Source organism: Benincasa hispida, chromosome 1 (genome assembly GCF_027475165.1).
Source record: "Benincasa hispida cultivar pf3 chromosome 1, pf3_genome.v1.1, whole genome shotgun sequence".
In the NCBI taxonomy this organism is placed as follows: Eukaryota; Viridiplantae; Streptophyta; class Magnoliopsida; order Cucurbitales; family Cucurbitaceae; genus Benincasa; species Benincasa hispida.
Window position 1 is genome coordinate 84,554,397 of NC_143478.1, and position 72,089 is coordinate 84,626,485.

Here is a 72,089-nt window from a genome sequence, read left to right on the forward strand (position 1 = left end):
ATGTAACTATGGGGCAAAACAGTAATTTTGGCCCAACTGTACTTACAAGCAATTTGTGAAGGGTATTGTACTGTTGATTGGTTGTATCCAATGGACACAAAAATATATTTGTAGTGCAAAGAGTGTAGCTGTCGGTCTTTAGTGAAGTGCATGTTAGTTAACGGATGGTGAATAATTTAATTAAAGAGTTTAATTAATTATTCACGTACCGTTAGAGCTTCAAGCTATAGGTCTATGAGGTCTCTTCAGTAGCTCAATGGGAATAAATGAGAATAAGTTTTTTGATTAATTTAAATTGTTCAAATCAATTGAGGGAATTAATTATATGTGATATAATTAAGTTAATTTACTTATATATAATATAATTACTATAATGCATTTGATACACTATATTAAGTATTTATGAGAGGAAATAAATATTTGAATATGATTCAAATATTAATTATATGAATTGGATTCATATAGTTGAATTTAATGTAAATATGATTTATATTAAAAGTCATTTGTAAGAGAGAATTGAAACTATAGATTATATTGTATTTGATGCAATATAAAAACTATAGGTTATATGTTATAGATGATACAATATATAGGTATAATAAATGAGTTATTATATATATATATATAATATTTTAATTTATTAAAATTAAATTATTTAATTTAATTTAATTTTTAAATTAAATTAAAAGGAAGGAAATAATTTCCCTCCCCTTAATTCTCTCCATCACGTTGGTGGGTGGTTGCCAATGAGAGGGAATTCATCTTCTATATCTGGTGGATTATTCACTGAAGATCTTTAAACAGAAAAGTTATGGGTTTTAGAAATTTCTCTACTCCTCCATATTCTCACTCGATCCCTTCCCTAAAAAGTCCAAAATAGTTAGAGCCCGCTCCTTCTGGGTTCTCACCTAGGAATATCGAGGTTGCGTTCGTGGTAGTGTTTGATTGGAGATCGATTTTTCCAGTTGAAGAAACGTTCTTCAAAAGTAAGAGTTTTCTAACCCAATTTAATTTTCTGCACTTTGTTGTTAGTATGTTGTAATTATTTGTTGTTAAATGCATATTTGTTTTCTATCTTCAAAATTATGACTTATGTAAAAATGAGATTTGAGATGATCCATTTCTGCTAAAGGATCTTCTCATCTAGGATCCTTCACATATAACAAACTTCATCATATTCATCTGATTAATATCAACTAACTTGCTTTTTGAAGCATTAAAATTAAACATAACTAACCAAAGCCAAATTTCATATTCTAATGGTTTGCCATCTTGAAGTATATAATGGTTATGAAGGCCCCTAATGTTTCAAAGCCAATAAGCTTGGTTCAAATACTTTATAAAATAGTTGTTGAAGCTCATTCAATACTTTAATGGCAATGACCAATGAATAGATTATGTGCAAAAGAGAAGATGTCTTGAGCATAAAATTTTCACTAAGAAGAGGGAGGATACCTATAATATACCTAGACAGTCAAATGTGAAAACCTTTCAATGTCGGCACCTATCAAATTCACATGAATTATTGGTCTCCACGATAAAGCTTCATTTTTCCTACATATAACTAGGCAAGTCACTCACTTCCATATTGTGAAACTATAAACATTCATTTTGAAATTCTAATAAATGTTAAGTACAATCATAAGCAAAACAAGCCTATTTCTTCATTCAAAAAAATCCTCCATTTGAGGTCGAATATTCTTCAACTCTGATTCCTGCAATTGGTTGCCTAGTTTCTCAAAATTATAAGTAGTTCATAAAGTAATACATAATCAAAATTGTTCAAACTTTCAAGGATATTTGATTCATAGATCATCCACCACAAGAAGAATCTCCAAGAAGTATATTAAGTTTCACATGCACATTAACATTATAGAAAATTGTATTAATGATTAAAGGTATGCCACAAACATGCATCTTAAACTTGACTTTACAACTCTGTATCGACTAGGCCAACTCGAAGTGATCACTAAACCACAAATTCTATAGAAAAATATGATAATGATAAACATCATATGACAACGGTTAGAGAGATGAAAATACAAACAAATCCATAATGTTTCAAACCCATGTTGATATATTTTTACCTTGTCAAGATTCTCCAACATTATACTCTTAACTTCTAATACTCGAGCCTTCACTTTTATCTACTTTTCAATCTCTTTCGCATGCTCAATGATATACTTCATGTGCTCTTTCATAATTGGCCTACAAAATATGAGCAAGGCTACAGATATGAGCAACATCCATATCTTTTTTTAAAGTCGACTTTCATTTGTTCAAAAAAGGCTATAGATATCTGCTTATTGAGAGATTCTTTCGATACAATACAGTAAGCTGCAAAACTCCATGAAGGTACCATTTATATGGTATTAAAACAAGACGGAATCCTTTAACTTAAATTCGTGTAACAAAAATTATTGCACAAAAAAATTCAAGATATTAACAGGCTAATTCATTAAACCCATTAGTAGTTCGCATAAAAGAAAGGGAGAGAATCTACACTTCTTGGATCAGAAATTTGATGCATTTTTCTTGCTTCATCACTTGAAAATTATAGCAGAGATGAGCATATGAAGAACTAGAAAGGTTTGATAAATTATCTTAAAATTATTTAACTGACTTCCATGAGGAAACTTCTACAAACAATAAGAAAGAGAGAAAGAAGAAGGGGAGAGGAATTTATAAAAGTATCTGCATGCTTGATCATACTTTAGAAGTATGCTTGACCAATTTTCCAAATCCTTTTTGACTAAGCGATCACACCAACTCATTCGGATCCTATTTTGTCAAAGTCCTCTTTACCATAAGTTACAATATTAGTCTAGTCATGTAATTAAATGTAGCTACATGATATTGAATGCAAGCATTTATGCTAAATACATATTCTAGTGATCATATTTATCCTGCAACTCATAAACAACATGAATTACATCAAACTTACGATTTTATAGGCTTTCAATTTGTTGTTTCTAAAAAAAAAAAAGATTGATGCATGTTTAAACTTTAATTTAGAAAAGAAAAAAGAAAAAAATAGTATGGTTTATGAAATTGACTTTAATATGTAGAAAAATAAGGATTTTAGGGTAAACAGTAAATAAACATAGTTTTGTATTTTGTCCAAACTCATTGGATTTGATTTGATGATTATTATTGTATAATTTTTAACATAAACAACTTGAATTTTCTTTTACCTGAATTTTATAATAAAAATCTATACTTTCACCACTGTCTTTTTTGTTCATGGTATTATTAATTGATTTCATTATCAGAAATAGTGCATTTAGGTTACCGATACCTACATTTGAAGCTTGGGATTGTGAGAGTAATCATAATCTGAAGTTTCAAAATGAAAATTTCTTTTCTAGAGTGGAGGACAGAAACATCGAATTAGATGCTAATACAACAAGCAAAATCTAACAAATAAAATTTCATTACAAATTTGCTAGTAATTCAATAGAGCAAATACGAAACAGAATCAAATCTGAATTATTTCAAAGATGTAAGAAAACTACAAGTTCAAGAATCAAGACTTGTCATCTCTATCATACGATTGAGTTAGTTAAAGTAATAGAACAAAATATTAAGAGATTATCAAAAAGAGAAGATTCTAGATCTAGACATCTCAACCACAAGGCCATAACAAGAACAAGAAATCGAAAGAAAAAGACAAAGTCTAAGTGAGTTCAGTGAGAGATATGCATTCACTCTTAATCTGGAGAATGCAAAATGTCGAACCTTGTGAATAGAGCTAAATCATCATGCTCACGACTGGATTGAAAGATCCACGGGTAGATAAGGTAAATAGACGATCAGATCGGAAAAACCCATGACTAGATCTATAGATCCAACATCGGCGACCCACTTCCATGACCAGAGAGAGCTGGATGACGAGCTGAATGCCACGATGAAACTGGCCGACTAGATCTGATGACTAGAACCAACACGTGAGATTTGCACGATCGAGCTTGTATGAACAAACCAACACGTGAACTTGATGCCCACAACCAAGCTCTACAACAGACGTGAATGGTGACCTGAACGGAATGTGATTTGCTTGACCGGAACAACACACAAGCAATGATGAAGATGACGCTGAGCGACAACAGCGAACGACAATTTCAATGGTGATGATTGGTAAGGTCAAGTGGAAGAGGGTTTGGAAGAGAGAAGTGAGTAAGGAGAGAGAAAAAAGATAATAAAATGGAAGAGATATATTTTTTTTACTAAAGCAAATAAATAAATAAATAAATGGGCATCTTTAATGTCGATTTTAAATCGACATTGTAGCCAATCTTTGATGTTGATTTAAAACCGACATTAATGATCCATTTAAAAAAAGCATTATACCTCCATTTTTACTTTTTTCCACCGACATTAAAGCCCAAATTTCTTGTGGTGAATAGATGCATCGAGCAGATGGTCACATGTGTGCTTATTATCAAGTCAAAATCTTGCATTTGCAAGATTACTTGCTCAAATAATTAAGTTAAAAGCACAATTTCCTAATTATACAATTAAGACCATTTGTCTTGATAATTTTGGTTAACTTATATCCCAAGCTTTTGATAATTATTGTATGTCAATTGGGATAAGTGCTGAACATCCTATAGCTCATGTTCATACACAAAATGGTTTAGCAGAATCATCCATAAAACATTTGCAGTTAATTGCTAGATCATTGCTTATGAGAGCTAAGTTTCTTACATTTGTATAGGGACATTCTATTTTGTATGCAGCGTCACTTGTACGCATTAGGCCAATATCTTATCATAAGTACTCGCCATTACAATTAGCTTACGGCCATGAGCAAAATATTTCCCATTTGAGAATTTTTAAATGTGCAGTATGTGTTCCAATTGCTCCACCATTGTACTAAGATGGGTCTTCAAAGGAGGTTAGGAATATATATTGGATATGATTCCCCATCAATTATTAAATATCTTGAACTCCTTATTGGTGATGCATTTCCTACACGATCTGCTGATTATCATTTTAATAAGACAAATTTTGCCAACATTGGGGGGAGAAATTAAGAAGTTGGAAAAAGAAATTATTTGGAATGCATCGTCATTGTCTCATTTAGATCCCCATACATATTAATGTGAACTTAATGTTCGGAAGATAATTCATTTGCAAAATATAGCAAATCATTTACCATATGCATTTATAGATACAAAGAAAATAACCAAGTCATGTATACCAACTGCAGATGTTCCATTGAAAATTGATATCCCAATACAACAAGTTGTCACTAATGAGTCTGAAACATGCCAAAGGCGTGGTAAACCGGTGGGTTCCAAAGAAAAAAATCCTTGAAAAAGAAAAATAAATGATGCAAAAAGATTTGGTTGATAATGTAAATACCCATGAAGAAATTTTTTACATGACTAGTAAGGAAGATGAAATACCTAAAAATAATAATGAGATTTTAATAAACTGTCATGATAGGAAAAAGATGAAACTGAACTCATGTAATTATTGATAATATTTTTGTGTATAATGTTTGATATTATATCTGAAAATGGAGACTCTGAACCAAAATCTATTGAAGAATATCGACATAGAAAAGATTAGCTTCGGTGGAAAGAAGCAATTGAGGCAGAATTAAACTCACTTTCAAAACGTTAGATTTTTGGACCAGTAGCCCGAACACCAAAAGGTGTCAAACCTGTTGGATAAAAATCGGTATTTGTGAGAAGAAATGAAAATAATGTGATCATAAGATATAAGGCAAGACTAGTTGCACAATGTTTCTCACAACAACTTGGTATTAATTATAAGGAGATGTATTCTTCGGTGGTGGATGCAATTATATTAAGATATTTAATTGGTCTGACTGTGTATGAAAATCTAGATATGCAACTTATGGATGTAGTCACAACATATTTATATGGATATCTTGATAATTATATTTATATAAGAATCCTAGAAGGATTTAAGGTACTTGAAATATATAAATCAAAATTTTGAAAATTATATTCAATAAAGTTATAAGATCACCATATGGATTGAAACAATCAGAATGTAGTACAATTACCTGAGTGAATATTTGTTGAAAGAAGGATATCAAAGCAATCCAATATGTCCACATGTTTTTATAAAGAAATTATAGTTAGAATTTGCTTTTATAAATGTATATGTTGATGATTTAAATATAATTAGAACTCTTAAAGAGCTTTCAAAGATAATAGAATATCTTAAGAAAAAAATTTGAGATGAAAGATCTCGGGCCTTGGCTTACAAATTGAGCATTTAGCAGATGAGATATTTGTTCATTAGTCAACTTGTATAGATTTTTTTTTAAAGGTTCTATATGGACAAAGCACATTCATTGAACATTTCAATGGAAGTTCGTTCACTAGATGTGAAAAAAGATACATTTTGACCTTGAGACGATAATGAAGAACTTCTTGGTCCTGAAATACCATATCTTAGTGCAATTGGTGCATTTATGTATCTTGCTAATAATAGAATACCAGATATTGCATTTTCAGTAAATTTATTAGCAAGATATAGTTATTCTCCAACAAAAAGATATTAGAACGTAATTAAGCATATACTCCACTATCTCCGAGGAATGATTGATATAAGTTTGTTTTATTCAAGTAAATCAAATTTTGATATAATTGGTTATGCAAATTCTAGATATTTATCTGATTCAAACAAAACTATATCTCAAGTAGGTTATCTATTAATATGTGGAGGAATTGTTGTATTGTAGTTGTCAGTAAGACAGATCATAATGACTAATTCTTCAAATCATGCTGAAATTCTTGCAATTCACGAGGCTAGTCAAGAATGTGTATGGCTAAGATAAATGACTCAACACATTTGTGAAACATATGGTTTGTCTTCTAATAAAAATCTTTCAACAATATTATACGAAGATAACACAACATGCATATCCAAAATCAAAGGAGGATATATCAAAGGAGAGAGAATAAAACATATTTCACCAAAGCTTTTCTATACTCATGATCTTGAAGAAAATAACGATATCACTATACAACAAATTTATTCAAAAATTAACCTGACAAACTTATTTACAAAGACATTACCTACAACGATCTTTGAAAAACTGGTTCACAACATTGGAATGTTGTGACTCGGAGATCTCAAGTGCCGTTTCCATGAGGGGGAGTAAATATACTTTTTAGGAATATAGATTATATGAAATATGTACTATTTTTCCTTTAAAACTATTTATACAAAATAGAAAAATTTTAATCTTTTTTGATAGAGGCTAATAGAAGTCTATCAGTGGCAGAAACTGATAGAAGTCTTTAATTGATAGACGCTGATAGGACTATCAACGTCTATTTGTATTTTTTTTGATATTTCTATAAATAGTTTGACATTTTTTCTATATACGAAAATTATTTATTTATTTATTTTATTATTATATTATAATTTATCGATATCCATGTTTCTAACGCATCCCTCGAATTTTTCACATCCATCATGGTCGCACCAAAGAAAATGGAAGGAAAAAAAAAAAAGAAATTAACTTTGGAAACCAAATTCATAATTTCTTCTTTTCTTTTTGAAAACTTTCCTTCTCCCTCTTCCTTCTGTTCTCTTGCCTTCCCGCCGTCCACCACTCTCCATTCTCTCCGGCGGTCCGGTTCGTTCCGACCATCAAGATTAAATTCCACAAGCTTCATCTCAGCTCTTAAGGTAATAGCTTGCACTTCATACTCTCTTAAGGTAATAACCTGCATTTGAGTTTTGAACTCTGTCGCTATCATTTTCTGTGAATTTTACCGTGAAGATTTTGGTGCTGGTTGTAGATGGTGCACCTGGACTAACAATTCTTTGAATTGCCTCAAGAGAATCGCATCTTCTACAAGGCAGAGAGAGCCGGAGAATTTTGCTCTAAAATGGCTGGGATTTTCAAATCGCAATGGGGATTCGCGGTTACGCCGCACAAAGTTTCTCTCTGCATACTGCTTCAAATTTATGCTCCGCCGGCTCAAATCTCAGTACCATTTCCTTTTTCTTCAGTGGCTCAGCACAACCGTCTTGGTCTATTCTTGATGGCTCTCACTAAGGTACTTTACTCGTGTCAACATTAACCTCTGCAAATCCTAGTCCATAATAAACATGCTCATTTTTCCAGTGAATGCTTGTTGTTAGTGTTATAAATGCTTGTTTTTAGATGTTATGTAGTGGCATATTTTATTTTCCAGTCTTGTGACGACATTTTGGAACCCAAACTTGAAGAGCTCATAAATCAATTGAGGGAAGTTGGTGGGTTACTGGATCATTGGCTGATTGATCACCTAACAAGTAGGCTGTCATCTCTAGCCTCCCCTGATGATTTGTTTAACTTCTTTAGTGAGATGCGAGGTTAGTTCTGCAAATCCCTATTGTTGTTTACCCTCAACCCTTATTCATTTCTTATCAAACTTTCTATTTGTCTTCCTTAAGTTCTAATGTATGGGCAATGACTCTCTTACACTGTGTGATGTAGTTAGTCTCCTGTTTTCTCAATTTCACCAACCTTGCATCTCACTAACGTAGTTAAACGTCGATTTAATCAGGAATCCTTGGAGGTCCAGATTCAGGTGTCGTGGAAGATGACCAGATTATTTTGGACCCCAACAGCAACTTAGGAATGTTCCTTCGTCGCTGTGTTCTTGCTTTCAATGTATTATCATTTGAGGTACTCTAGTTTACTTACTGTCTTAATAGTTAGGACACCCCTTCCGTCGTTAATGTTTTGAAAACTGGTTTAATGTATCAGTAGTTATTGTTTCCAGCATGAAATAGGACCAATGGAGCAAATGAATAAAAGATCCCTCTTTTAACATCTTTGTTACACAGAATCTTTTGATTCAAATATCAATTTCTTTGGATATAAAAAGATATTGAACTTGGGTTTTAATGTTGCTTTACAAGTTGGATGGTCATTGCTGAAAATTCAATGCAGGGTGTTTGCCATCTTTTGACAAATATAGGAATGTATTGCAAAGAAACTCTTTCAACTTGTCCTTATGGAGCATCTGAATTAAATGATACTAGGAACGATTTGGAGACATTGCCAGAATATCAAAGTATGGACCTGGAGAATCTTGTTTTTGAGAAGGTTAGTGAAGAATTTGAAGCAAGAAAAAGGACCACTCAGAGCATCTCTTTTCATTTTCATGTGCCCGAAGCACTTTCTGGATTGGTTGAAGGTAGAGGCACATGTTAACTCGTTGGCTCTTTAGATGAAAAACAACTTAGAAAATTAAATAAACCATATGCATAATAAATGATCACAAGTTTATTTATTTATTTCTTTTTTTGGTAAAGAAACATTTCATTGATGTCAAGTTTATTTTTTTATACCATTTGATTAATTTTCTCGAGAGATCAAAATCTATACATAATTTTTTTTTGTTTCCGTTCATTAATTCCTTCGTATTATAGTGGGAAATGAGGTACATCAGTGCTATAACAAAATTGGTTTGGAAGGAAATAGTTAACTTTTAGATGGAAAAAGCAAAAAATTTCATCGGGGACCAACTTGGGCTTTCTTTATGTTAAGTCATGAGATTTTTCTTTCTTACATTTAATTTTTCAGTTTAATGTTTTAATTCTTTTTTCCTTTAAAGTTAGATCTAACATTTTCAGTTTTTTGTTCTTTAAGTTTTATTTTCCAGTTATGTAAGTTTATGTTTTTAATGTTGCTTTTAATTTGTAAGTTAGTACTACTAATTTAGGTTCACCTTTGTACTTTATATAAGGGTGATCATCCATGTGAAGTTTTGTATGAGCAGCATTTCTACTCCAATAAGAAGTTTATTCATTCATTGGATTTTCTTATCTCATTTTCCATTATTTTTTCTTTGTTTAACAAATATCGAGATATTGATTTGCTTCCGCAACCTTTATTTTTTCTTTCGCTTTCATTTTTTCAGTACTTTAAACTTCTGTATGGTATGCCCTCTTAATTTCTTTTTGTAATTATAACCTCTACCTGAGCTCTATGCCTTGACCGGTTAAAAATTAGTGAATGATTGGGTTAGGATATATGTAATAATTTAGTCTAATTTGGAACACTTTATTTAGAAGATCAAAATGTGAAATAACAAATCAGAATGAGGAAGGTGGTTATTGTGTTGCAGGAATTCAACTTAGTATTGCTTGTTTGATTAACATATTACATATTGAAATCCACAAGACCTAATCCTAAGTTGTCAGCTCGTGATAAATTTAATTCTTTTTGATATGTTTTCAACATTTGCTCTCAAAGAAGAGGGATGTTAACTCTTGCCAATGCAGTTCTCTCAAGTATCCCCCTCGATTATTTATTTATTTGTTAAATGCCCAGCCAAGGTTGTGAAAAATCTTGAGAGGTTCATTAGAGAATTCTTGTGGAAGGAGCTAACCTTGAAGCGGGATCCCACTTTGGGAAATGGGATGTTTCTTCTATGCCTATTTCAGAAGGGGGTTTAGGAGCTGGTAATCTTAAAGCTAGAGACACCTCCTTGCAGAATGTGGCTAGTGGTTCATGAATGAAAAAATTTCGCTTTCTAGGAACCTTACATAGCTCCCATTACCTAAAGATGGCTCTGTTGATTCAAAGGTTTTTAAGTCTTCCTTGTCAAGAGTTGCCTTGTTGCTGAGGTGGCATAAGATTGAAAATTGGTGAAGGTGATAAATTCCTTTTCTGGAAGAGAGTTGGCTTTCAGATGTTCCAGCTAGGTTTGACTTTCCAAGACTATTTTGAGTTGCCAAGTCTAGCAGCAATATAAGTCAATGCTGGTCAGCCTCTTTGAATGATTGGAATCTCCAGTTTAGAAGGAACTTGATGGATGCTGAAATTGAGGAGTGCACTTTGCCTAACCTCCTCTGTTCCCTTATTCTCAACAGAGAAGACAAGACGATTTGGCTGCTTGAAGGACGTGGAATTTTCCATGTAAGATCTTTGGTGCCTAAGCTCTAGGCCAAACAAGCTGGTGTGTCGTGTAAACTAAGTGAGGTTTTCCTATGGATTTATTTTCTCTCCAAAGATTGAATTCTGCTGTGAGTTGAAGAAAAGAAGACTTTATATGGCTCCCTCTTCTAGCTGGTGTGTCATGTGTAAACATGGGGAGGAAGATCAAATTCAAGGCCATCTATTATTTGGTCGGATGCAGAGGAAGGTCAAGGCCATCTCTTATTTGGTCGTTTCTTTTCTTTTAGCTGTTGAGCCAAACTCCTCTAGTCCATCAATATATGTCGGGCCTTTCCAGGAACATTTCTGATGTCTTCTTCTAGGTTCCAGATTATTGCTGGTGGTCCCTTCAAAGATAAAACCGGTGTATTATGGTCTATTGTTAGCCGTTGGGAAGGTTGTTCTTTGGAGGCTTTGGTTTGAAAGGAATGCTAAAATCTTTGATGAAAATAGAAGAGGAAGGAGAATAGAAACACACGAATAATTTATGTGGAAACCCCTAGGCCAAGGAGAAAAAAACCACGATCTAGACTAGTTTTTTATTATTCAAGTGATGCAGAAATATAAGAAGACTTGCTCAAATAAATAGACAGACAGGAAACCTTAGGCCCATAAGAGAATTACAAATAAGCCCCTAGGGCAAACCAACCCTTTTTGACACTCCTCCTCAAGTTGGGGCGTAAATATCAATCAGATCCAACTTGCTAATACAATAATCAAAACTCTGTCTTAACAATCCCTTTGTAAGGACATCTGCAATCTGTTGATTAGAAGGGATGTAGGGAATGCATATGCTCCTATTATCCAGTCTTTCTTTGATGAAATGTCTGTCAATTTCGCTGCTTGGTCCTATCGTGCTAGACCGGATTGTTGGTAATACTTATTGCTGTTTTATTGTCACAGAACAATTTCATTGGAAGCTCACTGTCTTGTCGAAGATCTGTCAATACTTTCTTCAACCAGATTTCTTCACATATCCCCAAACTCATGGCCCTGTACTCGGCTTCTAAACTACTTATGGCAACCACTCCCTGTTTTTTACTTCTCCAAGTGACCAGGTTGCTCCAGACAAAAGTGCAATACCCAGACATAGACTTCCTATCAACAGTAGACCTAGCCCAGTCCGAATCAGTATATGCTTCTATGCCACGTTTACTTGACTTCCTGAACAGTAGGCCCTTATCAGGAGTGCCCTCCAGATATCGTAGAATGCGTTCGACGGTTGTCACATGTTCCTCGTAGGGAGCTTGCATGAACTGACTGAAAACACTCACGATATAAGATATACCAGGTCTCGTGTGAGATAAATATATCAACTTCCCAACTAATCGCTGATATCTCTCTTTACTGACAGGAGCTCCATTGTTAACATTGCTCAGTTTGGCATTATACTCTGCAGGGGTGTCTACAGGTTTACACCTAGTCATTCCTGTTTCTTTGAGGAGATCTAGAGTATACTTTCGTTGTGAGACAGAGATACCCTCCTTCGATCGAGCACCTCCATCCCAAGGAAGTACTGCAATTTTCCCGGATCTTTAATTTCAAATTCTTTAGCCATCTTTGTTTTAAGTCTCATAATTTCATCAGTATCATCACCAGCCAATACAATGTCATCTACATATACAATAAGTACTGAGATCTTTCCTGAACCAGACTTCTTTGTAAACGTGTTATCTGAGTGCCCCTGATCATACCCCTGTGCTTTAACAAATGTGGTGAATTTGTCAAACCAGGCTCTTGGAGACTATTTCAACCCATACAGTGACTTCTTCAATCTACAAACTCGATACCTAAACTGGTTCTCGAAGCCGGGTAGAGGGCTCATATGGACTTCTTCTTCGAGTTTTCCATTAAGAAATGCATTCTTCATATCTAATTGGTGCAAAGGCCAATCTTTATTAACAACAATAGATAAAGCACCCGGATCGTATTGAGTTTGGCCACAGGGGAGAATGCCTCAGAGTAATCAATACCAAAGGTTTGAGTAAAGCCTTTGGATACCAGTCTCGCCTTGTATCTGTTAATCGAGCCATCGGATTTGTACTTAACAGTAAAAACCCATTTACATCCAACCGTCTTGTGCCTCTCAGGAAGAGAAACCTGTTCCCATGTCTCATTTTTTTTTAGAGCTCTCATTTCTTCCATAACTGTAGCCTTCCATTCAGGAGCTTCCATGGCAACATGTATATTACTTGGAACCATTACCGTATCTAGACTGGTAGTGAGAGCCTTGAACTCAGGAGATAAGTTACTATATGTCATGTAACTATGCATAGGGAACTTCGTACATGATCTAGTCCCTTTTCTCAAGGCAATGGGAAGATCGAGAGACGCATCATGACTTTCCTCTTCTCCAAGTTTCTTACTGCAGCTAGCCGTCTGATCTATGGATCTTTCTTTAGAAGGACTTCCCACACAATCACCTTCCCTTCCACTGTTCTCGTTTGCTGGAGTTATTTCCTCAGTGTTGTTCTTTCCATCAGTTTCTTCATCCTCCTCAATTCCTTCTATTTTCTCACCACTGTCACCAATTTCTATATCTCTGTCTACTCTGCAATTATTAGTCTCAACACAATCATAAGTATCACAAACAGGGATGTTCATACCTGGGGCTGAGACCGAGTTAGACTCATGAACTGGGGCAAGAGAAGCGACAGGCGGCACTGTTTCCTTCTTGAGATTCTTCCTGTAGTATGTTATCCAAAGGACTTGATTAGTGGGAAGAGCAGGACCAAGATGTTTAGGTTCAGCTGAGACCTCTAGGGGAATGGAATACGTGGACCAGTTAGTCTCTTTACTAGGACTCTCCCCCTGAAGAGGACTAATGGGAAAGAAAGGCTGATCCTCGAGAAAGGTGACATCCATAGGCACAAAGTATTTCCGAGATGAGGGATGATAACACTTGTACCCACATCGATGGAGAGGGTACCCAACAAAGACACATTTCTGAGCACGAGGAGTAAATTTTGTACGGTTGGGACCGTGGGTATGGACAAAGACAACACATCCAAACACCCGTAGAGGTACGTCAGGGATTAACCGAGTGTTGGGATACGACTCTTTGAAACAGTCAAGGGGAGTATGAAAGGCTAAGACACGGGAAGGCATGCGGTTGATATGGTGGGCTGCAGTGAGGATAGCATCACCCCACAGATAGGAAGGAAGAGAGGTAACCAGATGCCTATTTTTCCTCTTGGCTACTCCGTTTTGCTGGGGAGTATAGGCACACGAGCTTTGATGGACAATTCCTGGCTAGGAAGTCCCGAAACGAGTTATTAATGAACTCACGCCCGTTGTCACTTCGTAAAATGGCAATTTTTGTGTTGAACTGGGTTTCTACGGTCGCATAGAATTGTTGGAAAACAGAGGACACCTCAGACTTATCGGTCAAAAGAAAAACCCAGGTCAGTCTGGTGTGATCGTCAATAAAGATGACAAACCACCGTTTGCCTATAGAGGTGGTGGTTAGTGAGGGACCTTAGACATCACTGTGGATAAGACTGAAAAGTTTGGACGGTTTATAAGGCTGAGAGTGGAAAGAAACACGACTTTGTTTAGCCTGGATACACACATCTCAATGTAAGGATGATAGATTAATATTATGAAATAAATGCGGAAAAAGATACTTCATATATTGAAAACTGGGATGTCTCAGACGATAATGCCATAACATAAAATCGATTTCTGCAGTAGAGAAATTCAAAGAAATAAAACTAGTCCTATAACCATCCCTAAAGGAAGTTTCATCAGTCAAGAAATAGAGCCCCTATTGTGCTGGGCAGTGCCAATCATCGTCCCCGAGCTCAGATCTTGAAACAAAACAAGGTGGGATAGAAAACAGCCTGACAGTTCAGGTCCCTTGTAATTTTACTGACAGATAATAAGTTGTATGAAATTCTAGGAACATGCAACACATCACGCAATATATTAGACCCTCAAAAGGAGAAAGATGTCCTTTTCCTGCGACAAGGGCAAAGGACCCATCTGCGATTCTAATCTTTTCATTTCCGGCGCTCGGGTGATATGATATAAAATGATCAGAAGAACTGGTCAGGTGATCTGTTGCTCCGGAATCCACAATCCAGGGCCTTTTTCCATTAATGCTAATAAAACCAAAGGACTGAGTCGTACCTGAATGTGCAATCGCACTGACCCCGACAACACTTAAGTTACTCTAACCATCAGCTTGAAGTTGAGTCGAGGCCTTGTCATTCACCGAGTCGCTTACCAGAGCCCGTCCAGGACCAGTCTTGTCCTGTGACTGACGTCGTTTGTAATTTGGAGGTTTTCCATGCAGCTTCTAGCATTGGTCTTTTGTGTGCCATGGTTTTTTGCAATGCTTTGAAATATTCATTGCACTAGACTGGTCTTCTTTCGGGCATATTTTAGAGCACACCTCCATCAGTGACGGTGTAGAATGTTGGCCCAATATCCTGCTGCGAACACCGTCAAACTTCGGATTTAGCCTAGCCAGAAAATCATACACTCGATCAGCTTCCTCAATTTTGGAATACTGAGTCCCATCATGTGTACATTTCCAGATAATCTTACGGCATAAGTCCATTTCTTGCCATAACAGAGATAATTTGTTGAAGTACGACGTTACATCCATAGTCCCTTGCTTACATTCATGGACTTGCTTGTGTAAGGTATGAAGGTGGGATGCATTCTGCTTCTTTGAATACAACTGCTGTACTACATCCCAAATGTCTTTGGCAGTTGCCATATAAAGTAACGGTCTGCCAATTTGAGGTACCATGCTTTCCAGATGCGTTCTTGGGAGTTACTGGGTTTAGGTTTGGGTATCTCCCCAGTTAGATAGCCAAATTTTTGTCTTCCTTCCAGAGCCATTCTGATGGATTGCGACCAGGAGAAATAATTTTGGCCATTTAGCTTTTCTCCAATAATAATTCCTACATAATGTCCTATTGATCCAGATAACAAATTTGCAGTAGGTAAAGAATGGAAAGAGTTTACTGGGTTCTCGGAGCACAACTGTAGATTGGATGGCTCTGATTGAGCACTTTGCGAGTTCGTGCCAAGAACCGACCCAAGATCCGTGAGTTGTTGCGGAAGAAAAACAAATCTTTTTTTAATCTCATCTGAACACACCCCATTCACCGCTGCCGAAGAGTTTGTCGGAAAAATGATAGGACACGCGCCACTGCAGTCAGAATGGACTGGTTGATCCACCGGCTGCTGCTGGTCAGAGACAACGCCGACGAAGCCACGGTTGGTCGAGCCAAGGAAATCGCCGTAGCTTCCTATCTGTACCCGAGGGATAACCGTGAAGAATGTCTACTGTGGTCGAGTCTGGACGCCGTCGACAGATCTGGTGTGCGTGGAAGGCTGGGCTTCGATCAGATTTGGTCGCCGAACCTCGTTTATACCCGGGAGGTCTACGGATCTGCTGTTGAAGTAGGGCTAGGCTTCGATCAGATCTAGATGTCGAAACCTGTTTGCACCTGGGAGATCGACGACTCCGATGGGATTTTTTCCGCATGCAATCGGAGCGCCATTGACGTGACGGGGCTGGGTGATTTCCTCCATGACCGGCAGTGACCCAGTCTGTCCACGATCCTCCATGGCTGGGTGTGACCCAATTTGTCCATCGATGGATTGGGTTGTCTGTTCGACGACACTCATTTGTTGAAGAAGACGCGGTAAGGTAGTCTCTAGGTACTGTTGGACAGCTTCCTTAATCGTGTCAGCTATCTCGGAGTTGGTGGTCAAAGGAGACTCATCAATGGCGGCTAGGGTTGTCGCCTTGCTCTGTACCATGATGAAAATAGAAGAGGAAGGAGAATAGAAACACACGAATAATTTACGTGGAAACTCCTAGGCCAGGAAGAAAAAATCACGATCTAGACTACTTTTTTATTATTTAAGTGATACAGAAATACAGGAAGACTTGCTCCAATAAATAGACAGACAGGCAGCCTTAGGCCCATAAGAGAATTATAAATAAGCCCTAGGACAAACCAACCCTTTTCGACAATCATCAATGGAGAAGAGACAAGCTGGAATTCTTTTCTGATCCCATTCAGCGTCTTCTTGCCAAGTCCTTTTATAATCATCTTTTAGCTAAAATTTACACCAACTGTACACCAGTTGGGAAGGCTTCTAGTAAACCCTTGATGTGGTAGGAATATCTCATCTCCCCTCTCCTTTTGTATTTTTGTTTTCTTCGGTATATCTCAGTTTCTCAGTAAGGGAAAAAAAACATTTGTTCTCAAAGAGTATTTCCAAAATCACCTTAAAAAGTATAGATTTGGTTAATAATCTAAGGAGATAATTGGTAAACAGAAAGCTCAGTACTATTAAGCTGTAAGGAAGAGCTCCCCATACCATTTAAGAGGTCTGAGACTCGGTGCTTATATCATCATCTAAATAGCCAATAACTCTGGGTTATAGACCCCCTTGAGCTTCCTTGCATACTTAAAACTTAATCTGAGATGCACTAACTCTATCACAATTTTAAGTAAGTTGCTACTAATTTTTGCTACTCCTCAATTTTCCATAGAATTAAATAATTTAAGCCTCTTATCATAGTTATTGATTCGCATATGTCAAAAGTACAGATGTTGATGTTCCGTCTTACCCAAAGTGCAAAAGTATTGGCAAAGCTAAAGAAGCTTATTCCTACTCTCACTCTTTTTCCAATACCTCGAGAGATATTGATCCCAGTGGTAGTGCATTCCTGAGGACAAATTGGCAGATGCAAGGCTACTTAGATGCACAAGCTGAAAAAATTGAGAAGTAAGAGTATATATGCTTAATCAGCCCAGAAAATGTTGTTCCTTGCTACCACAATTAACAATTTTTTAAAATTGGTGCAGGCTTGGAAGCTTATTTTCTCTAAATGCTTTTGAAGTGGTTCTTAAACAGCTCCAGAAAATGGCACCTGAGCTTCATCGAGTAATTGGATCTTTTTTTCCTATTATGTTAATGATTATTTATTCTATTAGATTTTGTTTAACATTTAAACTGCCATATTTATCTCTCTGTTGCGCTGATGCAGGTTCACTTTCTGCGTTATTTGAACACCCTTTATCATGATGATTATTTTTCTGCTTTGGAAAATGTCCACCGCTATTTTGACTATAGGTAAGTGACTAACTGTGCCTTTTCCTCTCATATGTGGGTTGGTGATTTCCCAAGCCAATATGACCACCTTCTGAATGAAGAGATATGATGCATTTTAGGATCTTGTAATATGGAGAACTATTATCGATAAAATGAACATTTTCTTTCACATTTCTCATCTGTTACCTTTTCTCAACCTCTAGCCTTTAGAGGGCTTGGAGAAATGTGTGTCCACCAGTCTTTGAGGTATGGGAATTACTCCATCCATTCAATCTTCTTTGAATGTTCTCAACAATGGGGTCCCAAAAGGAAGCAAGCTCTCCTTGTAATTGACCAAGATCTATATATTAAGTTTAGTCCATCTAAGGGGGTTCCTTTTTGGCTATTACTTGTGTCATCGATGGATGTTAGAATTTCTTAGATTGTCATTATAGAGCTTTCACCTCAACAAGAAGAGCAATAGAAAGGTAAGTATGCTCTCCTCTCTCTCCTCTCTCCTCCACCTTCTTCTCGGTTCATCTGAATCTAAGGTGGCTTGATTCAACACTTCCGGCCACTTTTTTCTTCATCCACAATCAATTCATCTGAGTTTGCCTTTTTCATCATGGAAATCAAGAGTTGCAGCATTAATAATCAGTATTTCTGTGTATAGCAAGAAGATTTTGGTTTCTCGGTGGAGGCTTTGAGGAACAACCAGAAAATTACTCTCAGTTTTCAATCGATGCTTTGGATTGAAGGCAAATTACAGGAGCTTCTAAAGGATCATATTCATGCCTATTTTTGTAAGAAGAAGAAAATGGAGCAGGGTTTCGTTCGTTTGGCAGAATTTAGAACAAAGGAAGGATGGTTTGCAGACATAGCATGGTGGCCTGCTACTGGTGGACGAAGGAATATTCATGTTCCTGCAGGTTTCAATAAAAAAGAATGGCCTTCTTTTGTTGAAATGATTGGTGATAGTCTGAAAATTACAAACGAGCAGCTTCTCCCAGAGGTTATAATTGAAGATCAAAACAATAGGGGGGTGTCTGTGTTACTCCATCAAGATCATTTGTAGATGCTGTTAAGGCAGAGAAGGGCACAGGTAATTCATATTGGGTTAAAAAGGAAAATTAGTTGCTGGATTTAAATCTTAGCTCCTTGTTTGTGGTTAAAGATCTTAGAAGAATTCTTTCAAGAATCAATTTCTATCAACCCATTTTTTGAAGATAAAGCGATTACCAAGGACATCAATGAGGAATTTCTGGGCAAATGGTACAAGTATGGAAGGATGCATTTAAAAGTTGAGCGATGGTCAAAGAAAGTTCATTCTCTTCCAGGTTCTATTATTTGTTATGGAGGATGGATTTCGATAAAAAATCTCCCTCTACCTTTTTGGAAGAATTCAGTATTTGAAGCCATTGGCCATCACTTAGGTGGTTTAGTGGAAATATCCTCTCAAACTTTAAATGGATTAGTTTGCTCACAAGCTGTTATGAGGATTGAAAAGAATGTTTGTGTTTTTATTCCAGCCTCATTACCTATTGAAGATTCTCTTTTGGGCAAATTTGATATAGGTTTTGACAATCTTGAGCCTTTGATCTTCTTGAATCCAATAGCAAAAGAAGTTTTTTGGATCAAGACTTTTCGAATTCCATTGATATTCTAAGGATTAGATAAGTTATGATTGATGAGGGTTTTCCAATAGTTCCTTGACTGATTCACAGTGATTTACTACTTCAACAATTTCACGGTCAATAGAATTCTTGATTTGTAGAAGCATTCTTGAATCGTCCTGCCACCAAATCTTCTTATTAGCATCAGTCGGTGGCTCTTCTGTGATGTGATCATCCATCTCCATGCTCCTAATAAAGTGGCGAACATTTGATCTCCATGAATAGTAGTTGGATCTATTCAACTTGTGTTCAGTTACTTTTGACACCATAGGAACAATCTCAGACATGACTGCTGGTTTCTTATCAGCCATTACCTAAAAAAGATAGACACCGGACAACAGAGAATCAAACCCTAATTTACCGAAGAGATGTCTTTACAAGCAGTGAGTATATCTATATATCCCAAACAAACACACCACCAAGAAGAGTCAACAAAACTGAGGAAACCCACAGAAGACAAACCAAAATCAATGGCGCACGCGCCGGCGCGTGGACGGACAGCAAAAAGGAACAAGTGGCGCGTGAGTCCCATGCGCTGGTCAGATGGGATCTGGACTTTGGGGTTTTGTAGATCGGCGACTAGGTTCCTCGACGATTTGGGCGGTGTCGAAAAAATAGCCCCTTTTTATTTTCCCTCCAGCGGCGGCGGTTAACGACGGCGAACGAACCAAAGATGGCGATTGTGAGCAAAAGTATAAACTCACCTCTCCATAAAACCCTAAACATATCACAAACGGGTTCTAAATTCTCAAACCCTAAGGTTCATGTTATAATTCTATAGTTAGGGTTTTCCATTCTTGTAAATATTTTGTGATATTTTCCTTTTCTATGCTTTGTACTCTTGTATATATTCATTATCTTTGGTGAATGAATAAAGCATTTTGATTCTTTCTCAAACCTAAGAGTTTTACATGGTATCAGAGCTCTCTAAATAAACTTAGGGTTTTTGTGAACTTTAGGGTTTGAGAATTTAAAACCAATTTGTGATACGTTTAGGGTTTTGTGGAGAGGTGAGTTTATACTTTTTCTCACAGTCGCCGTCTTCGGTTCGTTCGCCGTTGTTAGCAGCCGCCGCTGCTGGAAAAAAAAAAGGTTTTTTCGACACCGCCCATTCCAACGAAAAGCTCAGCCGCGGATCTACAAAACACCAAAGTCCGGTTGCCATCTGACCAACGCGTGAGGCTCACGCGCCGATTGTTCCAGTTCGCTGTCCGTCCACGCGCCAGCGCGTGTAGGCACGTGCGCTGCCCTTTTTCGTCCGTCTTCAGTGGGTTTCCTCAGTGTTGTTGGCTCTTCTTGGTGGTGTGTTTGTTTGGGATATATAGATATACTCACTGCTTGTATAGACATCTCTTCGATAAATTACGGTTTGATTCTTTGTTGTCCGGTGTCTACTTTTTGAGGTAATGGCTGATAAGAAACCAGTAATGTCTGAGATTGTTCCCATGGTGTCAAAAGTAACTGAACACAAGTTGAATGGATCCAACTATTATTCATGGAGATCAAATCCAGGAGGTGTTGTTTGCTATTATTGTCATAAACCTGGCCATACGAAACGTGAATGCAGAAGATTGCTGAATAAGGGTCAGAGGATGCCATCACCCTCTGCACAAGTCGCCCCTACTCCTGATAATCTTGACAAGTCAATTACGATTTCTGCAGGGGAGTTTGCTAAATTTCAGCAGTATCAAGAGTCATTGAGGGCATCATCTTCTACTCCCATTACGACCATCGCAGAGACAAGTAACATTTCTAAATGTCTTCTTTCCTCCACGTCAAAATGGGTCATTGACTTTAGCGCTACAGACCATATGACAGGTAACCCCAGTTTATTCTCTACCCTTTGTACATCTACCTCTTCACCTAATGTCACTATAGCTAATGGAACCTCCACTCCTGTTTTAGGATCAGGAACCATCCATCTCACTGAATCAATTTCTTTGTCATCAGTTTTAAATTTACCAAATTTCTCGTTTAATTTGATTTCGGTCAGTAAACTCACTCGTGATCTTCATTGTTGTGTCTCCTTTTTTTCTGGTTATGGCTTATTTCAAGATCTTACGATGAAACAGACTATTGGTAAAGGGCGGGAATTTGGAGGTCTTTACATCTTTGAACCACAAACACTTACGGCCATCACATGCTCTAGCGTGTCGTCTCCTTTTGAAGAGCATTGTCGTTTGGGTCATCTGTCTATCTCTGTGTTGAAGAGTCTTCGTCCACAATTTCAACATTTGTTTTCTTTCGATTGTGAGTCATGTCAGTTTGCTAAATTTCATCGTTTGAGTTCGTATCCTCGAGTCAATAAACGAGCTAGTGCTCCTTTTGAATTAGTCCATTCTGATGTTTGGGGTCCCTGTCCTGTTGAGTCCAAAAGAGGGTTTAGGTATTTTGTTACATTTGTCGATGACTATTCTTGTGTTACGTGGTTATATTTAATGAAAAGTCGTTCTGAGTTACTTTCTCATTTTCGTAACTTCCATGCTAAAATTCAAACTCAGTTTAGTGGTATTCTTAAAATCATACGGAGTGATAATGCTAAGGAATATTTCTCTCTTACACTCAAGTCTTGTTTAGATGCCATGGCATTCTTCATCAATCTTCTTGTGTTGATACTCCATCTCAAAATGGGGTTGCAGAACGAAAGAATCGTCATTTCCTTGAGACAGCCGGAGCTTTGATGTTTCAGATGCATGTTCCAAAATACTTTTGGGTTGATGCTGTTTCCACAACTTGTTTCTTAATAAATCGCATGCCCTCTTCCATTCTTAAGGGTGAGATACCTTTTTGTACTTTATGCCCCAAGCAACATTTGTTTCTCATTCCACCCAGAATATTTGGTTGTACCTGCTTTGTTCGGGATGTTCGACCTCAGCATATCAAGTTGGATCCAAAGTCCTTAATTCCTTGGTTATTCCCGTGTCCAAAAAGGGTATCGGTGTTATTGTCCTAGTCTAAATAAATATTTAGTCTCTCCTGATATCCCCTTTTTTGAACATACCCCATTTTTTTCATCACCGTCTTTCTCTTCGAATAAGAGTCAGAGGGAGCATAAGGAATTAGAGGATGATTTCCTTGTCTACACAGTTATTTCTCCTTCCGATCCTCTTCCTGATTCATCTCTACCTGTGGCTACCTTTACTCTTCCTCCCATCGTTAAGGTCTATACTCGACGACAACCTCCTCCAGTTCCATGCCCTGTTCCAGAGTCTTCTTCGTCATTGGATCCAGAAATGGGTGATGATCTTCCTATTGCTTTTCGTAAAGGTAAACGTACTTGTGCTCAACCTATTTCCTCTTTTGTTTCATATAACCATTTGTCACATTCCACATGTTCATTCATTGTATCCTTAGAGTCTGTATCCATCCCGAAAACTGTTCATGAGGTTTTGTCTCATCTTGGTTGGTGTGCCACAATGGTGGAGGAGATGACTGCCTTAGATGATAATTGTACTTGGGATTTAGTTTCTCTCCATGCAGGAAAAAAGACTATTGGTTGCAAATGGGTGTTTGCAGTTAAAGTCAATCCTGATGGTTCTGTTGCTCGGTTAAAAGCACGCCTCGTAGCGAAAGGCTACGCACAAACTTATGGCGTTGAATATGTTGATACTTTTTCTCCTGTAGCAAAAATGGCATCTGTGAGGTTGTTTATTTCATTAGCTTCAATCAATCATTGGCCTTTACATCAGCTTGATATTAAAAATGCATTTCTTCATGGTGATCTTCAAGAAAAGGTGTATATGGAGCAATCACCAGTGTTTGTTGCTCAGGGGGAGAATGGAACGGTGTGTCGCCTTTGTAAATCCTTGTATGGATTAAAACAGAGCCCACGAGCTTGGTTTGGTAAATTTAGTCAGGTGATTGAAAGCTTTGGAATGCGGAAGAGCAGGTCAGATCATTCAGTCTTTTTTAAGAGATCTGAGGGTGGTGTCATCTTGTTAGTCGTATATGTGGATGATATTGTGATTACTGGTGATGATGTTTTAGGTATCCAGTCTCTAAAGACCTTTCTTCATGGTCAATTCCATACCAAAGATTTGGGCATGTTGAAATACTTCTTAGGAATTGAGGTAATAAGAAGCAAGAAAGGAATTCTATTATCACAGAGAAAATATGTACTTGACTTGTTGACTAAAACAGGAAAGCTAGGGGCTAAGCCATGTAGTACCCCAATGATGCCCAACCTACAACTCACAAAAGATTGAGAATTGCTAAATGATCCTGAAAGATATAGGAGGTTAGTGAAAAAACTTAATTACCTTACAGTGACTCGACCCGACATAGCGTATTCAGTAAGTATTGTGAGTCAGTACATGTCATGCCCTACAGTTGATCATTGGGCTGCATTGGAACAAATTCTTTGTTATTTGAAGGCTACTCCCGGGCGTGGTATATTATATAAGGATTATGGTCATACTAATATTGAATGTTTCTCAGACGCCGATTGGGCAGGATCTAAAGAAGACAGAAGATCAACCTCAGGGTATTGTGTTTTTGTTGGTGGTAATTTGATTTCTTGGAAGAGTAAGAAGCAAAATGTGGTGTCACGTTCAAGTGCAGAATCAGAATATAGAGCAATGACACAATCTGTATGTGAATTGATTTGGATATATGAACTTCTTGTTGAGTCGGGATTTGAAATCACCACACCGACAAAGTTGTGGTGTGATAATCAAGCAGCACTTCATATTGCTTCTAATCCAGTTTTTCATGAAAGGACTAAACATATTGAAGTTGATTGCCATTTTGTACGTGAGAAAATTCAACAAGAGTTGGTATCTACAGGATATGTGAAAACTGGAGAACAATTAGGAGATATTTTCACGAAAGCATTGGATGGAAGACGTATAGATCATCTATGTAACAAGTTGGGCATGATTAACATATATGCTCCAACTTGAGGGGGAGTGTTATAATTCTATAGTTAGGGTTTTCCATTCTTGTAAATATTTTGTGATATTTTCCTTTTCTATGCTTTGTACTCTTGTATATATTCATATCTTTGGTGAATGAATAAAGCATTTTGATTCTTTCTCAAACCTAAGAGTTTTACAGTTCACAAAACCCTAATTTTGTTTAATTTTGTTTAGAGAGCTCTGATACCATGTAAAACTCTTACGTTTGAGAAAGAATCAGAATACTCTATTTATTCACTAAAGATATGAATATATACAAGTGTACAAAGTATAGAAAAGGAAAATATCACAAAAAATTTGCAAGAATGGAAAACCCCAACTATAAAATTATAACAATAAGAAGCCTGAACCAATGGGTTGGACGACGAATCTGATGTCAGTGTCAGCAGCGAGGAATCCGAACAAATGAGACTGCAATTTCCGAAGAATCCAGCCCTGATCAATTAGGGGAAGCATATAGAACACTCTTCTTACAACAGCAGCAAAATTCTGTAAATGCTTCATACCTGTCTCCATCCCAAATTCCATCTAAATTTTCATCTTTAGTTGCAGCGAGTGGTTTCCAATTGCAGGAAATGGCATCTACTCAGGAGGTGTCTTAAGTATGAAGATTATCTCATGGAACACTAGAGTCCTTTATGACAAACCCAAAAATACAGCCTTGAAGAATTTCTTACAGAATCAACATCCAGGTCCTTTAAAATTTCTTAAAGATCATAGAGAAAAATTTTCTTGGGTCAGAGCTCACTTCCTTTTCTCACTATTGTGTGGAATTTTGGTGCATCGGGAGAGATTTCAAAATAACAAGATGGATTCATGAAAGATTTCCTACTGGGAGAATATCAAGAGAAAGGATTATGTATAAATTTTTCTGGGAAGGACACAAGGTAGCAATTAAACCATCTAGTGAAGTGGGGGGCTTATTTGAAAGCCCTACAAAATGGAGCTCTTGGTGTTGGTAATCTGAAAAATAGAATTTTAGCAATTCTATTTAAATGGAATTGGAGTTTCTTGAAAGATTAAGACTCTCTCTGGTGCAACGTGGTTAAAAGCATACATGGAGTAGATCCTCATCATTGGCATACTTTTGGCAAGTTTGGCATGAGTGTGAGAAGCCCTTAGATTAACATATCAACGATTCGGAGAAAATTCAGTTCTTTGGTTAATTTTAAAATTGGCAATGGTCGTAACATTTTCTGTTGGCTTAATTCATGGGAGTCAGAGTGTTCTTTTAAGATGCGATTCTCAAGATTTCTTCATATTGCTTCCTTCCCAAATGGAAGTGTGAATAATCACTGGGATGCAGCTAATTGTTCTTGGTATTTGATTTTCCAAAGGAATCTAGAAGAATAGAAGATTTTAGAATTTCAAGACCTGTTGTGCATGGTAGAAGGCATAAGGGTTAATCAAATTTCAGATTCAAGACTTTGGTCTTTGGATGTATGAAGGAGATATTTGGTGAAGTCATTGTCTAAGCATTTGAATGCCTATGTCCTATCGAGAAGGACATGCTGTAGCATAAGCTTCGGGATTTTGTGGAATACTCAATTCAGAATATGTCTTAATTGGAATGCTTTTATTTTCTGTGTAATCATGTTCTTAAGTTTCTTTGGAACTCATGTATATTTATAAGGATATGATGAGGGTGCTATGGGTGTGTCAACTTAGTTGAGATATCTGGGTGCACCTACTGACCTATCTTTCTTTTTTATGTTCTTGTGTTTTCCTTGCTATTTTATTTCATTGTATTTTGAGCAATAGCCTTTTTTCATTATATAAATGAAAAGTTTGGTTTCCGTTTTAAAAAAAAAAAACCTCTAGCCTTTAGACATACCATGTCTGTGAGAATGAAATCTGGGGGATGGGGAAGAAAGTTGTAAATGTCAGGGAGTTTCAACTATTAAAAAGGGTGCAATATGTGTGTGTTGGGGGTTTAGGGTTTTTTGGGGGGGGGGGGGGGGGTATTTATCAAACAACACTTGGTTACTTAGAACTCAAGGACACGACTCTACAACCCATAGAACATATCCTGTTCAAGTAAGGTCTTAACATTTGATTACTATGTCTGAACTTTTTCCTTATTGTTTTCCCTGGACTTTTGCCACAAAAGTGCAGGGACTGAAGGATTTGATTTTGTCCCTCCTGGATCTGGCTGCAACAGCTTTGGAAGATATGAAATTGCTTTATTATGTTTAGGGATGATGCATGTTCACTTTGGCCATCCAAAACAAGCTTTAGAGGTCAGTTTCTCTTTTCTACCAACTACCAGTGTTCAGTTCTCTTCTCTAATCACGAGGCTAGAATTTTGGCAAATTAAATTTTTTTGTTGCTATAGTTAACTAATCGTTCTTCATTTTGTTTCTGGATAATTGTCAGGTTTTGACTGAAGCAGTCCATGTATCACAGCAGGTAAGTTTCGTATGCAATTTCATTTATCTAATTACTAATATGAAGGAAAATAGACTTGGAGCTCTAAAAAACAAACTAATGCATTTTCTTCGATGATTTTGGAATCATTGTCTTAATCTTTAACTGCTCTATATGAGAATAAATATTGAAACCATGTTCATAGTTAAACTTTGAATTTGACTTTTTTTTAATCAATATTCTTTGCAGCAAAGCAACGATACTTGCCTTGCGTATACCTTAGCAGCTATAGGGAACTTGTTATCTGAAAGTGGTTTCTCACGCACTAGTGGTATACTCGGGTCATCCTATTCACCTTTAATGAGCATGGGAATTTCACTATCTGTCCAGCAACAATTGTTTGTGCTTTTGACGGAGTCTCTAAGAAGAGCAGAAAGTTTGAAGTTGAAACGTTTAGTAGCCTCCAACCATCTTGCTATGGCTAAATTTCATTTGATGGTAAATATGGGTACAATCTCCATTTCATAGTATGTTTTTGTTAATGTATGTTTATTTTGTACACTTCGTGTGTGTATTGTTTTTCCTCCTGAAGATTGGTGATTGTGAATTACCAGTTCACCTCATGTTTCTGCCTTTATGACATTCAAAACCAAAAGAACCATCCAAAAATCCAGTTAAACCAACTGAAACCAAATATAAAACCACTTTAACCAACTAAGACAACAAAAACTGACCCAAACCAAATAACTGAAATATTAGTTCATTTAAAATTACATAAAACTGAATTGACCGTCCTACTTAGCCTAACTAACTAAATTGTAGTATCTTCTTTACACGTGCGACCACACTGGAGGAATTCTGAAAGGTAAGGAAAATAAAGTAGACTTAGTGTTGTTTCCCAGAAGTTATCTTTCTACGATTATATTCCCGATATTTGTGGGATGGGCTACTAGAATTTGAGATGAGAAGAAATCAAAGAGATTCAGAAATTGATGAATTGGGAGCCGTTATTCAATGCTTGTCCACAGTCAACTTATCCCTAGTCCTGACAAAGGATTATGAAAGCTAGAACCAAATGGTATCTTCTCCAATATTTCTCTCTTGTGTGATATTGCGTACCTGTGTGTAAACAAGGCCAATGATTGATAGGAAAATCATGCAAATTATTGATCTGCTTGTGACCTATTTGCGTGCAATAGTTATTTTTTTGGCAGCTCTACCTGTCAGTGATCAAGAAATTGAGTTTTTTCGCTTCCTTGTGTATGCATTGATAGACGATTTATTACTTTACTCATGATCTTACTGTTTAATGCGTGAAATATTGTAGTACTCTTGTATTTATTAGATTTATGCAGGAAGAAAATCAGGACATCCTATTTAATCGTTTGTTGGCCATCGTTAAGTCCACATGCTTTAGTTTCTTGATTGCTAGTGGGGAGTGTTTTATCTGATTCACAGCAACTGTCTGGATTCTTTATACCTGTCTGGTGTGACTTGAAAAAACCAGTGTTGATTGGAATGGAAATTTTAACTGCATGTTGAACGTACTGAGAGAGTAGGGAAATCTCTTTATTTATTAATTATTGATGGGTTGTAAATAATTTGCAGCACGTGCAAAGACCTCTTCTGTCATTTGGTCCCAGAGCTTCTGCAAAGCTTAAAACTTCTCCAATAAGTGTCTGTAAGGTAACGTCGAACAAGATGACTCTCTTTTTCCATTATTAGATACTTCGTTGAAATTATTTTCATTTTTGATTTATTTTTCAAATGGGAAAATGGATTATCTTCATGGCAGATTCATGTGTGTATGAGTATCTATATAACTATATCTATTGAAATAGGGAAAGAGGATAACACAAGGAGTTTACGTGGAAAACCCTAATTCAGGGAAGAAAAACCACGATAGAAAAGAACTTATTATTTTATGTCCCTTTACAATAGACCCAACCCTAGATATAAATAGAATAATGTGAAACCCTAATTTAGCAAATATAGTAAAAAGACAAAAATGCCTTTAGGGCTAATTTAACATATTTCAACACTCCCCCTCAAGTTGGGGCATAGATATCAGCAAGGCCCAACTTGCTAATACAAACTTCAAACGTCTGCCTTGATAACCCTTTCGTAAAGACATCGGCGATCTGTTGGACTGAAGGTACATAGGGAATACAAATAGATCCGCAGTCTAACTTTTCTTTAATAAAGTGCCTATCAATTTCAACGTGTTTGGTTCTATCATGTTGTACGGGATTGTTTGCAATACTGATGGCAGCCTTATTATCACAATACAGCTTCATAGGCCCAGGACTACTCTCGTGAAGATCAGATAAAACTTTCTGCAACCATATTTCTTCACACACTCCCAGATTCATAGCTCTATACTTTGCCTCAGCACTACTTCTGGCCACTACACCCTGTTTTTTACTCCGCCAAGTTACCAAGTTTCCCCATACAAAGGTACAGTACCCTGAGGTTGACCTTCTATCAGTCACAGATCCGACCCAATCTGAGTCAGTATATGCCTCGATGCTTCGTGTGTCATGTTTCCTGAATACCAAGCCCTTCCCAGGGGTGGACTTTAAATATCTCAAAATTCGAGTCACAGCTTCCATGTGCTCCTCATATGGACTCTGCATGAACTGACTTACTACACTCACAGCATAGGAGATGTCGGGTCTAGTATGAGACAAGTAAATCAGTTTTCCTACTAGACGTTGATACCTCTCCTTATTCACAGGAACTCCTTCCAAAACATTTTTCAGTTTGCTATTGACCTCAATAGGGGTGTCAATAGGTTTGCATCCGGTCATTCCTGTTTCTTTTAACAAGTCCATCGTGTACTTCCACTGAGAAACATATATTCCTGCTTTCGATCTTGCCACTTCGATCCCTAGAAAATACCTTAAACTACCAAGATCCTTAATTTCAAATTCACTCGCCATCCTTTGTTTTAGCTTAGCAATTTCTACTGTATCATCCCCTGATAGGATGATGTCATCAACATACACTACCAACACAGCAATCTTTCCTAAGGGTGATTTTTTGGTAAACAAGGTATGATCAGAATGTCCCTGAACAAACCCTTGGGACTTAACAAACACGGTGAATCTGTCAAACTATGCCCTAGGAGACTGCTTCAACCCATATAAAGACTTCCTGAGTTTGCAAACATGATTCCCAAACTTAGCTTCAAAACCTGGAGGTGGACTCATATAAACTTCCTCTTCCAACTCACCATTTAGGAATGCGTTCTTTACATCTAGTTGATGTAGGGGCCAATCTTTATTCACGGCGACAGACAGAAGAACACGAATCGTGTTTAACTTAGCTACTGGAGAAAAAGTTTATGAATAATCAATTCCATACGTCTGAGTGAATCCTTTAGCAACTAACCTGGCTTTATATCTCTCAAGTGTTCCGTCAGACTTATACTTCACTGTGAACACCCATTTGCAACCAACTGTTTTGTGACCTCTAGGGAGAGCTACTAACTCCCAAGTCTTATTTGCCTTAAGAGCTCTCATTTCCTCCATTACTGCTGCTTTCCATTCGGGAACTTCCATGGCCGCATGTACACTGGTAGGTATTGTTAGAGCATCTAGCTGAGTAGTAAAAGCCTTAAAAACAGGAGATAAGTTATTATAGGTCAGAAAGTTATGCAAAGGGTATTTTGTACATGACCTGGTTCCCTTTCTCAGAGCAATTGGCATATCCAGGGTGTTATCATAGTTGTCAGTTTTCGTCTGTCTCTCTTCAGTATCGGACTTTTGAGACAATTCTGCATCCTCTTGAGGATTTTTAAGCATCTCATCCCTTCCTGACATTTCAACCTTCTCTGAGCTCATTTCGTCACTTTCTATGTTCCCAGACTTTTCTTCAAGACTCTCCTTTGAGACAACGGGATCTTGAACTTGTGCTGGTTCTGACGCTTGGACACTTTCCGATGGAACACCAGAGGTTTCCTGAATTTCCTTTCTGAGATTCCTCCTATAATACGTTATCCAGGGCACTTGTTTAGTAGGAAGAACCGACACGGGAACAACAGGAGCCGAATTAGGTTCAAGACTAGGTAGACTAGGTCCAGGAATATTGGGACTAAGCTCAGATTCAGGAATATCCGGACTAGGCTCAAGGTTGAGGCTAATGGGTATGGAATACGTGGAATTGTTAGTCTCTTCATTCGTGGTCTCCCTCTGAAGATGACTAACGGGAAAGAACGGTTTGTCTTCAAGGAACGTGACATCCATAGTAACAAAATATTTTCTGGAAGATGGATGGAAACATTTATAGCCTCGCTGATGAAGAGGATACCCGACAAACACACATGTTTTAGCTCGTGGAGCAAACTTAGTCCGATGTGGACCATGAGTATGGACAAAGGCTGTACACCCAAACACACGAAGAGGAACCTCAGGAATAAGACGGGTAGACTGATAGGACTCTTTGAAGCACTCAAGAGGGGTTTGAAACTTTAGGACTCGGGAAGGCATTCTATTAATTAGATGAGCTGCGGTAAGAATCGCATCTCCCCACAGGTACGAAGGAAGAGATGCTGGAATTATCAAAGAACGAGCCACTTCAATAAGATGGCGATTTTTTCGTTCAGCTACCCCATTTTGTTGTGGAGTATATGCACACGAGTTTTGATGGATGATCCCTTTTGACACTAGGAATTCCTGGAAGGTGTGGTTGACAAACTCACGACCATTGTCACTTCGAAGAATGACAATCTTTGTGTTAAATTGTGTTAATACAGTGGTATAGAACTGTTTGAAGGTAGATAAAACCTCGGACTTATCAGCAAGAAGATATACCCATGTAAGTCGGGTATGATCATCAATGAAAGTTACAAACCACCGTTTACCAGACAGGGTATTGATGTTCAAGGGACCCCAAACATCACTGTGAACCAGGTGGAAAGGCTGGGTAGGCTTATAGGGCTGAGAAACAAATGACACGCGATGTTGTTTAGCACGTATACAGACATCACAAGATAATGAAGAAACATTCACATTATGGAATAAATGAGGAAACAAATACCGCATATATTGAAAACTAGGATGTCCAAGACGAGAATGCCACAATAAATAATCTGTTTCAGATATAGCAAACGAAGATAAAAGGCTAGTCCTAAACAAGCTTCTGGAGGAAGCATCTGTAGAAAGGAAATATAGGCCTCTGTCATATCGGGCAGTGCCAATCGTCCTCCCCGAGCTCAAGTCCTGAAACAAAGCAGTATCTGGTGAGAAGACAACTCTACAGTTCAAATCTTTTGTTATTTTGCTTATTGATAATAAATTGTAAGAGATTTTGGGCACATGTAAGACATTTTGCAGAGTTAATCCATGAAATGGTGATAGTCTGCCTTTTCCAGCAACAGGAGCGAAGGACCCATCCGCAATTCGAATTCTCTCATTTCCAGCACTTGGATAGTATGAGAGAAATCGGTCGGATGAGCCAGTCAAGTGATCGGTTGCTCCTGAATCTAGAATCCATAACTCATTCCCCTCAGCAAGGAAACTCAAGGATTGAGGATTACCTGATTGAGCAACTGTTCCGATTCCTACGGTACCTGAATCCCCAGGATTAGTCACTGGAAGCTGTGTTTGAGGTTGTGCAGTCCCCTCAACTGATTCACCCACTAGAGCACGCCCAGATCTCGACTTGTCATTCGGAGGGCGACGTTTACCATTTGGAGGGCGACCATGCAATTTCCAGCACTGATCCTTCGTATGCCATTGTTTTTTACAATGGTCACAAACTGGGGGTGTTTTACTATTCTGCTTGTCACCATCAGCTCCAGTGGACTTCACCCTGAAGGCAGCTGACTCTATAGTGATAACACTTGGCCCATTCATTGCACTTGATCTATCTTCTTCCAATCTAACTTCTGAACATACCTCCATGAGAGACGGAATTGGTTTCTGCCCTAGTATTCTACTCCGAACTGTATCAAATTTGGGGTGTAGCCCGGCAAGAAAATCATACACACGCTCAACCTCTTCTATCTTGGAGTATTGAATTCCATCTTGTGGACAGGTCCAGATGATCTCCCGACATAGATCCATTTCTTGCCATAACAACGACATCTTGCTGAAGTATGATGTTACATCCATGCTCCCCTGTTTGCATTCGTGAACCTGTTTACGTAGAGTATACAGGCGGGATGCGTTCTGACGCCTCGAATATAACCTTCGGACTGCATCCCAAATATCCCGGGCAGTGGCTGAATAGAGTAAGGGTTTCCCGATTTGTGGTTCCATACTACTAATTAACATTGAGCGGAGCAAAGAATCCTCAGCCTTCCAGACACGCTCTTGGGGATCACCAGGATTCGGTCGTGGTATCTCTCTAGTTAAATATCCAAACTTATGGCGTCTCTCAAGAACCATTTTAATGGTTTGGGACCAAGAGAAGTAATTTTGCCCATTCAACTTCTCTCCCGTGATCATTCCTATAGAATTTCCAATTGTTCCAGATAAAAGATTAGAAGTTGGAGTAGGAAACATTGATACCGGATTTTCTGAATACATCGGGGAAGAATCATGGCCATTCAATCGGGCTCCCAGGGCGACCATCTGTTGCTGAAGACTAGCTAATTGTTGTTGGAGTTCCCCATGAGATTCAGATCTGGAATTTTTCTGTCTAAATACCATGGGATTTTCTTCAATGGATTCACCCATTCGAAACTGGGGCTGAACCGGATATACTTGAGGAAGAGACTGTCCCCCATGATGCTGTGAAGACGCTACTGCCGGAAGTCCACCAGCGGCAAAGTTCGGCAACCCGTGACCGGCGCTGCTCCCAGACTGCTGTGATGGTGGGTAACGGATGAACGGCTCGGCGATCTGCTGTGCAGCGGAAGAAATCGCGCCGATCTGACCCGACCCGGCAGCTGGAACACGCCCATGGGAAGAAATCGCGCCGATCTGACTCGACTCGGCAGCTGGAACATACCCATGATCGTCTGGTGAAGACGCAATTCTGTGCGACGCCGAGATACCTACCGGCTGTAGACCGATCGCGTGCGCCGGCTGGAGAACGTTTGAGGCTGAGACGGTTGTGAGCGACGCTGAGGATCCGATTGGTTGTGACCCGATTGCGTGCGTCGGCTGTTCGGCTGGAAGATTCCGATCGATGGTGTTTAGCTGGAACGGCTGAGACTGGAGGCTAATCGGCGAGCCAGCTGGAGCAATTCCACCACCTGGGATGATGGTTCGGAGATATCGGTCAACCGCTGCTTGAATCACAGCCTCATTATTCAGCGTACCTTCACCTACTAAGTTTGACGATTGAGTTTCTTCTACCGGGGCTAGGGTTTCATCACCTTGCTCTGATACCATATTGAAATAGGGAAAGAGGATAACACAAGGAGTTTACGTGGAAAACCCTAATTCAGGGAAGAAAAACCACGATAGAAAAGAACTTATTATTTTATGTCCCTTTACAATAGACCCAACCCTAGATATAAATAGAATAATGTGAAACCCTAATTTAGCAAATATAGTAAAAAGACAAAAATGCCCTTAGGGCTAATTTAACATATTTCAACAATATCTATTAAGGAAGATATTATTTTCTGTTTTATTCTGATACTTGCATTTAATTCTGACAGGAGCTAAGGTTGGGTACTCATTTAATTTGTCAATATGGCACTGAAAGTTCTACAAAGACGACAGATGGATGCTTTAGCACTGCATGGCTTAAGAATTTACAAAAGCCTGGGGGTTCACTTGTATTGTCTAGAGACAATGAATCTGGGAATAACTCCAGTGAATTACCATTTTTGGCGCAACCCACCTCAATTCCTGGATCTGTCTTACAGTTATTAGGCTCTTCGTACTTGCTACGAGCAACTGCATTTGAGATATATGGCAGGTGATCTTAGTTTCTCTTTGACTTATAGTACTTTTGTGTCTGTGTACGTGTATAGATATATATTTTTGGACAATTTAATATGAACAACTAAACAAAACAAATATTTTGTACATTAAGTGTTATCGGACACAATTTCATCTAAAAGGGGATACCATAGCCACTTGATTACTTCATGTAAAAGGGGATACCATAAAACTTCATCTAAAAGGAGATACCATAGCCACAACTAAACTAACCAAATATTTTGTAGATTACTTCATGTTTCTTTTCATTAGCCACTCGATTATATTCAATCCCTGACAGCTTCTTATTTTTATATTTCGTGCCCATTTGTTTTGTGCTCCAAAATGCATGTTTGATATGGAAAAGAACATTTTTCTTTAAAATACTGCATGTCACTGTTGAAATCGGTATAAATCTTTTATGTTGGGTGGTTTCCTTTGTTGACCCTACCTCCTACTCCTATCTGGAATGAAGGAAAGTCGTGATCAATGTCTTTTTAGGCAAGGACAGTCCTCTGAGTAATAGTCAAAATGTTGCATGAGGAATAGCACGTTCTTAAAGACAATCAGAATATCACGGTTATTATTCTAAGTTCTAACAGTGGTTCCTCCTTACTCTTGTGCCAATTTTGGATTTCTTTCACGTTTTTTTTTTAGATTTTTGCAAATCCTTTCTTTCATTCTTAATGAAGATTTGATTTCTTTCTTTCATCTTATTTTCTGTGTCGTGGGAGATGGTAAGGAGACGTATTTTTGGGAGGATTATTGGGTGGGGGATAGACCCCTCTCAGCTGCATTTCTAGGCTGTATCATTTGTCTTCTTTGAAAAACTGCTTGGTGTCGGACTTCTTGGTTTGATCAGAAAATTCCATCTCTTTCTCGTTTGGCTTCCGTCGGCCTTTGACCAGCAGGGAAACGACTGAGGTGGCTTCTCTTCTTTCCTTGGTTGAGGGGTTTAATTTCAGGATCGAGAGGAGGGATGTTCCTGTTTGGAGTCTTGACCCACTTGTGGGTTTCTCTTGTAAGTTGTTTTTAGGTTTTTGTTGGATCCTTCCCCCCTTTGTCGAGTCGGTCTTTGATGTCTTATGGAGGGTTAAGATTCCAAAGAGGTTAAGTTCTTTGTTTGGCAGGTTTTGCTTGGTCGTGTGAATACGTTGGATAGAATTTCGAGAAAGATGTCTTCGTTAATGGGTTATTTCTGTTGAATTCTATGTCGGAAGGTGGAGGAAAGTCTGGATCTCCTTCTTTGGGAGTGTCAATTCACGAGATCTGTCTGGAATCGTTTTTTGTAGGAGTTTGATATCTCAATTGCTCGTCAGAGGGATGTTCGATTGACAATCAGGGAGTTCCTTCTCCATCCGCCTTTCTTCCATTTCTTTGGTCTGTTGGGATGTGTACTTTATTATGGGATCTTTTGGGGAAGAGGAACAACAGAGTGTTCCGGGGAGTGGAGAGGGACCATAGTGAGGTTTGGTCTTTGATGAGATTTTATGTATCTCTTTGGGCTTCGGTTTCGAAGTCCATTTGTAATTACTCCCTAGGCATTATTTCTCCTAGTTGGAAAACCTTTCTTTAGTGGGGTTTTTGTGGGCTTGGTTTTTTGTATGTCCTTGTATTCTTTCATTTTTTCTCAATTAAAACCGTTGTTTCAATAAAAAAAATGAAAACATGATTTCTTATTAAAAAGAAATTCTAGTCCTATAGATCAAGTTGTTAATTTGAGAATGTTTATCTCTGCTCTTGTACTTTTATTTTTATTTATTGTTTGTATTTGGAATTTAATTTTAGCCATCGATGTGTTATTTTTATTTTTCTCTCCCTGCTTGTTCCACAATCCCTCGAAATAATAATTGAGCTTGCTTGTTTTACTGCCTGACCATTTTTCTTCTCTGGCCATCTCAGTGCTCCTCTTGCACGAATAAATGCCATTCTTTATGCAACTTGTTTTGCAGACGCATCAAGGTAATTTCTAACTTATAGGGGTATCTTTTAGTATTGAATATCTCAAGATATTCTAAATTATTCTAGAATAATCTTATTATAAGAGCTTTCATTTCTTTTGGGACAGTTCATCTGATGCATCATTAGCGTACGTGAAACTCATACAACATTTGGCAATTTTTAAAGGATATAAAGGTCAGGGAAAATGCTTCAATGACACATTTCGTTTACTATTTCTCTACCCATAATATGGCATCAAGTTACTATTATGTTGGCGAGGTAGCTTAGCCACCTATCATTTCATTCTTTATTAATTTCATGATCATTATATTTATTATTAATTATTCTTTCTATGCTGCTTGACTTTATGTATTCTGGCTTTCATCACTCCTGTTGTCAAGGAGTTCTGTAAAAATCCTGGAAGAGGTAGTTCCAACGTTTTCTTTACCTTTGTTTTTTTGTGTGTGAAATTTCTGCTACTAAATTACATGAAAATGGGTACTGTTGGTGCAACACCACATCCTGAAAAGACGTTTCTTCGATGTTTTAATCTCTTTAGGTCGTGTTAACCATTAAGATAGAGATTTTCATAGTTCATTGAGGAGAAGAAAGCAACGATAAACTCCAACAGATAAGCCGGGCTGTCAACCTTGTTATATACATGTTTGAGATTGGTTGCTTATGTTGAAATTAGGGTTTTGCACTCTAGGGGCAATTTTGTCTTTTTCATTGTATCTTAGGGCTTCCCTTTTCTCTATTTAAGCTGTTGATCTGTTGTATTTCTTTGTATCAGTTTTCTAATAAGAATTCCCTTATCCCGTGGTTTTTCTCCCTAATTAGAGTTTTCAACGTAAAATCTTGGTGTGCTATTTTTCCTTTCCCTACTCTATTTTTCATCATGGTATCAGAGCATGGAGACGAAACCCTGGCCACCATTGAGGAAAATCCAACAGGAGAATCCCAAACCAATAACCCAGATATAACTAGTATTATCCAGAAAGCCATTGACAGGTACTTCCAAACTCTTCTTCCCCACTTTCGTGAAGACCAGCCGCCGCCGCCCTACCCACCGCCGGCCGACTCCTTTGCAGGTGGAATGACCAGTTGCCAGACCCAGCAACCGGCGACCAGCGAACCAGTAGCTACCCATCTGGTTCGGTCGTGCATAGACGACGACGACCAGCTCGCAGGTACCCATCTGGTTCGGTCGCGCACAGATGAAGACGACCAGCGACCGACTGCACGAAATCTGTCCGGCCGATCTCAGACGCTGCCAAACGACGCCGACCAGCCCCGATCTGCGATGCTCAGTGCCGACCGGTCTAGATCCGTGATGCCCAGTGCCGACCAGTTCAATTCTCGTCTGTTGCTGTTGCCGCCGGTCTTCTCCTCTCAGATCGGCGTCTCATCTCAACCTCTGCCGCACCAAAAGACAGACGGAAGAAGTGTGGGTGTTTTCCAGCAGAGTATGAGCAACTGAATGGGGCAGTTTTTGCCAATCATGGATGAGTTTGGAGGGGGTGAGTCTTCATCATACCACCAGGACCAAGGAAATATAATCCAAGATCAAGTTACCCAGTTGCAGTTGCAGATTAAACGATAGAACGAGATATTTCAGCAGCAGCTTGCTGCTATTGGGGAAGCCCTGGGATCGACATCCAAGATCCAACTAGATCTAAATCCATACCCTGAAAACTTGGTAACTTCGTTCCCTACTTACCCCTCAAATTTATGTTCTGGAACTATAGACAATTCTTCTGGCTTTATTATAGGAGAAAAGTTGAATGATGATAATTACTTTTCTTGGTCTCGATCTATTAAAATGGCCCTTGAGGGCCGTCACAAATTTGGATATCTGACAGGTGAAAAACCAAAACCAAGGATCAGTGATCCCTAAGAGCAAATATGGAAAGGAGAGGATTCTTTGTTGAGTCGATTTTGATTGGAAGTATGGAACCTCAGGTTGGAAAACCTTTATTGTATGCAGCTACAGCCCGTGATATTTGGGAGGCAACCCAAAAACTCTACTCCAGGAGACAGAATGCCTCTCGTTTATATACTCTACGTAAGCAGGTCCATGAATGCAAACAGGGAGCGATGGACGTTATTGCTTACTTTAACAAGTTGTCTCTGTTGTGACAAGAGATAGATTTGTGCCGTGAAATGATTTGGAACTGTCCTTGTGGAAGAGTGTTACATTATCAGTCTGAAGAAACGGATCACGTGTATAACTTTCTTGCCGGACTCAACTCTAAATTTGATACAGTGCGAAGTCGTATATTGGGGACCAGACCTATACCATCCCTAATGGAAGTCTATTCTGAAGTTCGCCTGGAGGAAGATAGGTTGAGGGCCATGAACAGTACACCTGTCACACCAACAGATTCCGCTGCCTTCAAAACATCAGGCTCTGTCCAAGATAAACAGAACAGTAAGCCACCCCGAGTGTGTGAACATTGCAAAAAACCCTGGCACACGAAAGATCAGTGTTGGAAACTTCATGGCCGATCGCGAAATGGTAAGAAACGACAGCCAAGTCGGGCTCTTGTAGGTGAATCTGTTACTGGAGATACTCATACTCAGAATCAGGAAACTACTCAGAGCACTACTACTACAGTGGGTGTAAGTGCAATCGCCCATACAGGTACTTTTCACTTCTTTGGCCTTGTGAGTATAACTGGTAATAAACCGTGGATATTAGACTCAGGAGCCACAGATCACTTAACTGGCTCCTCTGATCAATTTTTATCTTATCAACCTGGTGCTGGAAATGAAAGAATCAAAATTGCAGATGGGTCCTTTGCCCTCGTTGCTGGAAAAGGACAGGTGTCACCCTTTGCCAGCTTAATACTCCAAGATGTGTTGCATGTGCCAAAAGTGTCTTACAATCTGTTATCTATTAGTAAACTTACAAGAGATTTGAAGTGTCATGTTATCTTCTCACCTTATGATATTGTTTTCCAGGATCTGAACTTGGGGATGACGATTGGCATTGCCCGGCATGACAGGGGACTCTATTTCCTCATTGAAGAAGCTTCCTTTAGGATATGTGATAGGACTAGTTTGTTGTCTTCCCATTTTTCTGTTTCTGAAACTGATTATATGTAATGGCATTATCGCTTTGGCCATCCTAATTTCCAGTATATGAATTATTTGTTTCCTCATTTTTTTCACAACATTAATATTTCTAAATTGAAATGCGATGTGTGTGTCCAGGCCAAACAACCTCGTGTTTCTTTCTCTTCTCAGCCTTATAAGCCCTCTAAACTGTTTACTCTGTTCCATAGCGATGTCTGGGGTCCTTCACCAGTCACTACCATAACTGGGAATCGTTGGTTTGTAACCTTTATTGACGATCATACTCGACTAACCTGGGTTTTCCTTCTGACAGATAAATCAGAAGTTACTTTAGTTTTCCAACAATTTTACAATTCTATAGAAACCCAGTTCAATGCCAAAATCACTTTTCTCCGGAGTGATAATGGTCGAGAGTACCTTAGTAACGCCTTACGCGAATTCCTAGTCTCTAAAGGTGTTGTCCAACAGAGTTCCTGTGCGTACACTCCTCAACAAAATGGAGTGGTCGAACGGGAAAACCGTCACCTTGTTGAAGTTGCTCGCTCACTTATGTTGTCAACTTCCCTTCCTTCTTTTTGTTGGGTGATGCTATCTTGACAGCAACTCATCTAATAAACCGCATGACATCCTGGGTCCTAAAATTCCAAATCTCCTTAGATTTCTTCAAAGAGTCTTACCCAAATTCCAGACTTCTTTCTGATGTACCCTTTTGTGACTTTGGCTGTGTGGTGTTCGTCCATACACATGGACCTAACCGTACCAAGTTTACCCCTCGGGCACAAAAATGCGTTTTTGTAGGGTACCCTCCACATCAGCGTGGGTACAAGTGTTATCATCCTCCTTCTAGAAAATACTTTGTCTCTATGGATGTGACATTCTTTGAAGATCATCCATTCTTTCCCAATGGTTCTCTTCAGGGGGAGCATTCCAATGAAGAAACCAATTGGGGTCCCGGCCTTTCTGCCTTACCTGAACCTGAACCCATCCTTGATGTCAGTATCGGTACCAATGCACCTATCCTCCCAACCAAACAAGTTCCTTAGATAACATACTATAGGAAGAATCTCAGGAAGGAAATAGCGTCGCCTGTTATCTCTCCGGCTCCAGTTCATGAGTCTGATCAGAGATCAGTTCCAGGTACTAGTAGTTCTATCCCTGATCATGATAATAAATGTGATAAAACTGATGCTTGTGTTGAAAATGTTGAGAGCAAAAACAGGGAAGATAAATGACAGCAAATATGTGATTGAGGTCGATGATGGTGCATAGACAGATGATTGTGTGACTTTTGAGAATATGGTAGAACCTGGAAAAGAAGCATCTCTTATTCCCGCCGGAAAAATTGTTGAGAGTGGGAAAATAACAGAACCGAAGGGTGAGTACAGTATGTCAGAAGAAAATAAAGACAGAGATGAATCCCTTGTCTTCTGATTGCCCTAAGGAAAGGTACTAGATCATGTACTAAATATCCGTTGCAGAGTTACTTGTCCTATAGTAATTTGTCTCCTGAGTTCAAGGCCCTCACTACAAACCTAGACACAGTGGTGATACCAAACAGTATACACACAGCGTTGGAAAGTCCTAAATGGAAAGCCGCAGTTATGGAAGAAATGAGAGCTCTCGAGAAAAATCATACGTGGGATCAAGTCAATCTTTCAAGTGGTCATAAAGCAGTCGGATGTAAATGGATGTTCACAATAAAGTATAGGCCCGATGGAACAGTTGACAGATACAAAGCCAGATTAGTTGCCAGGGGTTTTACTCAAACTTTTGGGGTTGATTATTCCGAGACTTTTTTGCCAGTTGCAAAGCTAAACACAGTTCGGGTCTTCGTTTCTGTTGCAGTTAATAAGGATTGGCCCCTTCACCGGCTTGATTTGAATAATGCCTTTCTTAATGGAGAACTGGAGGAAGAATTCTATATGAGTCCTACCCCAGGATTCGAGAAATAGTTTAATCATCGAGTTTGCAGATTAAGAAAGTCCTTATATGGGCTAAAACAGTCATCAAGGGCTTGGTTTGGCAGATTTACTATATTTGTAAAGTCGCAAGGATATAAACAGGGTCATTCTGATCATACTCTGTTTACTAAAAGGTTAGTATTCGAGAAAATAGCAGTTTTGATTGTTTATGTTGATGACATTGTTATTTCAGGCGATGATACCTCAGAGATTGACCGATTGAAGGCAAAAATGGCTGAGGAATTCAAGATCAAGGACCTTAAAAAACTAAGATATTTCCTTGGAATGGAAGTAGCTCGATCAAGAGAAGGAATTTCAGTTTTCCAACGTTAGTATACTCTGGACTTGCTTAAGAAAACAGGTATGACGGGTTGCAAACCAGTTGATATCCCTATAGAAGCAAATGCAAAGTTAAGTAATATGAGTAAAGGTGTTCCAGTGAGCAAAAAAAGATATCAGCGGCTTGTTGGGAAATTAATATACTCTCTCATACTAGACCCGACATCTCTTATGCAGTGAGTATGGTAAGTCAGTTCATGCAGTCTCCATACGAAGAACACATGAGGGCAGTAGAGCGTATTTTGAGATATCTGAAAACCTCTCCAGGGAAAGGCTTGATGTTCAGGAAAACTGAAAGACGATGCATCGAAGCTTACACCGATGCTGATTGGGCAGGATCTGTAGTAGACAGAAAATCAACATCAGGATATTGTACCTTTGTGTGGGGTAACCTTGTTACATGAAGAAGCAAAAAGCAAGGTGTTGTTGCCAGAAGTAGTGTCGAGGTAGAATACAGGGCCATGAGTCTGGGAATCTGTGAAGAGATCTGGCTTGAAAAAGTTTTGAAAGACCTTGATCAAGAGCATACCGGTCCAATGAAACTCTACTGTGATAATAAAGCAGCGATAAGCATAGTAAATAACCCTATTCAACATGATAGAACAAAGCATGTGGAGATTAATCGGCATTTTATCAAGGAAAGACTTGATAGTGGCAACGTTTGTGTTCCTTATATTCCTTCCAATCAATAGATTGCAGATGTCCTAACAAAGGGACTACCCAGATAGTTGTTTGACGCATGTGTGAGCAAGTTGGGTCTTATTGACATCTACGCCCCAACTTGAGTGGGAGTGTTGAAATTAGGGTTTTGCATTCTAGGGGCAATTTTGTCTTTTTCATTGTACCCTAGGGCTTCCCTTTTCTCTATTTAAGCTCTGTTGTATTTCTTTGTATCAGTTTTCTAATAAGAATTTCCTTATCCCGTGGTTTTTCTCCCTAATTAGGGTTTTCCACGTAAAATCTTGGTGTGCTATTTTTCCTTTCCCTACTCTACTTTTCATCCGCTTCAATTCTCTCTGTTTGTAAAAGTAGGTTTATCTTAAAAAAATCTTCTATTATTTTCAAGCCAAAGACCCCAAATTGTAGCCTGGATCACCGCACCTCAAAGGATTTGGTTCTTCCTTTAAAATTCAAACTGTCGAGGGCTCTGAAGAGCCTATCATCCACCCAATTGGAGGGCATTCTTGTAGTTAATTTAGATTGGAAGGTCTACCTGTAATTTTGTTGGGGAAGGGACTTTTGTTCCTTTGCCCGTTAAGAGTGTTTTTGCTTGGCTCTTTTTGAAAAAATATTTTCTCGTCTCTCATCAAATAAACTTTTCGATATAACATGTAGTTTGGCAATGGACTAAATATTTGTTCTTCTACCGCCATCATGCCCAAATTGCCTTTTCCATAAATAGATCAATACATCTCTTTGTTGGTTGGCTCACATTCTTTGTGGATTTCTTTTTTGTTTGTCCTCGTATTCTTTTATTATTTATTATTAAAAGAAAAATCAACATATCTCTACTCGATGATGTGAAAAATGGCCTTGAATTGTAACTGTCCACATTTATTTATTAAATTTCGTATCATTATATCCCAGCAAGATTTGTGGAAAATATACTGTTAGACTTGTTTTCGCATATAACCTGCAAGGGATCCAAAATCCCAAAGACTTTGCGCTAATAGTTTTATCCCTAGTTTAGAATTGCTCCATGCATGCAGCCTCTCTATGCTGACCTGAAATTCTTTTGGAGTGTTTAGGATATGATTACTTGTAACATGGCTATACTGTACATCTCTTTCTCTCTCTTCAACGGGTTATGTCTATATCTTCCAGGGGTGGAGCCACAATCTTTCAATTTTGGAAGTTAGTGGATAAATTGAGGGGGACTTCCTTTTTTGCTATATACCTGACCGCTCCTGCTTCATGTTTGCCACATGCACAAACAAACTGACACTTGAACATGCACTCCCATACCTTAAAATGTGGTTGACATGATCTATAACTCTGTGCTTTTCCTTTAACAGAGGCCTTTACTGCACTTAAAGTAGCCGAAGAGAGGTTTTTATCTCTCTCGAAGTCGAGGATTTTATTATTAAAGTTACAACTCATTCATGAGCATGCTCTACACAGGTAGTTCCTAGTGATACGACGAATAGTTATGGTTTGCTTGTTGCCTTTGCTAAGTTTCTCGTGTCCTTCCATCAGAGGTTGTTTGAAGCTTGCCCAGCAGGCTTGTAATGAACTTGGAGTTTTGGCCTCATCTGTCACTGGTGTGGATTTGGACCTGAAGACAGAGGCTAGTTTTCGTCATGCTCGGACATTGCTTGCAGCAAACCAATTCAGCGAGGTTAAAACTTCATTAAAACTAAGCTGATGTTTTCTTGTTTGGATGTGTAGAAATATTTCTGTTTCATAAAATTGTGGGAACATATCATATTTATTTTGTTGCAAATAAAAGTGAGTAGGAACTAGTACATGATCTTCTAGAATTACCAGGTAAGACAGATGAAAAGAGAACAAAAATCTAGTTCATATAGTTGATGATTGAGGTGATGTACATTTTAATGTTGGGTGTTAAGAAGGGTAATATTCTTTCTATTTGTTTGCCGAACGGAGTCCTTTTTGTGTGACTTTCTCAGCAGGTTTCAACATGGTCAACAATTTTATCCGATGTCAGGCTATGCATTATTCCTTCAAAATCCGAATGTAGCTCAATAAAAATCCTGGTGTTGTCCTTGAAACGCTTGAAAAGCGATTATGGACCTCTAGTGAACACCAAAAGAAAATTTCTTATTCTAACTTGCTTGCAAATGTTTCTCAATACACCATATTCCACCCCCCTAAAATTCAGACTCGACCTCGAGGATGACAATTAGGACGCCAACTGGTAGTCATCGGGGGAAAATAAGGTTTGAGATTGGCAACATTAAATATTGGAATAATATGTAGGTCATAAGGTAACTCAATGCGGTAACTTGGTTTGGCCATCAGTCTGTGAATGAGAAATAGAGCTTAAATGTAATCTTCCACTCATCCCTTGACCGTATTCGAATCTGGTGGTATTCACTCTTCATGTCCTCTTTTGAAAAAATCAAGACTCCTCCAAGATGATCAAGTAGATCACATATTCGAGGAATTAGAAAGCAGTATTTCACAGAATTGATGGCTCTACTATCCACGCACATCTTCCAACTACCATCTTTTTTAGTAGTAAGAAGGGTTAGCACTGCACATGTGCTAAGGCTTGATTGAATGTACCCCATTTTCAATAATTCTTCCATATGTTGGTGGAGGATCTCATACTCCTTAAGACTCATCCTATAGTGAGGAAGATCAGTGATTGTAGCACTTGGAACCACGTCAATATGGTGCTGAATGTCTTTGCTGTTCTTTGCATTTTTATCTTTTCAACAACTACAAGACCCAATATATTAGTCTCTGTCTCTTTAACAAACATTTTGCAATGTATTTGAGGATTAAAATCTCCTTTGGGAGCAATCGACACCAGTTGGAGAACACAAGACACCCTATCACTTACATCTGTGTCAATATAATTGGCTTCTTCCTCATTATCTTCACTGCATATCCACATATGCTGCTGTTTTGTTGGGGACACTCATTAGAAAAGCGCCCCACTTGGCCACACCTCAAACATTTTCCCAATGTAGGGCAATTATAAGGATTTTGAACTTTCTACTTGTAAACAACCTCTGTTTCCTTCCACCAACCTCTTCTTGCTTTTCTTTATCCTTTTCCTTGGTGAAATTGGTGGAATAGGATGGTCCAAGGTACTCTTTGCTCTTCTACTTACAGGAGCATCCCAAGGAGCTTTTCTTGAAGTTTTCTTGGAGCGTAAATCATTCAACTCCTCTATTGTTTCAGCATAACAAATTGCATAATCCAAAAAATGAAAGTATTGTAATTTCACCTTCTCTTTGATGTCCACCCGTAAGCCTCCAATAAATCTTGTAATTAGATGTTCATTCTCCACCAAATTTGTTCTTGCTCCCAATCAGTGGAATTCTTCCACATAATCTGCCACTTGTTGAGGTCCTTGTCTATAGTTTTGGTATTGATTGTAAAGGGTCTACTTATAATTGGTAGGAAGGAACCTCTGTTTCATCAACCGCTTCATTTTTTCCCATGTTCGAATTGGCCACTTGCCTTGTCATTGCCGATTGATCTCCAATTGATCCCACCAAGTGGAAGCTCCCCCTTTCAACTTGAAGGCTACTGATGTAAGAAGAACAAAGGTTAATTGGGTAATTAGATAATATTCTATATTAATTCCCTTTTTACTCTCACTTGTAGTAAAACTCTATAAATAGGAACTTTCCCATCTTGTATGAAATACATTATTCATTCTAATAAAAGATCAACAATTTTGATTCTTGGAGATAATTCTCCTTTTATCTCCTTTAGGCTACATCAATTGCTATCAGAGCGACCGCTTGGGACAAAATTGATTGTCATCGGTGGAAGAACGGGAAACTCTTGGCGACATTATCACAAGAGGGAGCTTCGTGAGTTGTGCTTGTTGCCAAATAACACACATCTAATTAGGGGGAACCCTTGAAATTTCAAGAAAGAAAGAAGAAACCAAATTTTTTTTCAAGATTTTGCAAGAATGGACTATTACCGACCAAAGAAGGCGTCCAAGAAAAAAAATACAACAATCGATATGGGCAAGAAAATCAAATTAACTTAAAAAAAGGATGCTGAAATTCTGACTCAAGTGATTCCGAAGAAGAATTTCAACCTACTAATTTTTCCTATGCTTGATTTTCTCAAAGAACTATCATTATCCACATTGAAAATTTGATTTTAGTGATTCTAGTGATTCTGATGATGTATCAAGGGCAGTTTGTGGCGGAATAAGAAGGAGACAATATCAGAAAGGGGTCCAAAGATCCCATCAAACCCATTTTCAAGATATCAACGTAAAGATTGGGAGTTAGATGAATTAAAGAATCATCAATGATGGATTTTGCTAGCCCAAGAAAAACGTTCAAGACTCAAAATGAAACACGATCAAGAAAGGTTGATTCAAGAGAAACAATGGATGAGTCCTATACCCATCATGAGATTAAAACATATTCAAGAATCCAAGAAAATGACTAATTAGATCCTGTAGCTTTGGAGGAAATAAAGAAAACAACAAAAGAAATCCAACGTTCAGTGGGGAAAATGATTCAACAGATTGATCAACTATCAATTCATTTGCAAGAGTTCAAGAACGGATTGATTTCATATACCGAAGAAAAAACAAAAGAATTACTGTTAGAAAATTTTCAAATAGAAAATTTTGAAGATAAAATTGAAGAAAAACAAGAATTTGAAGATGTTGATTTGGAAATAGTTTCAAATGAAGAAGAAAAATCCAATGAAGAAGATGAAAAAGAAGTATCAAACACCGAGCAAAAATCGAACAAGAACAATGACACTGATTGCGGTGGAAATGAATCACCAAACTGTCAAAAGAACTTGAAGCGAATGATAAAGAAGACATGATTCTTGAACAATTTTCCTTGAAAGGTGGTTTTTTTAGTGATAGGTCCTTTGAATACGGTTTTGAATGAGCTTGAAGGAAACATCTTTTTTGGTTTTATATCCGATGGAGAAATTCATCTTTTGGTGGCAATATTAGATTTTTTGTCTCAAGTTTATACCTTTGATCATAATATTTTTGTTCAAAATGTAGGAGGTTGGTTTGGTGATACTCCGTTGAGTAAGTTTATTTCATAATTTTTTTTTTTCTTTTTAAAACTCGAGGGCGAGTCTTCTTTTTGGAGGGGTAGAATGATGTAAGAAGTATAGGGGTTAATTGGGTAATTAGATAATATTCTAGAGTAATTCCCCTTTTACTCCCACTTGTAGTAAAACTCTATAAATAGTAACTTTCCCCTCTCGTATGAAATACATTATTCATTCTAATAAAAGATCGACAATCTCGATTTTTGGAGAGAATTCTCCTTTTATCTCCTTTAGGCTACATTAGCTATCAAATGTACCTTTTTGTGATCCGGCATATTCATATAATCGAAAAAATTCTTGGTGTTCTTGATCCAATTGAGGAACGTATCGATGTCACACTTTCTATTGAAAGTCGGCAAGTCATCTTCATTTTGTAATCATATGAGTCATCTCTATCTCTATACCTCTCTTCTCGTCGGCTCCTTGGAGCATATAACTCTTCTTCTTGATCATACTCACTCGAAGCATCCCAATCTTGGAATTCTTGCTGCCATTCTTGCCTATTCAAACATCGTCTTGGATCTTCTTGGAGCTTCTTGGAGCTGCCTATGCAATCTTGGAGCTCTTTCTTGATGAATTTCTTGCTGAAATTGGAAATTTTTTGGCTCTCCAGCACCATGCTTATCTCTTCTTTTCCATTCTCGCATGAATGATTGAGTGTTCTTCCGATTTTGAGGTGCTGCTGCTAGCTTCTCAACCCTACGAGTGAGGATTTTCATACTTTCTTGAATGCTAGTCACTGTTCCATGTATTCCCTCCAAAGAGTTCTCAACGGACAGCAAGCATTGTGTTGTAGTTCTTGGAGAGAGGGTGGTGGTTTCTTCCCCCTCTTGATCTTGCCATAGGTTGTCTCCTCCTCTCGGGTGGGCAGCCCTTCTTCTCGCCATCAGCCTGGATTCTTGGAGTGCTCTGATACCACTTTTAGTGTAAACCAAACTCTAGTTTTTTGAATCAAATTGAATCTCTCCTCAAATGAGTGAGAGATGCTTTATTTATAGGAAAAATGTTTACACATGTGCTGAATAATAACTAATTAACATGTAACTAACTATTTTTAAACCAACTCTTATTCTAACTTGCTTACAAATGTGTCTCAATACACCCTAATTTTATATATTAACTTAGGTTTAAGATCAAGAGTACCAGGCACGGCTTTAGGTCGTGGAGATTTAACTTTTGGAAAATCTCATGTGTCTAGAAGGAAAGGCTCTTAATAGGTCCACCACATGTCCAAGCAATATGTTTATCATTATCTCTTCTTAGAAAACTCCCCTTTAGAGTGTTTCTTGGAGAACTTAAATATTATGACCTCTGTAATATTATTACATCAATCAGAATCTTCTCTTTCACAAACACAGAACCCTGAGCTAATTTAACGTACACTTACAGTGAAGATCAAATAACTGAGCTTTGTAACTAAGGTATTAACATTTATTGGAAACAATATACATGCTGGAACATGGGTCAACCCTTACAAATGGGTGTGAAACTAAGAGTTACATGCAAGCGAAGCCTTGAACCAGAGTGATTGAGACATGTTTTTCAATTGCTTTTTAGTTGTGTTTATGTCATCTTTCTTATTGGCTGCTCATGAACATCCTCTATTTGTAATATTTTCTCGTCAATTCTATAGTTTAATATCGGGGAAACTAATACGTGAAAAATAATCCAATTGTTTGGAAATGCAGTAGCCCAAGTTGTCTACATCTCTCTCAATTTCTTGATTTTTTTATCCCTAAATCTCCTTACAAGTGACTTCTATTATTATTTTTGCAGGCAGCACGTGTAGCACACTCCCTTTTCTGTTTGTGTCATAAATATAATCTACAAGTCCAGAACGCTTCGGTTCTTCTTTTGCTGGCTGAAATACACAAGGTAAACTTAAAGATATAATGTAGGGAATGGGAATCAAGGCTTATTTTGGCTAAAGATTATGTGTTTTCATACGAGTCACTCATCCTTCCTTCTTGCCTGTTTGATTTGCTTGTCTCATGACTCATGTAATAAAATAACTGGAAGAACAAGACAATGGAAAAAATAGTAAAGGATCCTTGATAGCTCGCTAAAAAGTGCATTGATAAGAAGATATTTTATTTCTAGTTCATCTTTAAATTTGCTTGCTAATACCTTTTTGGGATAAGAAAACAATTTTTCTATTTCGGTTTCATGTACATTTATTGTCCTTTCCTAAGCCTCCAGTATTAAAGTCCTTATTGGCCGCCCTCCCTCCAGAAATCAGGCAATGCTGTTGTTGGTCTTCCTTATGCTTTGGCAAGCCTTTCCTTTTGCCAGTCATTTAACCTTGATCTTCTAAAAGCATCAGCCACTCTGACAATTGCTGAGTTATGGCTCTCCCTTGGACCTAGCCATTCAAAAAGGGCTTTGAATCTTTTGCATGGAGCATTCCCGATGATTCTTGGTCATGGAGGTTTGGAGCTCCGAGCTCGTGCTTTTATAGTGGAAGTGAAATGCTACCTCTGTAGTCCAAGCTTTTCAGGTACTCCAGACATGGTTATGATCATTCTTATGAAATTATTACCTGTAATATTTCTTTTTCCCATTGTAGAACCAGACTTTCCAAAATTAAAGGAAACATATTTTCGATGAAAATAGTGACAGAAAGGAGAGAGTAGTACTTCAGTATGAATCACATAAAGACAGAAAGAATATATTTCAACTTTCCAGTTTTATTAATAAAAGCGAAGCTGTTTTATATAGATAAATCTCTTGGTGGGTAATACTCGATAGAGGTTAAAAGTCCGTAGCTTTCTTCTCTATTTAATTATATTAATTAAATCTTCAACACTTTTAATGCGTGTTCATTTTGAACATTTTAGATATTTGAACTTGAAAGTTGGGAGTACTATAAATCTTGAATATTCGAAAAAAGTAAACTTTGTTCTGGTTGAATTTCATCATGAACAGTTTCTGAAGATCCGGAGGTTGTGCTGGATCCTCTGAAGCAAGCGTCAGAAGAGCTTCAGTTGTTGGAGGTATGTTACTAGTTACAACTTACAACTAAACCCCTTAGAGTTTCAATTAGGAAGGAAAAACAACTTGACCTCTTGCCAATTTCTTGATCGAATTTTAGTCTATTGTTGCCCCTCCTGGATGTGCCAAATACATGTTCTTGTAGTGCCATATGTGAAAATATTGGATTTGGATTTACGGGACTGAGGGTTAATAATTCTTTCATTACACTGAGGAATATCATAGAGATATTAGTAAATTTAACAGATTTGGGTTTGATTTTGATTTCTGTCATCAGATTCTCAAATGTTCAATTTTGTCCCTATATTTCAAAATGCATTTTAGTCCCTCTACTTTAAAAAATAGATCATCTTGGTCTCTTAAATTTTATGTTCAAGATTTGCAACTAAGGACCAAATTGGTCTTTATTTAAAAGTACAATGATCAAAATGGACATATGAAAAGTACAAAAAAAACAAATTGAACAAAATTTAAAGTATAGTTACCAAATTGAACATTTTAAAAGTATAGAGATCAAATTAAACAAAAGTCGAAATGACAAAGACCGAAGAAGTATTCAAACTTATTTTTGTATCTCTGTTATTGATCAGAAGGCTCTCTTTTTCTTTGTATGACAGTATCATGAAATGGCAGCTGAAGCCTTCTATTTAATGGCAATGGTGTACGACAAATTGGGGCGGCTTGAGGAAAGGGAAGAAGCAGCAGATTCTTTCAAGAAACATATTATGGCTCTGGAGAATCCTGAGGAAGGAGAAACTACTCTGCTCAATATATCATGACAAGTACTATGTTTAAATGCTATTTTGTATATTTCTTACATCAATTTGTATTTCTTCTTTTTAAATTTTTTCAACTTCTTTTTTTCTTGCAAAATTTCACCGCAGGTTTGCACTTTCTGACACTTACCACAGAGTTATTATTCACAAAATGTAATTTCCAAAATGCCAAGAAAAAGGAACCGTTGGATGAAAGTAGTAATAGATCCATTATACATTTTATTTGAGGATTCATATTAATCTTCGTTATTAAAGATAAATCTCTTGAGGTTGGGAGCAGCTGTGGAAGTAAAGACAATAATACAAAATGGGAAAAAAAGAAGAGAGATGAAGATATTACCAAATAAATTATCTGAGTGATTCAGATGTTTATTACAAACACAAGATTATTTTTATTTTTTTATTTTTTTTAAATAATGTTATTTTAATAAACAATGACAAATATAGGGTAACATGTACCGGGTCTACGAGTATTTAAATGAATCATATATCCTGTATACGGTTTACCTAAAATCGTAGATCCTGCTCCACATAGCTGTCACGTTCAAGATTGTCACGTAGTATGTCATGTTGAAAATTGTGGATGGAGTCTACGAGTTCAATTTTTGTTTCAAATTCCACGCGTGTCCATATCCGATCACACCTTTCTCTGATCTGTAGCGTCCAAAAACGACATTTCTGATTCAATGATTTTGTGGACTCTGATTTGGCTTCAAATTTTGTAATTTTTCCTCTTCATTCTTCATTTTCGTAATTTTTTGACTTGGTTTCCCACCGAGTTCATCTTGTTCTCTTTCATGGCGGTTTTTCCTTTTTCTGTGTTTTGCAAAGATCTTTTTCCTCAATAACGTTAAAACCTTTTAAACCCCTTTTATCTGTTTATTCAAAATCATTATCGAAATCGGTGAAACTAAAAACCCATTTTAACTTGTTTCTGGAAAATCATTAACAAAGGTTGAAATTAGTTTGAACCCTTACTCTGTTTTCGAGTAATCATTAACAAAAAAAAAAAAAAAAAAAAAAAAGTTGAAATTAATTAACAATTTTATAAAAATTCCAATGTGAAAATCGTGGCCGTGGCAAAGTCTTGAACGTGGTAACACATGGAGTTTAAAATCGTGGACTTAGTACATGATTTTGGATAAACCGTGTACAAGGTCCACAATTCATTTAAATATTCATTGATCAGCGTAATCATGTATATGGTCCACGATTCTATGACCTTACTTTTATCATTATTTTTCTCTCAACCCTATTTTTGTCATTATTTATTAAACTAACATTATTATTATTATTATTTTTAAATTTCAAACACAAACATTACTAATGAATAAAATTTAGAAATAGAGATTCATGCTTGCATGTATACATTGATGGTGTACACTTTTTATTTCTTTCCTTCTTAGTACAACATCTAAACGGATGTGGGATCGAATCTCCATCCTTTAGAAAAAAAAAAGATCATGCCAATTACCATTAAACTAAATTTACTTTTGCTTACTAGTTTGATCTGATGATGTACACTTGAGTATGAAGATAGAAAATCCATATTAAATTAAGGCGATGGTTATAGTGGAAGGGTTACAATGTAGTTAAAACATTTCTTCTTTTTTATGGGTTGAAAATCTGAATTCCCATCCCATATTTGATATGCTAAGAAAAAGAAGCAGCTCCATCTTAAAGTTGAAAACATTTTTAACATCATAATTTGTTTGACTCTTACCACAGTGCTGAGTTCAACTGTTACATTGCTATTTTTTTAGGATCAAGAGTAAACCCAATATTCTTCTCAAATGAGGTTCAAGTTGTTATTATTGTTCTTATTAGAAGTTCAAGAACAACTCTTTTGAGTTTTGTAAATGAAAAATGAGATGGAAAAACTTTCTCATAAAGTAGATATATAAATCTAAGTCATAGATGTGTAAGAATTTTCTTACAAGTAAAAACCCTCTCATGACTATGAAAAAAAAAAGTTTCGAATCTAAAAAATTTCACACATATTTAAAGGAAAAAAAAAAAATATTCTGTAGCACTTTGGTTCCATCCATTAGTCATGTTAGCCAAAGTGACGTGACACTCTACTTTTTTTTTTTATTATTATTTTTCTCTCTTCTTTCGTTTCCTTTCTAAGAGAATTCATTTCTTTTTTTTTTTAAATATCTACCTCATGTTATCCGAATAGAGATTTCAGATACGACACAGTTGGTTTTTTTATTTTTTTTTAAATTTTTAAATATTATTATTATTATTTTTATATTTATTTATTTCTTTCCGGCACTATTGACTGAGTTTTCTAATTGAAAAAATGGTATGAACTTGTTGACAAATGTTATATTTAACCTAAATTTTATAATGGAGATATCATGGACGAAAGGCTACACTAAATTCTTTTGTTCAGAAAAATGTAAAAAAGAAAAAAAAAACCATTTGGTTAAGGCTATTTGATAATTATTTTATTTTTAATTTTCTATTTATCAAATTTATTTTTATTTTTTTTTAAATTCCATATTATGATTCTCACATTAACTCCCTTTACCGTTAAGGGGTCATTTGGAGCACCAACTAGAAGTTGGTGGAATGAGTTATTATAGCTAGTTTTATATTAAGAGCACCAAATATACTATTAATATTAGTGTGTATAACTATTTATAACTTTCAATTAAGTATAGTAAATACTATTTCAGGTTCTTCTTTGTTATATTACTATTTTCTATCCAAATAAATGTTGCTATTATTATCCATTGAAAAATAACCACTAACTATAATAACCAATACAACATTTCTTCCAAGTAGTTTATAAATATTATATGCTCATTAAAAAAAAAAAAAAAAAAGACAAAACACCATTTGACTAATTTATTCGTTAATTTCTGATTTCCAATAAAGAGAGATGAAACTTCAAGATGGTTTCCTTCTACACCAAAAAAGAAGAAAAAAAAGGAAAAAGTCAAATGACACATTAAACAAGAAGTTGGAATATTTTTACTCATCAGGTTGACTATATATTATGAATATAAAGCAAAAGTAGAGAAATTTGAGAGGCGTAATTAACATTAAAGATGAAACTTTATGGTATAATTCTACTGAGCTGTAGTCCTACAATGTCCAGTTTGTTGCTTTTATGTTGTCTTTATACATATGAAATCCGTCAAAAGAAGAAAAAGGAAACAACAAAACGACTCTCCTCATCCCCTGATGTTGAACTCGGACAACCCTCTGATCAAACCAAACATGGTGGAATGCTTACTTTGGCTACTGAAGCCGTGGCCGCCACCGACGGCGGTAGCAGCTGCGGCGGTGGCGGTGGCAGTGACTGTGGTTTCGGCGATTGATTTTGACAAATCACACCAACATAACAAGCCTCTTGTTCATGTAACAATGTTTTGAATTCCCCTCCCACCTATATTTGTTAGCATTTCTTCTCTAGTACAAAGTTAAATGATACAACTATATTAGGGACGGTTTGGTGACGTTGATGTTTTTTGTTTCATATTTTTGTTTTCCATTTCTTATTGCTAGTGACTAGTTGAGAGATACATGCAAAATTTAAAATTTGATTGAATGTTCATTGAGTTTAATTGATAAATGTTCATTGAGTTTAATTGATAAATGTTCGACAATGAAGTAATTAATCGAAATATAGTGGTAAATTATATATTTCTTATTCTAAATTTATGATATGTCTTTGATGTGATACTAGTAGAAAATTGCAATGACATAATTTTTAAATTGGAATAAAATTTTAGAATGAATATATCTATGATAAAGTTTAAATTTTAAATAGAGACAAGAAACTTAGAGTAACAAATGAGAAAATTATGAAAAATAGATGGATGAATAAAATTAAAATACATATGTTCTAAATGAAATAAAATTGATACAAAATTGACCTAATAAGATGACTATTACTCCTTGTGTAACTCTTTGATAGTTCATAGAAGATATAGTGATTTCTGAAAAAAAAAAAAAGAAAGCAATAGAGGTATAACTTTTATAAGAATTATATACCTTGAATTTAAACAAGTATCTAATAACTAGAGCTTGATTAAATAAGAATTTCTTTGTAAGGGAATTTTTTTTTGTACGGTATGGAAAACAAATTTCAATCATATGGTGATTCCATAATATATTTGTTGTTGACGTTGCAACTCCTAATAATGCAAAAATAATTGTATCGATTACGAAATCGATAAATAAAGAATGCAAAATACATAGAAGATCGATATGTAGATTTGCATATGGTTCACTCATAATGTGTTAGCTACGTTCATTAATAGAGATAAAACAATTTTATTAGAGAGAATGTTATCGAGAATATAGATTCCAAGCATTCAAACAATGTTAACAAGATTCCTATATTTGATCATTCGAAGCGTCAGATACCAGATTTAATGTATTCCAACAATATATTTGGTACCTAATTGTTCTACTTAAATGGCAAGCTCAAACTTTGATATACGATATTGTTGGGCAATGTATATGAGAAATTTATTTTTTTAATAAAAAAGTACAGGTATTTTATTAAAGAAAAAGGTTACATATTGAACTAAATCAATTTGAAAAATCAGAAAATAGAATTTAGTTGCATAAGAAACTAGCCAGATATATATAAATCAAGGTTAAGTTAAAATTTTAGTCTCTGAAATCTGAAATTTGATATTTGTGTTTATTTGATCTCTGACGAAGTTTTAAAATTACAATTTTTATTTATTAGCTTTCAATTTTTTAAAATTCGTAAATCTACTAAGTTTAAAGTTTTATTAGACATAACATTTCAATTTATACCAACTAAACCAATTAATTTTTGAAAAATGTGAATACAAGACTGAAAGTGCAATGACCTATATTTGAAATAAAATTAGAAGTATAGAAATTTATAGACCCTTTTGATGGTAAAACTTCCAGAATTATACTTGTAATTTAATCTAAAAATGAATGATAGAGTTGAAAATTGAAAATTCGTTAGGAAATAACATTTAATCCTTTGTCAATCTACTTTTAAAAGATACTATATATATATTTAAAAGTCTTTGTCAAAGAACGTGTGTTTTAAGGCCATATTTCTATCTTCATAATTAAATTGCTACAATTATAATATTTATTTATTATTTATAATTCACATAATATTATAAAAAGTTGTTTTCAAATATAGAAAAATGGACTAAAATATTTATAAATATAACAAAATTTTCACTGTTTATTTGCAACAGACCACGATAGATGGTAATATTTTGCTATTATTTACAAATATTTTTAATAATTTTATCATTTATAATAATTTTTTTCTAAAATATATTTAAATGGACATACTTTTAATATTATGATTGATTGATTACGTTATGCCCTAGATTCACTTTTATGCAGTATAGTTGAGTTTTATTATTATTATTATTATTTTTAAACAAGTTGAGTTTTGTTTGTTGACTTGTAATTGTAGGTCATATTTTTTTATTGCATTATTGGAGCTTAGCGTGTTGATGTTGTCACTCCTTCCCTCTCAAAATCACACTAAATTATAAAATATATATTTATTGGGTTACGAATAATTAATTTGACGTAGTCTTAAAAATTATTAAACCATTATTTGTGACATTTAGAATAAATTTAAATATATTTAAAGAAAGGATATGTGCATGTACACATCATTTCAAGCTTTCTTTGGAGGAAATTCCTTAGTTTCTTACTAAGAACTTGTCATTACATGACATGGTCATAGACTTTGACAAAAACATCTATAAAATATAGATATATAAATGTGAAAAATACTACATGACATGATCTAGGGTAGGTTGAGTTTGAAAAACTTCCGTTCTGTTTGGTAATCATTTTGTTTTTTTATTTTTGGTTTTTGAAAATTAGACCTATTACCTACCATTTCTTACAATGATTTGCATCTTTCTTAATTATAATGGTCGAATTCTTAGTCAAATTACAGAAACAAATACAAGTTTTTAAAATTTATTTTTTTTAGTCCTCAAAATTTAGCTTAGTTTTTTTAAACCATGGTAAAAAGTAGATAACAAAGAAAGAAATTTAGAGGTGGAAGTAGTGTCTATAGACATTTTCAAAAACAAAAATAAAAAATCAAATGGTTATTAAACGGGACCTTCATTTCTTTGGTTGAACTATGATACTAAATTTATCTTAACTATACTCTCCTTGAACTTTCAATTTGTTTATTACAATTAAAGGACAGAGATTGACATGGTGGCTTAAGAATTAGTGAAAACATAACTATTGAAGATTTAAGATCGATGTACCATTTAATTATTTCATCTAATAAGTATTGTATTTATTGGAGTTAGCATGCAATTATTGGAAGAAAACAAAATTGTTAAGCACTCTAATTCATCAATTTTCACTACAGGAAACTTGGCTTCTCCCGACGTCATATTTCATCGGAAAAGTGTGGAAAATTCGTCAAGAGAGGATCTCTAGACGCATAAACGATCGTCAAGAGTTTGGTCGGGAGAAATCCATTGGGAGAGGATCTTCCGACGAACTTTTGAATGGCGTCGGGAGTTAGGGGGGAACTTTTTCAATTAAATAAGCATGTTCATAGAATAAAAAGTGGGTTTCTGATATACTTTTGTAGAACTTCTTCAATCCACAAATTCAGCTTGATTCTTCACTCCAAAAGGATATAGACCACCACATGATATTTCCTACTATCCTCTTGGACCTTAGATTGGATTGTGGGATCCAAAATGAGTTAGTGTTTAGGAAATTTTAGAGGAAAAAGTTTGGTTTTTAGCTGGAGTGTGAAGAACACCTCCTTCAACAATTCAGCTCTAAAAATTCCAGAATATATGGCTCAAATCTCAGCCATTTCAGTTGGTTTTATTCATTTTTCTCATGCAATCAGATTGCATTTGAAGGTGATAGCACCTACTTGCCAAGTTTGAGTGGGAATTAAGTGTTGAATGTGAGAAAAACCCACTAAAAAATGAAAATTGATATAAAAATCAAATTTTCAATTTTCATTTTAAAAATCAATTTTCAAATTTTTAATATAAATTTTTTAAACTTAAATTAAAAACAAAATTTATTTTATTATTTTTAATTTCCATAAAATTAAATCAAACAATTAATTTTAAATAAAATTTATTTAATGAATTAAACAATTTAATTGATTAAATAATTTAATATCCAATATTAAATTATTAAAATACCAATTCTCTAACATGAATCCCTATCCATGTAATTTAATATTTAAATCAAATTTAAATATTATCCAATTATCCAATTCCGTTTAATTCATCAATTAAACGTATAATTATATCATATATAATTACTGATTTCCTCAATTTGAATTTGAACATTTCAAATTCTTTCATTACGCTATTCTAAGGTTTAATCCGTTTGTGAGCTAGTAGAGAGATTTAATGAACTTACAGATCATGGATTCCAACGATTGGAGATTAACCTACTAAACTCTTTAACCCGAATTAACCAACATTCGTTAATAATCGAGTCACACTACTAAAGCCAAGTAGTTGCACTCCACTCACCATAGATATATTTATATTCAACTAATATAACCGTAATCAGTAAGTCAACCCTTCACAGGTTATTCATAATAATGACTGGGTCAAAAGCTATTTTGCCCTCGAGATTACATCTTGTTTATTAAGTCTCACTAATCCTCTAATGAACAATTGATTTGTGAACCAAACACTAAATGGAGTCCCTCTTGGGCCAATGAGAGGGTGGGGCCCCTTGTTTAAGATCTGTGTCAGCACTTAAGTGAACAACCTCTCTACTATTCCTAAAAGTGGGTAGGATTGAATTCCGTCTTGCACTCTATGTCCCCAGCTATTTACCCAGTCTTACCCCTAAAATGGGAGGCTTATTGTGCCAGCGCTGTTGAGCCAACCCTCACCCATGCAAATCTAAAGATAATCCCGAATAAATAGAAGTTCATAGTTAGCTCAGGATTAAGGCCAAATTGCCTAGGTCATCTCTTTGAAATAGTCAATCTTAAACCGTAAATAACATTATAAAGTAAGAGTGATTTATTTCTTGGTCCAATCTTATACAAACTCTTTGCATAAGACGCCCCCGCTCGCATATCTCCACACAAATCAGGATCACTTCGTTTGTAGCACTTTACAACAATTATAATATCTACAAAGTGGACCGCTTCCGATAGTGTCCCCAGAATAAGGTATCTAGTCTTATCCGTATATATACTATAGATCACTTTGGCTATTTACTCGAACTTAATCCACTCTTATGTCTCCACATAAAGTTCAAATACTTATAGCCATGGATCTTAGTTTATTCGATTTAGGTTATTTCTAAAACGAAATGAGCAATTCAAACATTCAATATAAATTTATTGTTTACAAACCACAAATTTTAAGACATAAAACCCAACGGTATTAACTTATAATTTACATATTTAATTTTTACCTATGAGCTATTGCATTAATTTGTGTTAATGATATGTTGTAAATGACACCACACGTCTTTCAATCTTTACACATTACCTATCACGTCAAACTTCATCTTAATGAGTCAATAATATCTTTACTTTATATTATTCAATAAAAAAATTCAGAGAGGCCCAAATTGATTTTTTTTAAAATTAATTTGTAATAAAATTTCACTCTATTTTTTAGTTGATAAAAAAATAATTTTTTAATTAAAAATTATAAGAAACTATCGATGTTTGAAATGATAATAATTCTCAAGCTGAAATGGTTGAGAAAAAAATGTTTATTTATAATTGAGAAATTCTTCCCTTATTTTCCAAGAAAGAAAAATGAAACTCCCAAGCAAGAAAATATATGGCATCTTTCAAGACTCTTTCATCGTTTTAATTCTTACCAATTAATTAATTAATTATTAAACTTCCTCATCACTCAATCATTTCATTTTTGACTTTGTTTTTGAGTTTTGGTGTTGGCCAGTTGATATAAAAGGCAAAGAAAGTTGAAAAATACGCAACTAATTTTGGTGTAAGATAATTGGGAAGATGAAAACTTATGGCATTGTTCTCATAACTTGTGGGTCTGTGATAGCGGGTATAATGATTTTACGGTGTGTTTGTAAGTTTGGAGGTCGTAAAATAATGAAAACAGTGACATATATACCCAATGCCGCTTCACAGAGGAACCCTGATCTTGAACGTGGCCAACCTAATAAGAACAACGGTGGCATCACTATTCTTGCTGGAGCAGCTGCTGGTTTAGCTACTGCTGCTGTTGTTACCAATTTAGGCAATGATGATACCGGTGGTGGAGGCGGTTGTGGTGGTGGTGAAGGAGGTGATTCTGGTGGCGGTTGTGGCGGTGGTGGATGTGGAGGTGGAGGTTGTGGTGGTGGCTGTGGAGGTTGATATATAAGTGAACAAAAGCTACACACGCTATAAGAAAGCTAAGTTTGATGTAAAAGTGTTTTAGTTTAATTTCCTTTGTGTCTTTCCTCCAACACTTCTATTTTTCCAGCCTTTCTTCTCTGATAAGAAATAGTTGTATATATATAATTGGCAGCAAAAATTAAATGTTGTATCTTATGGTTCACTGATTGCAATCCACTTCAATATTATTAAAAAAAAAGAAAAAAAACTCAAATATATTTTTAGAAAAGAATTTATTACCGGGTAAAGGGTAGATGATTGAACGTATAATTAGATTGAGATGCATAAAAAAGACAACCTAAGATGCACCTAATTATTTTTCTATAATTTTTGTCTTTTATTGTTTGCTTTATATGCTTATAATTTCTACTTAATTTGGGTGTCTTAAACATTTGGCTTCTGATATATGTTATTGAGTCAACAAAATGATTATTTTCCAATTAGTAATTTTGAAATAGAATGTTGGAATGTTTTTGAATATGTTATTTAGAGGTTCAAATGACTAAGTATAGGGTTGTGGTGGTGGTTTCGTAGAGGATGTGATATTGGTTACAAAAGATTGAAATTACACCGTTTGAAGTACACTAAAATGTGTTAAAATATCGACGTCTGTTGTATTATTGTTCTGTAGATATAATATAAATAGATGGATATATGATTGAAGCATGGAGGTCAATTTAGCAATACTTATTAATACATATATCATCAATCTAGTAAGCAATGGCGGATCAAAGAGTTCAAGTCAAGGGAATTGATATATTTTGATATTAATGTTCTTTTTTTCTTCTTTATGTCTTTTTAAGTTTCGAATTTGAGACATCAAACCATGGACATATTCTGACAGTAATATGACTCTAGAGCTTTACGTTGGAGGGTTTTTTTATATTTTGATACTAATTTGTTCAATAAAAGAATGCGGTTGATATCAAAATTCGAACAAGAAAAATGCATCTAACTTTCACATGACAATAACAATGAATTTGTTTGAAGAGAAGAAGAATATGACTTACAAAAAAGAAAACCTACACACCAGTGTGGTGTTAAATCACTTAGGGGGTGTTTGGCACATCAACTTGTGTTGAGTTGAGTTGGTAAAAATTACCAACTCAATGTTTGCCCACCAACTTTAGATGTTGGTAGAGTAGTTTAGTTGGTTTTTTCACCAACTCACTCCAATTCACCTCAATTCTCCCTTCAACTCACCCAAATTCTCTCTTTCCTTCCAATGTTTTCAATGGCTCCACCCATCGGCCACCATCGGTGACTACTGCTACCATACTTCAATGACCGTCTTCATCAGCCAACTTTGACGATCAACTCCAGACTTCGACAACCACCTCATATTTCACAAATGAGCAAAAAAAAATAGGAATTTGTTTTTGTTTTTTTAATTTGTTTGAGTTAAAATTAATTGGGGGTTAAAAATTGAGGATTAAGGAAAAATATTCATTTTATTGGAATATGACATGTCTTTGGGGATGTAGATAAAATTTTTATGCAATTGAGTGTTCAAGTTGTGTGGTGAAAATATGTTAACATTTTTCAAGAAAGAAAAACAAAAAGTTGTTCAATTTTTAAGCTTATTCAATGTTCATGATTGGGGGTTAAGAAGTTGTGATAAATTTTCATTTGTTTGGAATATATTTGGTGTTTAGGAATGAAAAAAATATATATTATGTAATTGAATGTTCAAAAAGTGAATTCAAACTTTGTGTTTGGTATATGTTTACTTTGTAGGAATTTGTTATGTTTTAAGAATGAGAAAAAAGAATAAAGCATTTTTTAATGTTAAAAATTCTATAAAAATATGTGTTTAGTTGGAAATTTTAAAAAAAATAGAGGAAAAAATTTAAGACAAAATCAATTTCGTTTAGAAAAACTACACCAGATACTCAAACTCAAATTCAGCTCAACTTTGCACCCCAAACAGAAACATCCCAACTCTACTCAATCCAACCCAACTCTACCTACAAATACAAAAAATCTAACTTCACAAATAATCTATCTTTTTAGATAATTATTACTAACTCAACTCTACACGCCAAATGCCCCCTTACACTCTAATGCTAAGTCAAAGAGGGAAAGAATGTGAAAACTAAAGAGTTTGAGAGTTGGATTTAATCTGATGCGAAATTATAATAATGTATTTATAGAGGAGGACCTAGATCTTCTCCCGTTTCCTTTTGAAATTCAGTTTTCTAATAACCTAATCGGATCTTATGTGGGATTCTGGAGCTCAGGGGTGTATTAGGGTAAGCCATGTATGAAAGTTGGTCTCCTCGACCTCGAGGTCGTGGATAAAGTTGGGCCAAAGGCCCAACTCATACCCATTGGGCCAACTAGACTCCTCTCAGCCTCAAAGATGGGGTCATGCCCAAATGTCCAATTCCCCTCCCTTGGTCCACTATAATCCTATTTTGGTCCCGTTTGATTTTTTTTTATTGATTAAATTTATCTTTTTGATCCAAAATCATCCTTAACAGGTTTACTCTTGCCAAGAAGTAAAAAATTCTCAATAACTAACAATGTTGAAAGTTTAATCGGACATATAATTAAGAATGCAAAATCAGGATGTAAACGATTATTCTTCATAGGCTATAGATTATATTTTTTAATAAAGAAAAAAAATATATTTTATAACTATTTCTTGCTGTTTCTTTGTCCTTTTCTTTTCTTTCTGTTTTTTTTTTTCAACAGAATAAACTGTATTTTGTTTCTTAAACTATATTTTGTTTTATTTTTCTAAAAAAAATATTCTAAAAATGTAAAAGCTTTATTTTATGGACCAACTCACCCATCATCATTTATTTATATATATTTGTATGTGTATATGTATGCATATGCTTAAAATGATAATTTAATCTTGAATATATATAATATATGTTAATGACCAAGATGTCACTATTGAAATCTTTATCTCTTATTATACTAAAAAAAACTAGTGAATTTTTAATTCGAAGCATATTGAATAAATTCATATAAATTTTATTGTCAATTTTGTCTTACTCATTTTAATATTGACTAGATAAAATGTCAATTACTATTTTAAAAATCGATAGGTTTTGCCATATTAAACCTAAAAAAAGTATTCGTTATTCATCTAACTTAAAGGCATAATTATCTATTCCCACAATCTCACCTTTGTAGGATATCCATTTATTTTGGTTTCGAATAATTTGACACGTTCTTTCTTTTTTCATAAATTATTAAACAATGATTTACATTATAATAGATTTAAATAAAGCATGCTGATGCGGGACCAGCTCTCTCCACGCCTTTCGAGAGTTTCTCTAGAATTTGAAATTCAAAATTTTCTCCTCTAGCGGCAGCCTCAACTCTTGCTCCTACTAGCTCTTTTTTGTGCGTAGCGTCTTTGAAAAGGTTAATGATATGATTTGGATCTTAAATATTCTAACTACATTAATTTTAGGATTCAAGCATGCATATTATATCATGAAATTAGAGTTTTAGAAAGCAACCTTTGTAGAACTCTAAATTGATGTAATCCTTAACTTAATTCAGATCACGAACGCTTCGTGGACCATCACTAGAGTCTTCCTTGCTATTCTTCAACCTTAAAATGGATGGTGGGATTCAAACTGAGATGAGATTGAAGAGAATTTTGAGAGTTGGTGTGTTTTGGTGCAAAAATTTAGAATATTTTTTTTCCAAATTAAATTTCTTCTATTTATAGAAGAAATCATGCACAAGAGGAATAACCTCCGATTGACACCAAAACCACATGCAATTTAAGTGGGATAGGTGTTAATTAGTGGAAAATGTGGGATAAATCCACTACCAAAATTCCACTTAAATTTTTTATTTTCCAAAAATCAAACTAAAAAGAATTTTAATTTTAAATAAAATTAACTCGAATAATTAATTTCAAATAAAATTTCTTTAAAATTAATTCTAATATTTAATTTTAAATAATTAATTAAAAAATTTAATTAATTAATTTAATTCAATATCAAATATTAGAGTAATTAAAACACCATTCCCGTACATGAATTACTATTCATGTGTAATATTTTAAATCACATTTAAATATTCTTCAACTCTCTAATTTGTTTAATTTGACAATTAAACATCAATTATATCGTATACAATTAACAATAATTTCCTAAACTAAATTTGAGTGTTTCAAATTCTCTCACCACACTGACCTAAGGTTATAAGGTTTAGTACGATTTGAACTAGTAAATGAACCTAATAGAGATACAGATCATGAGCTCCAACGATCTAAGATTAATCGGCTAAACTCTTTAACTTAATTAACCAACATTTGTTAACTACCAGGACACTCCACTAAAGTCCAGTAGTTGCACTCTTCCTAGTGTAGATATATTTCTGTCTACTTGATTTAACCATGGTTAGTAAGTCGATCCTTCATAGGTTATTTGTAATTACAGTTGGGTCAAAATTACTGTTTTGCCCCATAGTTACATCTTGCTTCTTAAGTTCCATTGATTCTCTAATGAACAATTGGTTTGTGGTTCAATGTAACAGTGATTTATATCTTTAGTCTTTATGCGATACTACTTCTAAATATGCATTGTTAATGATATGCTTGTAGTATGCGATAGAGTAATGCGTGTCACAAGTTTCCTTGCACTGAAACCAAGTATAATTCCAATACAAGTTTCTCAGAATAATCCGAGGTCGAACACAGGGATTGTTTTCATTAATGCGTTACTTTTGCGATACATGCGGCTGGTTTTTACAATTAATAAAGAATTGGGTTTATACACGAATCTAAAGTGCAATGAAAATAAAAATGCATTGATAAAATAAAGTTGCGTTGAAAATAAAATCCTAAAATAAGATGATACAAGATACAAGATACATGATACATGATACATGATACTGAGTTCGAGATCGACTGTGAAGTCATACAAAGGATCGTGGTATGCGATTACAAGTCTTTATGGCTGAATCAGAAAGAGAAAGAGTAAATAGTAAAAACAACGCAAGTTTGTCAATTGCTTTAAAGATGCAACTAAGGTTCCACTTTCTCTTGGCGTACACCTCTCGATGATCGGCCGCATTCCCATATTTCTATGGTGAAACAGGGATGAACGTGATGAACGCAAGGTTGCTTCCATCTATGGAAATAGTTCTCGCTTTAGATAACGCATTCTTCCAACCTTCTCTCATTAGGCGGAATAACATCTTCACTTCTGCTCTCACAGGTGAAGATTCCGTCGAGCATGCTTTAGTTAAACTTAATTATTTCCTTAACACAAATTAATTTACTTGCTGAATTCATGCTAATTACCCAGGGAATTAGGAAAACATCATGGAGAAAATGGATTATCAATGAACGGAAATAGACAGAGAGATAATAATGGTTATGATCATAACATTTAATATTAAGATTAAACGTTCGATACATGGTGTGAATGAAAGATTAAAAAGATGAATTCAGATGATGAAATAGAGATTAGAAACAAATACAGAAAGAGTGTCAACGTCTTGACACAGATCCTGAACGAATGTTGTGCTTGTCGGCGTGTGGAAGTAATGGAGAGGAGAACTTCCCTCTCAGGCTTGCTCTTCTGGTAGAAGTGACATTCGCATAGAGCTTCAACAGCGGGGATTGGAAGGATTCTTTGCCCGGAGACTCACTCTCGGCCTTATCTCGTAATTATCCTGGATCTACTTTGGAAATCACTTCAGACCAGTCTCTCTCTCAGATCAATATATGCACGTCTCTATGTATTCAAGTATATCTTTCAATGAAATCGCAGAAGCTATTTATAGGTGAAACTTGGCTCTTTGACATTGTGGTCCCCACTTTATGGTTAAGATAGTTCCTGAAATGGTGGAGTGAATATTTCTTCTGTTATGCAATCAACCCGTCAGAAATGCACAACTGAAAGCTGTACACGTGTCAAAAGCCTCCGCAATTACATTGCTCTTTACATCTTCGATCGATCGCCACATGTGATATTATTTTTTATTACCGCATGCGGTTGAATTTGCGTTGATCGCTAAGCTCTTGATCGATTGTCGCATGCGCCGTCATTACATTGATTATCTCTTCATTTCTGAATGATGGGCGCAATGCAACGTAGATGCGTTGTTTCTTTTATCTTTGAGCCATTAACGCATGCGGTAACTAACTTCCTGCAAAACAGAAACTGAAACATTCTATTCTACCATCGCAATGGTGTTAGTGGGCGTATTGACGACAATTTATAATTCTCGCATTTCTTAGCCAATTTCTATACTATCGATGCAACTTTTCTTTCTTTTAGCCACAATATCTAAATAAAACAGTATAAATAACTTGTATTTCTATGAGTTATCATCCAACCAAAAAATTGAGTCCTTCTCAGGCCAATGAGAGGGTGGGGCCCCTTGTTCAAGACCCAGAATCAGCACTTAAGAGAACAACCTATCTACTATCCCTAGAATCGGGTATGATTGAATTCCATCTTGCATGACTATTCCCCAGCTATATACCTGGTCTTACCCCTAAAATGGGAGGTTTATTGAGTCGTTGATGTTGAATCACTCTAACCCATGCAAATTAAAGGATAATCTTGAATAAACAGGAGTTCATAGTTAGCTCAGGATTAAGATCGAGTTATCTAGGTCATCGAATTGAAATAGTCAATCTTATTAGTAAACGACATTATAAAGTAAAAGTGACTATTTCGTTGTCCGGTCTCATGCAAACTCATTGCATAGGATGCCCCCACTTGCATATCTCCACATGAACGATTAAGGATCACATCGTTTGTATCAAATACTAAGTGGACCACATCTATAGTGTCCTCAGGTTAAGGTATCTAACCTTATCCTTATACTATAGACCGTTTTGGCTATTACTTGAACTTGATATACTTTTATGTCTCTAAATAAAGTTCAAGTTTTCATGCTATGGCTAGGGATTCTTAATTTATTGGATTTAGGGTTAAAAGATGCAATTCACATATTCAATAACATAACAACTTTATTATCAAATAGAATATGTTTAATATTTACAAACCACGAGTTTTAGGACATACAATCCAACAACCTCCTACTCCATTTCCACCTCATCAACTGGTGTTCCACCCCAAGCAAAGGGTTGTCGCACTTCGCTCTGCCTGAAGTGAGTTTGTTGTAGGTGCCAACGGTGGCGTGATTTCTCAACTGGTTTTGTGGGTCATGGAATGATGGTGGTGATGGTGTTGGGTTACGATCTTCGAGGTGGGTGTGATTTCTCAATGGGTTTTGCTTGCGATGGTGGTGATAACGGTAGAGGGAAGCTTTCTGGTGGTTTTGGTTATTACGGAGGAGGGGATTGAAGAGGTCGTGGAGGAAATTTTGTGGGTGTTAATGGGGGCGGAGCATTTGGTCGAAGTTGGTGGTGAAGTTGCTGACAGAAACGTCCATAGTGGCGAAGGAGACTGTGTGGCTGTTGATGGTGGTGTAGTTTCAGATACAAGAGGAGGCAGAGTAGCATATGGTTTAGGAGATGGCGACGGAGGAGATGAAATCGGACTGGCAGAAACAGGCGAATTTGGAGGTGATCAATATGGTGGCAATGGCAACAACGAACTGGTTGGGGAAATAGCTACGAAAGGAAGCATCAAAAGAAGAGGTGAAGACAAAGTGGAAGTCGTAGAGTCCGATGGGCTTTCAGAGAAGGCAATTGATGCAAAGGGAGGCGGTGACTGCAATAGAGTTGTGGGCTGGGGCATTTGATGCAATGGAAGGCAACGACAATGGTGTTGGAAGGAGAAGCCGATGCCAGAGATGAATTAAACGCTGGTAAGGAATTATAATTTTCATATCTTTGGTTGGAAAGATTTGTTCAACGTCCACCTCTATATTGTGCTCTTGATATATTCTCTCATATATTCAAATTTGGTTGGACACTCTGAAAATTAAGTAATCTGTTAAAAAAATTATATTAGATTTAAATATTTAAAGAAGGTACGTGCATTTTACACATCATTGCAAGCTTACTTTGGATGCTCTTCTTTTTCTGTGAAATAATATACGATATTATTGAGCATGTATATGAGAAATTTTATTTTTCTAAAAAACAACAATTTGTTATTTAAAAAAATGGTTACATTGAACTTAGTTGTATAAGAAACTAGCTAGACATATAAAGCTAGGTTAAATTAAAATTTTAGTCCTTAAACTTTGATATTTATATGAATCAAGTTTCCAAAATTTTCAAAGGTACAATTTCAGTGATAGTGCTCTATCACTGTCTATAACTAATAGACATTCTAGACCATGGCCAATGTCTATGTACGATAGACATGGAAAGTATTCTATCCCTATCTATCATTGATAGAGAGTGATAGATAGGTTTTCATTATTGATATTTTACTTATTTGCTTGTTTGCTCCATGATAGATATAATTTATTAAATATGTTTGGATAGTTGTTAGTTATTAGATTGTATACAGTTGGTGTTTTGATATTTTTTTTGTTTTGAGTTTCCTTTGCTTATTGGATTGATTTCATGGTTTCAATTGCACTAGTACATATAAAACTTGATAAATAGACAACGATAAAAGTCTACCACTATCTATCGCTAATAGACAGTGATATACCACTATCAGTGTCTATCTATGATAGTTATTGAAAGTGTTCTCTCTCTATCTATCATTGAGAGAGAGTGATATATATGTTTTAATTGATTATATTTTGCTTGTTTGCTCAATGATAGATATATTTTCATAGATATAATTGGTTGGGGGCTAGATATTGGGCTGTATACAGTTGGTATTTTGATATTTGTTTTTTTTTTTAGTGATAGACAGTGATATAAGTTTTCTATCAATGTCTATCTGTGATAAACTTGAAAGTGTTCTATCATTGTCTATCACTAATTATATCACTATCAGTGTCTATCTATAATAAACATTGAAAGTGTTCTATCCTAATGTATCATTGATAGCGAGTGATAGATATATTTTCATTGTTGATATTTTGCTTGTTTGCTTGTTTGCTCTATGATAGAAATATGATTTTAGTTTTGGCATAAACAAGCAAACAAATGCCTAACTATTACAAACAACTTCAAAATCGTCTTTGAACCACTCGAACCGCTCCAAACGGAATCCATACATCTTGAACCGAACTGGATGAGTCTGAATCAAACCAACAAAGTCTAAATTAGACCAGTAAAAAACCCTTTGAGGCTGAGCCGGATTGGACCTCGAGAAAACTGCTGCTCTCGATCCTACCTCAAAATCTCGCTAAGGTTGATCATGTAACACTGAAGGCTATTGTCTAACACCATCGCCTTGCGTTTAGCTGAGGTACACGATTGCTTAGTGTCTTCTATCTATCGCATAGTGCAATTGTTTAGCTCTCGGGTAGAACTACGTGATCGCTTAACACCATAGCATACCGCTTCATATCATCGTTTAGTGTCCGCCGCAGCTACATGATCGCTTAGTTCCAACGCATAGAATGTCATTGCATCGTTGAGCGCCAAGGCTACACGATCGCTTACTTCCATCACATAGAACGTCATCACGTTGTTTAGCTCGTGCTGCAGCTATATGATCGTGTAGTGCCATCATATAGCACTTCCAACGCATCGTTTAGTTCCCATGCAAAGCTAAATGATCGCGTAGTGTTATCGTATAGCATTTCAACGCATTATTTAGCTCTCGCAGGTACACGATCGTTTAGCGTCCAACATCACAACAACCAACGCCCACAGCTATACGATCGTCTAGCTTTTCTTCACATCGTGTAACACCTGGAACTAAACGATCGTTTAGCTACTGATCCTCAACGACGATTTTGAGCATAAGCTAAAAAACTGGAATAGCAGCTCGACCTCTTCACCTGTTTCTTTAATTATATCTTAATTTCAACTCTAATAACTTCAAATAAATGACAGACTCTTGATAACACATATAAGCTCATGAAACAAGAGTCAATTACAAATTTAATTCAGAAATTAAAGAGAAATAAAATGCCAAATCTCAAAAAACTATATCAGTGCATCAGTTTCATATATCTCATGAAAAACACCCACCACACCAAAATTAAACCGAATTGAATGCTTATATGATGCTTTGATACCAATTGTAAGAGTATACTAACATGCAACGGAAGTAACAAGGATCAATAAGCATTGAAATTCACTAATTTCGACAGAAACTAAAGCATGCTCATCTAAAATAAGAGGGTTTGTAGTCATACCTTTGTAGAACTCTTCAAGATCTCAGTCAGCAGCAATTGTCCTCTCCAAAGAACACCGTGAACCACCTCAAGATCTTTCCTACTATCTCCTTGGAGCTTTAAAACGAGTTGTGGGACTCAAGAACATCTTGAAGCAATAGAAAACCAGAGGGAAACTCATTGCACCAGCACGCTTGAAGAACTCTTCTTCAGCTCGAAGTTTTCTCTAAAATTTCTAATGGAATGCATCCCTCAAATTCACTCCAATTTTCTTTATTTATTATAGATGAACATGCGAAGAAGAACGCTGCATGAGTTGCATCTCATGCTTGGAGTAAATGAAGATGAGAAAATGGGGTTTGTGTGAGCATGAAAAAGATGGGTAATAGAAAAACTTAATTTTCCATTTTTGTGCATGAATTTCAACTTTCCAATTTTTCTAATATCAAAACCAATTTCAAAATTCAATTTTTATTTTAAAATTGAAAACATGATTAATTTTCAAATAAAATTAATAAATAATTATTTAAATAATTCTAATTGTGTCAACATGTCCTACAGTCTCTTCCATTAGTTTGGATCGTGAGATTCCTATGTTGCGCCTGCTTGTTGACTTTAGGCAACCTATGTTAGTCATTTAACAAACGGCTATCCCCTCGGAGGGTCGTAACATGAGATTCAGAACAACTCAAACTCTAGGAATGGATAAGATTTCTTAGGTCAATGCCCAACCTTGACTGTCCAATTCGATAGCATCATTGAGGTCGACCTCTAAAATCTAAAAATAGAGGGTTACACTTGCAAAATTATTAAGTGTATTAGTAAGTTCTTGACTGAAAATGGTAACTAAATGACTATAGGAATAAGAGTTATTCTGAAGATAGTAAGTCATGAATATCTTGCTTTAGTGAAGT

At 36.1% G+C, this 72,089-nt stretch overlaps 1 protein-coding gene across 5 annotated transcripts; it reads left to right on the forward strand.

The window, feature by feature from the left end:
• The first annotated feature begins 7,508 nt into the window (after positions 1–7,508).
• On the forward strand, positions 7,509–51,893 carry LOC120086434 (anaphase-promoting complex subunit). Of its 5 annotated transcripts, XM_090306737.1 has the most exons (22): positions 7,509–7,680; positions 7,794–8,054; positions 8,193–8,352; positions 8,547–8,668; positions 8,936–9,182; positions 17,509–17,686; positions 17,767–17,845; positions 17,949–18,034; positions 26,692–26,821; positions 26,958–26,990; positions 27,198–27,446; positions 28,557–28,634; positions 34,564–34,826; positions 36,731–36,790; positions 36,897–36,964; positions 44,163–44,268; positions 44,344–44,485; positions 49,669–49,767; positions 50,125–50,389; positions 50,818–50,885; positions 51,501–51,665; positions 51,768–51,893. In XM_090306737.1, exons 2-21 carry the CDS (start codon positions 7,884–7,886, stop codon positions 51,660–51,662), a joined length of 2,766 nt encoding a protein of 921 aa, XP_090162863.1. In that variant the 5' UTR covers positions 7,509–7,680; positions 7,794–7,883; the 3' UTR covers positions 51,663–51,665; positions 51,768–51,893. The 5 variants fall into 5 exon arrangements, with proteins under 5 accessions (XP_090162863.1, XP_038899012.1, XP_038899021.1 ...); XM_039043084.2 differs by having other exon boundaries at positions 51,501–51,893; XM_039043093.2 differs by having other exon boundaries at positions 7,512–7,680; positions 7,834–8,054; positions 51,501–51,893.
• The last annotated feature ends 20,196 nt before the right edge of the window (positions 51,894–72,089 follow it).

Excerpts from the sequence above, each read along its gene's own strand:
- LOC120086434 (XM_039043084.2), top strand. The coding sequence starts at position 7,884 with ATGGCTGGGATTTTCAAATCGCAATGGGGATTCGCGGTTACGCCGCAC. Across the intron at positions 8,055-8,192 it reads TCTTGATGGCTCTCACTAAG|TCTTGTGACGACATTTTGGA; the intron begins GTACTTTACTCG and ends TTTATTTTCCAG. Across the intron at positions 9,183-17,508 it reads ACTTTCTGGATTGGTTGAAG|ATGTTGATGTTCCGTCTTAC; the intron begins GTAGAGGCACAT and ends TCAAAAGTACAG.